This window comes from Hippocampus bargibanti, linkage group LG05 (assembly GCF_051943395.1).
Source record: "Hippocampus bargibanti isolate YZ-2025 linkage group LG05, ASM5194339v1, whole genome shotgun sequence".
Lineage (NCBI taxonomy): Eukaryota > Metazoa > Chordata > Actinopteri > Syngnathiformes > Syngnathidae > Hippocampus > Hippocampus bargibanti.
This window is the reverse complement of record NC_142738.1, coordinates 9,165,859-9,236,714: the sequence shown is the minus strand read 5'-3', so window position 1 is coordinate 9,236,714 and position 70,856 is coordinate 9,165,859. Positions and strand designations below refer to the sequence as shown.

General features: G+C 40.3%; 6 protein-coding genes and 1 long non-coding RNA gene across 12 annotated transcripts in view; 5 read left to right on the top strand and 2 right to left on the bottom strand.

The window, feature by feature from the left end:
• Nucleotides 1-2,151, top strand: part of LOC148897801 (uncharacterized) — a 4,758-nt gene extending 2,607 nt beyond the window's left edge. The window contains exon 3 of the long non-coding RNA XR_016114957.1: nt 1,970-2,151. This is a non-coding gene — a long non-coding RNA (uncharacterized LOC148897801). The remainder of the gene's footprint in view (nt 1-1,969) is intronic.
• The window catches only part of hacd3 (3-hydroxyacyl-CoA dehydratase 3), a 6,870-nt gene extending 2,851 nt beyond the window's left edge, over nt 1-4,019 (bottom strand). Inside the window, exons 1-6 of the mRNA XM_088996269.1 lie at nt 3,805-4,019; nt 3,595-3,637; nt 3,417-3,499; nt 3,189-3,353; nt 101-146; nt 1-15 (exon numbers count right to left, since the gene is read on the bottom strand). The exon at nt 1-15 is cut by the window's left edge and continues 96 nt beyond it. Coding sequence (XP_088852395.1) covers nt 1-15; nt 101-146; nt 3,189-3,353; nt 3,417-3,499; nt 3,595-3,637; nt 3,805-3,882 — 430 coding nt within the window. The 5' untranslated portion in view covers nt 3,883-4,019. The remainder of the gene's footprint in view (nt 16-100; nt 147-3,188; nt 3,354-3,416; nt 3,500-3,594; nt 3,638-3,804) is intronic.
• Nucleotides 4,020-4,078: 59 nt separating this feature from the next.
• On the top strand, nt 4,079-8,593 carry ppcdc (phosphopantothenoylcysteine decarboxylase). The gene is made up of 5 exons (XM_088996270.1): nt 4,079-4,355; nt 4,886-4,981; nt 5,983-6,111; nt 6,186-6,354; nt 7,211-8,593. Exons 1-5 carry the CDS (start codon nt 4,212-4,214, stop codon nt 7,297-7,299), a joined length of 627 nt encoding a protein of 208 aa, XP_088852396.1. The 5' UTR covers nt 4,079-4,211; the 3' UTR covers nt 7,300-8,593.
• Nucleotides 8,594-14,840: 6,247 nt separating this feature from the next.
• Nucleotides 14,841-28,514, top strand: prmt2ip (PRMT2 interacting protein). Of its 6 annotated transcripts, XR_016115029.1 has the most exons (5): nt 14,841-14,915; nt 17,585-20,482; nt 23,912-23,946; nt 25,518-25,627; nt 25,885-26,022. XR_016115029.1 is itself a non-coding variant. In XM_088996877.1 (4 exons), the coding sequence occupies exons 2-4, from the start codon at nt 17,656-17,658 to the stop codon at nt 25,888-25,890; spliced, it is 2,868 nt and encodes a 955-aa protein (XP_088853003.1). In that variant the 5' UTR covers nt 14,841-14,915; nt 17,585-17,655; the 3' UTR covers nt 25,891-26,023. The 6 variants fall into 6 exon arrangements, 5 of the variants coding, with proteins under 5 accessions (XP_088853003.1, XP_088853000.1, XP_088853002.1 ...); XM_088996877.1 differs by lacking the exon at nt 25,518-25,627 and having other exon boundaries at nt 25,885-26,023; XM_088996874.1 differs by lacking the exons at nt 23,912-23,946; nt 25,518-25,627 and having other exon boundaries at nt 25,885-28,514.
• Nucleotides 28,515-34,641: 6,127 nt separating this feature from the next.
• arih1 (ariadne ubiquitin-conjugating enzyme E2 binding protein homolog 1 (Drosophila)) lies at nt 34,642-49,811 on the bottom strand. Its single transcript, XM_088996263.1, has 14 exons — nt 49,279-49,811; nt 45,927-45,994; nt 45,676-45,823; nt 44,353-44,445; nt 44,224-44,279; nt 43,262-43,328; nt 42,231-42,337; nt 42,088-42,130; nt 40,159-40,230; nt 39,573-39,703; nt 38,444-38,501; nt 38,118-38,378; nt 36,175-36,287; nt 34,642-36,095 (listed from the first exon to the last, which is right to left on the bottom strand). The coding sequence occupies exons 1-14, from the start codon at nt 49,564-49,566 to the stop codon at nt 36,011-36,013; spliced, it is 1,590 nt and encodes a 529-aa protein (XP_088852389.1). The 5' UTR covers nt 49,567-49,811; the 3' UTR covers nt 34,642-36,010.
• Nucleotides 49,812-53,400: 3,589 nt separating this feature from the next.
• On the top strand, nt 53,401-56,276 carry stoml1 (stomatin (EPB72)-like 1). Its single transcript, XM_088996282.1, has 7 exons — nt 53,401-53,662; nt 53,942-54,048; nt 54,125-54,274; nt 54,427-54,630; nt 54,705-54,909; nt 55,607-55,804; nt 55,884-56,276. The coding sequence occupies exons 1-7, from the start codon at nt 53,506-53,508 to the stop codon at nt 56,078-56,080; spliced, it is 1,218 nt and encodes a 405-aa protein (XP_088852408.1). The 5' UTR covers nt 53,401-53,505; the 3' UTR covers nt 56,081-56,276.
• Nucleotides 56,277-58,314: 2,038 nt separating this feature from the next.
• On the top strand, nt 58,315-65,956 carry cyp11a1.2 (cytochrome P450 family 11 subfamily A member 1, tandem duplicate 2). Its single transcript, XM_088996264.1, has 9 exons — nt 58,315-58,900; nt 59,138-59,293; nt 60,322-60,521; nt 60,634-60,837; nt 62,795-62,952; nt 63,036-63,202; nt 63,283-63,361; nt 64,738-64,929; nt 65,014-65,956. Exons 1-9 carry the CDS (start codon nt 58,488-58,490, stop codon nt 65,200-65,202), a joined length of 1,758 nt encoding a protein of 585 aa, XP_088852390.1. The 5' UTR covers nt 58,315-58,487; the 3' UTR covers nt 65,203-65,956.
• The last annotated feature ends 4,900 nt before the right edge of the window (nt 65,957-70,856 follow it).

The following is a 70,856-nucleotide window of genomic DNA, read 5'->3' as shown; positions in this document are numbered from 1 at the left end:
TCAAACTGATGGAACCTAAAACGCAAAAAAAAAAAAAAAACATTAGAGCATTCAGGACTATTAGCCAGTCGCAGATGGAGAAACTTTTGTTCACGCTTACTTTCGTCGTCATGCCGCAAAGCCTTCCGTCTGTTTTTTCTCTCCTCCTTAGCAAAGCACAAAGAAGTTGATTCACATACCTGCCAACTACTCCGTTTTTGCCGTAATGAGTACAGTTTTCATGATTGCATTCCGGGCTATGGTTCATTAATGAAAATGACGGTTTCCAATCAAAACAATAAGTCAAAAATGGTCAAAATAGTAAATACCCAACGTTCATTCAAAACAGAAGATCACTATGTGTCATATCTAAATTTAGAACAGGTGATTGGCACGGTGCCAGCTGTTAGCTTCCTTTAGATCAGGGGTGTGAAACTCATTTGACATGGTAGGCCACATATGGCCTCGGTAGATGTCAAGTGGGCCGGACCATTAAAATTATACCATACATGCAAGAAATAACCAAATATTCCTTCAATACCGAAACTTGCTGAAAACTGTTAGGTTCGAATATTACAAGCGAATACAGTATTAGCGTTAACAGTTACATTTAATCTTTTGGCAATTTTGAACTGAATTAAATATTTTAAACTTACTATTTTAATGTTTAGCAAAATTTAATATGACTAAATAAATGTATCTATTTCCTTCAAAACAAACCAAGCACAAATGTTTCCCACGCATCTCTGTAAAAAAAAATATGACATGGTTCATTTTTCATTGAAAATTCTACACTCATCTCCTTTTCTCTGTCTGGATAATGACATTTTGGCTAAAGACTGCTGTTTTTTTCTACGTTGATCCAAACAGTACCACTCCGCCCTCTAGTGGACAATCCTTGAATTGCACACCATTAGAAATATCAATTCCATGTCGTTTTTGCGTTTTTTTTTTTCACTTTTAAATTATCCTGCGGGCCTGATCAAACCTCTTTGGGGGCCGGTTGCGGCCCGCGGGCCGTATGTTTGACAGCACTGCTTTAGATGAATTGCGCATGCGCGTGCTACGGGTCATTCCTGGAATCGAGAGTCAAGCGTTAGCGTTGTTTTTATCATTGTCTTGTAATGGCATCTGCCGGAGAAAAAGCAACAAAAAGTGGGAAATCGAAAAGAAAACTCCAGTCATTTTCACGAGGAATACTCCCAAGCATTTCCAGGAGTTAAACTTCGGTCAACAAAAGGTGAAAATCCAAGATGCTTCTTCAGCGAACTAAATCAGATTTAGTTCGCTGAAGAAGCATCTTGGATAAGAAGCGAAACGTCCAACACCTTCAAAGAAGTACAGATGACGACTGAAGAAACCTTTTCATCGATGGACCACTCCTGTACGACTGAGTGCTTACACAGACGAAATAGCAGCAAACATGATATTTTCATGATTGACAAGGTCTTTTTTCACAAGTATATCATATGTTTAACATTGATCAACATTTCGTCTGTGTAAGCTCTCAGTCGTACAGGAGTGGTCCATCGATGAGAAGGTTTCTTCAGCCGTCACGCTGACGAAGCCTCTTGGATAGGAGGCGAAACGTCCGAAACCTTCAAACTTGTACAGATGACGGCTGAAGAAACCTTCTCATCGATTGATCAACATTTGTATGGTGTTTTTAGCCTCATTTCAAGTAGCTGTCATGTTAAAAATCGTTTGGCCTAATCGACGATTGGATTGGATTGGATTTGCCTTTATTAGTCTCGCAGTGGAGAAATTTACATTTCACAGCAGCAAAGTTATGAAAGAAATGAAAGTAGAAAAAGCAAAACACAGGAGCTGCTGGAAAGGCAGCCACTCTCGCGGCGCCGTCTTGAAGTCAAAAGAACAAAAAAAAACTAAATAACAAATAACATGACAACACAAAAACACAGAGAGTCATTCATTCTTAAGCACTTTCTGTACCCTCTTTGTATCATAAAACCCTCTTTATTACATAAAGCAGTTCCAGATGAAAGAGGAGAGGATCAAAGCGTCTCTTCACCAGTGGATCAGGGACATCATGGTGGAATGTGCACGTCGACTACAAGCTAAATGTTGAAAGCAAACACGCAGCTGTAGCATCCATTGACGAAAAGAGATTGTCTCACATCTCCTGTCCCAAATAAATCCGCTTCAATTACATCCCGCGACAGTCCCATATACGCATCGGCGCTCTGCGCTGACGCTCCTTCCTTCTTATCGCGGGCTCCTCAAGCCATGAATCCAACTAGCCGCAGACTGTCCAACAGCACCGACCTTCCACTGAACAAAGCGGGGCTGTGAAGATACTGCCCATTACAGGCGCAAAAAAGCACAATGGCCCCTTTGGTGTCCAGCGATGGCAGTCGAATGGCACCGACATTCCTCCCATTCAAAAACAGTACTGGCATATTCATGCTGCCGAAAAGGCGCAACCGCTCAGCACAGTCTCCTCCTTGATGAATGTCGTGGTCAAAAATGCTGAAAAACAATCCGTATCCGTTCCACACGACGTACAACAACACAAAGTGACAAAAGAAAACACAAAAACAAGACAAAAACAACCACAAAAAGCAAGGCTCATCAGAGCACTTGCTGACGGCTGCCTACTCGGGCGCCATCTTGGACTCCTTTTATAGTATATCTCTAAAAAGTAACAAGTCATCAGTGCCTATTGCACTTTTTCTTTGGCTTTTGCATGAAACTTTAAATAAATAAATATATATATATGACCAACCGGAGCCCCGGGACATGACTAGGCTTTTCTGGTTTTAAAATTTGGCAGGTATGTATTCACACTAACTCGTGGTTAATAATTTTCTGTTTTCACAAATGACAGTGGTGCCCTTCCAAGTTTAATTTGTTCAAGTTCGTAACATAATTTATGACAATCCAAAAATAGATTTTCAAAAATGTCGACATTTGCGAGTTGCGTGGTGATGACACCTCCTCCTTGATTGACAAAACATTATTCTGTGTCAACAATTTATCTGCGGCCTCTTATCCATCCATTAAGAACCACTGTCTTCTATTTAACCTTTTCAGGGACTGCGGTCACAACAGTGGACATCTTATCATGCTATCAAAATTAGTTAAGTAGGGTTAAGTACACATATATTGACAATGTTTATATTCATGACTCATGTGCATAAATAAATAAACAAATAGTCATGGTATCATTGTGGCAGCTCATTCCTCACCTTCTCCTTGATCTCCATCTCGGCATCTGACTCGTCGAGCCAGCGATCGAAATCAGGAGCCAAAAAAAGCGGCTTGCGTTCCTGTTTGGTTAACCTTTCCCACCATCCCCACTGTTCTTTCTTCACGCTGATGTTCACCTGACGCTGAGTAGACTTGTAAGACACCTGTACACATACCGCAAAATCGGTTATGATGCAAGGACATGGACATGAACATGGAGTGTGTACCTCAGATGCCTGTGCTTTTACAGGTCTAAGAAACTCCAAGGTGAAGTCGTACATGTGCTGACCTTTTGCACCATGGCCCTGGGCTACACACACAAAATATGAAATATGTATCCCAAAAGAGACATCGCAACCCAACAATATCAGCAGCGTAAACACCGGAGAGACACAGAAAAGTCACCTTGAAAGTGAAGGATGTTTTCATGCACGTGGACGTCAATATTCTACAAGAAGAAACATATCATTTAAGCCCAGTCATACGAAGACACGAGCAACTTGAGCAATCTCTCCGTGACGTTATGGTTACATTTTGTACTGACTCCCTTAAGTCAGTACTGCGGTAGTAACTTTTAATTTTCTGACCCGAAAAAAATGGCAGTTACAAGTTTACCTGAGCGTCAGTCAGTTCCACCCGAAGGAAGATTTCCTCGTGACGTTGAGCCCAGTAAACAAGAGGCGTCAATGTCATTATTGGTTTATACTAAATTGGTCTAAATCAAACAAAAGATAAGACGTTGTCCCCGTTCCTCAAGTAAGTAGTTTAGCAAGGAGCAAGAACATTCCACAAACGGGCGCGTTCTCGCGCTGTCATCGGAGAGACGTGCGTGAGCCCGATAGATGACGCGTCATTTTCCTCCACTTTGATTGGCTGGCTCGGTCTCCTCTACTCTGATTGGTCGTTGTGGTTTATTTGCGGAAGTTAAAACAGTGGTAAATAATCCAATAACGTTGCCAACCAATCGTTTTGGAAAACAGAAACGAGGATTAGGAGTGTTTCACCTTCGTTAGTATATCAATATGCAGACACATGAAGATGATTGTCAGCCTCCAAGGGATCTGGTGAAGACAACCGGGACATTTTGTGTGCTCGTTGGAGTGACCGGGAGTGTAGCTGCCCTCAAACTTCCTGTTTTGGTCTCTGAACTTCTTCATTTCCCCGGGGTGAGTTTTTTAAACTCGTTAAGTTCTTTTTAGTGCTAACTGAGTCTAATCTCAATAGCAACGTAAAATATAAGCAGGATTCTTTTTTCAACTGTCACTGATACTAATCAGAATCAGAAAGCCTTTAATAGTCCCACAATGGGGACATTTGCAATCTACAGCAGCAAAATTGAAAGGGGTGGGTGAAAAAATAAAAAGTATTCTATGCATAATAGAAATGTCAGAAGACTGAAATGTATAAGGGCGCCACCCCCCCCCCCCCACACACAAATCCATCCCTTAGATGAAAACGTTTCTTCAGCCGTCATCTTGTCGGACGTTTCACTTCTCATCCAAGAGGCTTCATCAGCGAACTAAAATTTGCTGGTAGCTCTGGCCCTATATATATATCACTACTGTCCAGAGGTAGCGGTGCCAGACCTCTGCTTTGAAATCCATCGCCTTTAAACCTAAATCTCCAATTAAACTAAGGTTTGTGTTGTCTATTGAGAACTCAGTCAGAGGCCAACATCAGATATTGTCTTGGTCAGGTGGATGTCAGAGTGGTCACAACTCAGCATGCTCAGCACTTTTATAACCCTGAAGATGTGCCAGTCAAGGTCTACAATGAAACAGATGAATGGGAGGTAAGTTTTACCTTCACTCAAAATAATGAAAGCTGTATGACTGCCATTCCTAAATCGTGCTGTGTGAGCCTCTGTCTACTGAACCTGCCAATCCGCCTCCAGTTTCGCTACACTACACAAACTACACAAAATATACCTTATTTTATGTATAATAAATGTGCTATAGTATTATAATTAATGAAATAAACTGTACTGTATAATAAAGTCTTTTTATTTACATTTGTGATGGTCGTTGATGGCTTGATGGAATGGAGTGTCCGATTTCCTCAGCATTAAACACTTGATGAGGAACGTAGCCTTCTTCTTTCACCATCTTGAGGAATGATCCCTTGGAGGTGCAATAATTTTAGCTTTTTCCTCATCAATTGTGTTCTGTTTAGCTGGGTTGATAGCTTTTTTAGCATCAAGTGTACAGATGGCTTGTGCGGATTATTTGTGGAGCCTGTTTGATGGGATATTTTAACCTTGCAGTCTACACTCTGCTTTTGAACTATCAAATTTGAAACGAGTCCAAATTTCACTGTTTTCGATGCATTTTCTCACCATTTCACTTTTCATTTTGTTTTTTTGTTTGTTTAAAGTTCTGTCGTCTCCCTTGTGTGTGTGTGTGTGTGTGTGTGTGTGTGTGTGTGTGTGTGTGTTTTCTCACTGTCGTCTGCCTGTCTCTTTAATGTTTACCCCCCCCCCTCTCCCCCCCCCCCCCTCTCATTGCTGCGTTCTTGACCAATCACGTGGCTTTAACAGAAGACTGGGGCGGGGAATAGAGGACAAAACAGTCGGCCACCATTTTCTTGTTAGAATGGGCTCGTTCGCGAATGACACATCACTCATTGTGGCAGCTCCGTGTGTATCCCGAAAAATAGTTCATATGCCAAGGTAAAATTTTCATAACGTAACGTTCGTCAACCGAAATGTTCGTAAGCCAAGGGGTTTGTAAACAGAGGTATCACTGTATAGATATACTGTATATATTTTGTATTTTATTATTATTATTGTTCTAGATGTGGAATCAGCGGTCAGACCCAGTGCTTCACATTGAGCTCAGACGCTGGGCCGACCTTCTCGTCATCGCCCCCTTAGATGCAAACACACTCGGAAAGATCGCGAGCGGCATTTGTGACAACCTGCTGGTGAGAGCCCTGAATGATAACCTTTTTTAATGTTTTCCATAAATTTCAGTTAACTAAGCGTTTATCATTGGCAGACGTGTGTGGTGAGAGCCTGGGATGCCAGTCTCCCTCTCCTCTTCTGCCCTGCGATGAACACAGCTATGTGGCAACATCCCATCACAGCCCAGCAAATACACAAGCTCAAAGAGTTTGGCTATGTGGAAATCCCCTGCATCGCAAAGAAGCTTGCGTGTGGAGACAAAGGTGTGTGTACAATCATCCCATCCTCTTTCCCCCGTTTTCCATCCAGTCATTTTCTTATCAGCTTATCCTCACAAGAACCGTGGGCATATTTTATCTCTTTTACGACTTCATCTGTCATTTGCTCGGGGATGAAATGTCCAAAAAGAATATTAACAAGCCACTCCAAAATGAAGAAGCGGAAGTAAGGAGGCTCCATCGAAAACAAAGAGGAGTCTGATACGTGGGTTTTTTTACAACCGCACCTGTTTTTCGAGAGGAAGCAAGACATAATTATTTTGTGTTTGGTTAGCTTTTGTAAGTTTACAGTCTGGCTACAGCTGTCAGAACTGTCCTCGAATTACAAATTTCACTGCCCTGACAATACAATGAACGCAGATGGATAGTTATGTAGCGTCTTTTAAGCAGACAGGAAAATACGACCTCAACGGATCCTCCCAAGATGTAACAGACACATTGTCGAATGCAAATAGATGCAAATTTGCACTGGCGCCAACAAGCAAAATTAAATGGAGAGAGTTGAGCACATTCCATTTCAGTCTTATATGTTATTGTTAAATTTATATGGTGCTTTCTACTATCTTTGTGACTCTTTTATTTTCCTGTATATGATAGTTGTCCATGTTAAGCGCTTTGTTACAGCTTCAGAATCAGAAATCCAATGGGGACATTTGCAAAAATAAATAAACAAAATAATTGAACGGAAAGACATTTGAAAATGGTTACGAGCTGCTGTAGGGGCAGCCGCACAGGGGGCGCCATGACGGTTCAGCTGTTGTAAAAGTGCTATATCAATCAATATGTATTGCATTGTATTGTATTGTATTGTATTGTATTGTATTGTATTGTATTATTGCAGGCAAAGGCGCCATGGCAGAGGTGTCGACTATCATCACAGTGATCAAGCAATATCTTGAACAAACCAGTGAGCCATCTCCCCTAACATGAACATCAGGCAAGATGTTGACCTTTAAACTTGGATCATTTCACCACATGTGACCTCTCTGGCACCCCGGACTCAAACTGCCAATCTCAGAACTGTGAGACAGAGGTCCTAACCACTCAGCCGTCAAGGCATTGATATTTAGCAGTGCGCTTTAACATGCCATTAACTACCGTATTTTCTGCACTATGCGGCGCACCTAAAAGATTTTTATTTCAAAGGCTGACCATACGCCTCATAATGCGGTGCGCCTGATGTATGGAAATGTTTTTTAAAAATGTCATTCGTTGAAGGTGCGCCTTATATTCCAGGAAATACGGTACAGTGATACCTTGGCTTACAAACTCAATTGGTTCCCAGAAAGTGTGTAAGGCGAAAAGTGTGTATCCCAAAAATTTATTTCCCATAGGAAACCATTAAAATGACAACAATCCGTTCCCAGGTCCCCATAAAACATAATTTTCTACTTTCTAATTTTCTCATCCTTAAAACTACACAAAATATACCTTATTTTATGAATAATAAATGTGCTATGTTATTATAATTAAATAAATAAACTCTACTGTATAATAAAGTCATTTTAATTACCTTTGTGATTGTCGTTGATGGCTTGATGGAATGGAGTGGCCGGTTTCCTCAGCATTAAACACTTGATGAGGAACGTAGCCTTCTTCTTTCACCATCTTGAGGAATGATCCCTTGTAGGTGCTTTCTCTGCGATAATTTTATCTAGTTCCTCATCAATTGTGTTCTGTTTAGCTGGGTTGATAGCTTTTTGCAGTGTACAGATGGCTTGTGCGGGTTGTTTGTGGATATTTTAACCTTGCAGTCTACACTCTGCCTTTGAACTATCAAAGTTGAAACTCTCACTGTCGCCTGCCTGTCTCTTTAGTGTTTAAACCACCTCACCTCACTGCTGCGTTCTTGACCAATCACGTGGCTTTAAGCAGAGACTGGGGGTGGGGAATAGAGGACAAAAAGGTAAAGTTCGTATGCCAAGGTAAAATTTTCATAAATTTAACGTTCGTAAACCGAAAAGTTCCTAAGCCAAGGGGTTCGTAAACCGAGGTATCACTGTACTTGAAACAGACTTTTACCAAGATACATGGAATCAAAGCACACCAATATATTTTGAGAAAATATTAGGGCATGTGATTGTATTTTTAAACCATCATCATATTAGACCGTCTTAAATAAATGGTGATTGTCCACATTATTGAAGCTACATTGTCATTTTATCGATTTGTCCTGTTCTTTGTTTACGTTCAAGTTCTGACATTTTTTACTCACGGATTCTGCGACAGCGGGCAGTTGAAGTTAAGAGGATGTTTTTTTTTCATGTAAACTGAGAAAGCGTTCTCACCCCGAGGTGGCATCTGCTATCAGTTGGTCCCATAACTCAGTCCTTAACTCCCTAAACAAAGCTATCTCTCCCAACTCGTTTGCGCTGTTGATTTATGCACATGGGAAGTGAACACACAACATTCTTTGAACAAGGATAGCTTCAAAACACCCGGAATTGATCAGTAATGGAACATTTGCATCAATTAGAAATACAGCACAGTAGTCTTTAACTCATTCACTGGCATTCATAAACGTATTTGGGAATTGAAAATATGACATAGTGCGCCCTTCCCAAATTTATTCAGGTTTTGTTATTTCATCCTTGGGTGCCGATAAAGCGCTGGCTATGGCCTCTGGCAATGTTTTTTTCCTTCCACAATGGGGCAGCGTGTCCCTTTTTTATGTTAGTGCTTTGTTACAGCTTCAGCTGTTGTTAAAAGCGCTATATAAACCAATATTTATGTATTGCATTGAATTTTGTACAGCCACCCTCATTTCAAGCTCACATAACTTCAGACTTATGTCATTTATGAATTAACTTTTTTCCCTGATGAAAGAAGAGAGTCTAAGGTTTCTTACTCTACATTGACTGTTGATGTCGTCCTAAAACTCAATATTCTGTGGGTCCTGGAATTCGAGTGACAATGACAAATACCCTGGCATTGGATCGGACACATTTTGGCACATGTCTGGCAGTGAATGAGTTACGTTGTAATTTTTTTCTGTGAGCCCACTAAAAAACTAGTCTTGTGTTTCTGTTGCTGCATCTTCTGGAAATAACCTCTCCCAATTTCTCAGGGCCTTTGACAATGAAGGAGACGGTTCTCTCTTTGGCCTGAACACTCGTGATTATTTAAATGCCAATTCCAATATTTAAGAGAATAAAATGTAAGTTCTAACAGAGAAAAATGTTAATTTGATTCCTGCCAGAAAAAAAGTATTTCTACTTATAGCCTCTAATAATGGTCGAATAAAATTGTTTCAAATTTCGAACAGCCTTCTCCAACGGATTTTAGTCAAAAACTGAGGTATGACTTTTCCCTCGATCTAATGGAAAGATACAATCGGGACTGCGTTCTCAGGGGGCCATTAACTCTTTCACGGCATTCAAGAATTTATTTGGGAATTGAAAATACAGTATGACATAGAGCACCATTTCCGAATTTGTTTTGTTTGGGTGCAGATAAAGCACTGGCCATTTTTTCTTTTCCACATGAGGCAATATTTTCCTTGTTGTTAAAGCGCTACAGAAACCAATGTTTGGATTGCATTGTATTTTGGACAGCCGCCCCCATTTCAAGCTCAGATAACTCCAGGCCCGTATAACTTAGGAATCAACTCTTTTTTTTCTGATGAAAGAAGAGAATCTAAGGTTTTTTTACACTGCAGTGAATGTTTATGTAGTCCTGAAACTCAATATTCTGCGGGTCCTGGAATTTGAGTGAAAATGACAAAAACCCTGGAAACATTTTTGCGCAATATTTGGCAGTGAATGAGTTAATGGGACTTAAATATGACAGAAGACTTTTTTGTTATCAATGTCAATATTTGTGCGCCATCGGGTTCATGTGTTGTGGTGTGTGTTGTCTGATGCAACTTCTTCATGCGATGAGGTGATATATTCATAGGGGGATAATGCGAGATGGTTTCATCAGACGTGATATCCTGAGAGAGCAACACCCTCATCTGTAGTATGTCACACACAAGAGTCTCTCGATACACAGTTTGCATAAGCAGTTCCAAATCACCTGTTGTGTACAGTTGTCATCTCATAAAAACACATAAGTGTTCAATTTTAAAACACTAAAAAAAGGGCCGGAGAGTGAAATGGGGGGGGAGGGGTCAATAACACTGATTCGCTGGAGTCTCAAAGCAGCGGGAAAAACTTTGGCACCCTTTCAGATGGATCCATTTATTTTTCGTTTGAGATTATTTGGCTGACTTCCATTTTGTCAAATCGGTTCTGTTTGATTCTGGATGTAATCAGGCTTGGGCGTGGTTCGTAAAGGACTATTTTTCAAAAAGTGGGTGGAGCAAGTTATTTCAGGATGTAACAGAAAGGGGGAGGCGGGGTCTATTATTATTATTATTATTATTATTGGATTGGATTGGATTTGCCTTTATTAGTCTCGCAGTGGAGAAATTTAAATTTCACAGCAGCAAAGTTATGAAAGAAATGAAAGTAGAAAAGCAAACATAGGAGTAACTAAGTAAGTTACTGTATTATTATTATTATTATTATTATTGTTATTATTATTATTATTATTATTATAGTGAAAAGCCGAAAGGAAAATAATAGATTATTATTATTATTTTGCTCAGTGCCAGGTAGCTTTTTTCTGAATAAAATCAACTTTAACCCATTCACTGCCATTCCCGAACTTATTCGGGAATTGAAAATATGACAGAGCGCCATTCCCGAATTTGTTCGGGTTGTGTTTTTTTCATGCTTGGGTGGCGATAAATCGCTGGTCATGTCTTCTAGCAATGTTTTTTTCTTTTCCACAAGGGGACAGCATTTCCCTTTTTTCCATGTTAGTGCTTTGTTTCAGCTTCAGCTGTTGTTAGAGCCTTATATAAACCAATATGTATTCTATTGCATTGTATTTTGGACCGCCGGCCTCATTTCAAGGTCGGTTTTTGTTTTGTCTTGCCGATAAAGCACTGGTCAGACCTCTGGCAATGATTTTTCCCTCTCATGAGTGGGAAGCATTAGGCGCCCCCATTTCAAGCACGGATAACTCCCGACCCATATAATTTCGGAATTAACTCTTTTTGACTGATGAAAGAAAAGAGTAAGGTTTCTAACACAATTGACTTTTTATGTAGTCCTAAAACTCAATATTATGTGGATCCTGCAATTTGAATGAAAACCCTGGCACTGGAGTGGATACATTTTGGTACATCTGGCAATGAATGAGTTAAAAACTGCTTTGGTGTTTACTTGGGATTATGTTTGTTGAATATTGACATGTTTAATTTTCCACAGGAGAAATTGTGTAGAGTAAAAAAAAAAAAATAACCCCTGGTTACAAGTTGTGGACAAGCACTACTTTGCATCATTTTCAGAGCAAACCAAAATGAAATATCCTCACGCTGTTTAATGATTGACTCTTATTGATGGTAATGAGGGCAACAGTTCAAAGTTTTTCATTTGATCCTTTCTCGAGGTATTTATGTCCTCACCGATGAAGCTCAAAATGTTTAACAACTAAATGTGTTAGAAGAAAAAAAAATGTCACGTCACCACCATCAGCCATCATGATGGCTTGTGTTGCTTGGCCTCGGGCACTGTCACCATGGTAACGGGAAGTGCGGAACTGCTCTGATGGGAAAAGCACCCCCTCCCCCCACCCACGAATCCTCACCTGCAAGGCCGCAATGACTGAAGGGAGCCAGGGATGAGTCTAGACTGAACCGTGGTGGTCCTTTGGGGGGTGGGGGGGAGCATCGATGATAATCCCAAACCGGAGATGATGAGGTCGTATGATGCAAGTGGATCCTTGTATGAAGTCATTCGGAGGGTGAATAAACAAGTGGTAAAATTAGGATCCTTATTCGTATGAGAAAGTGGATGCTAATCTTTCTGTAGCTGACATCCAACCTGAGCAACTGGAATGAGTTGATTGCAACTATGTGACATGTGTGTCCGATGAAATATTTCATTGATGATTTCATCAAGAAAATCCTAATTTCATCATCTCTACGAATTACATTAAAGTGTCTTAGGGAGTTATTTATTTTTTTAAATTTGAAACGGTCTCGTTATAACTGAGCTCCTTGCAAATAAAGCAAAGAAAGATGAACAACCAGTATGCTTGTAGGAAGACAAAACATTTTGTGTATGTTAGTGTAGCTTGCATAATTGGAAGAAACCAAACAGCACAAATCACCTTGTGTCCATTTTTGTTGCTGTTTGAGACCGGCAACTTTCACTGAATGGAATCAGATAAGGATGCATCAATGGTAACACGAGGGGACCTTTTTTCACCAAACGTCCAAAATGGCGTTACACATTTTCTTTCTTAGGTATGGTATGGTAGGTGATTTATCGCACTGCACATATCAAATTACACACTCCTTGAAGTGATGTCACATTTCCAGATTTGACGCTCATCAGATCTCACTTCAAGGACAACCGACGTCACTTTTTGTTTCTTAACTGACATCAGAAAAACGTTTTATAGCATCTAAAATACCCAAAACACGCAGTATGAATGACTTCAAGTGTCCTAAATCTGCAAAAAATTGAGCTGCGAATTGGGCATTTTCAGAAAGTACCGCCCCCAGTTCATGACGTCACGCCAAGACAAGACTTGCATTGCTGGAGAATCAAAACAATGGCTTCAGATTCGGAGAATATGCTTTCTTGTTACACATCCAGTTATGAATATGATTCAAATAGTTCTGAAGAGGAAAGCATACATGTTTGCAATTGATTAAAGAAGTCCTTCTGTGTCATTTTGAGGCATCTGGACTGCAATGTATCGTCCCACAAAAATGGCGACTAGCTCCCGTGAGGAATGAATCAGCCCATTTCCACAGGCTGGTCGCCCTCTTCTGGCGGCTTTTGGGTGCCACACGAGGTTTTCAGACCAAACAAGTACAGCAAAATACATTGACGTGATGGAAGGACTGCTACAATGTGTCTTTTTTCGGTCAGGGGGCGGTACTTTCGTGACATCACGTACGGACTCGTCACCAACTCAAAAACAAGACTTCCTGAATATTCAGCATGAGTCTTAAAACGTAAAATATAGCTATATGCGGTGGAATCTTAATAAAATACGCTCAGTAGAAGTCATTTGAAGCCATTTTACAAATTATGGACACAACTTGTCCGAAGACGTCGGTTGTCCTTTAAAGGACAACTGACACCATTTTTTTTGTTTCCTAACTGACATCAGAAAAACGTTTTATAGCATTTCAAATGCCCAAAACACGCAGACTAATATTTTTAGTCAAATGCAAAACACTTTACGAGTACTTTTTTTTAAAGTGTCGGACGTTTCGCAAGAGGCTCCATCAGCGACGAAGCCTCTTGGATAGGAGGCGAAACGTCCGACACCTTCAAAAACGTACAGATGACGGCTGAAGAAACCTTCTCATCGATATAAAATGTATTGTTTTTTACATTTTCTTTTGTTTTACCTTACAAATTATGAGTATTGTGGTCAACTTCGGGAGCCTCCCTACCAAACAGTGAGACTTAACATGTATGTTCTGTTAAAGAGTTCTTTTCAGTTCTTTTACTTTCGGCTTTTCCCTTAAAGGGGTCGGCACAGTGAATCAGTGTCCTCTATCTTCAGAGGTTTGATCCGCAGGTTTGTTTTGGCCAAGCTTTTACGTCAGATTGCCCTTCCTGACACAACCCTCTGTATTTATCCGGGCTTGGGACCGGCACAAGAAGACTTGTGTCCCTTTGTGGCTACAGAAGAAGCAACTCGCTCAGTAAAAGGCTCCCAAACACAAAATGGTCATCGGCACAGCAACATTCAAAAAATCAAAAACTATACTCACCATTTGATGACAATGCTCTGATCTTACAGTGAAATGGGCATTTTCCCTATATTACATCACAAACAGAACTTCAAAGTCCTTTAAGATGCTTTATCTTCCAGTCATAGTATATCCCTATATTACATCACAAACAGAACTTCAAATCCCTTTAAGATCTTCCAGTCACATAATAATAAACAAATAAAGCAGTTATTTAACTTAATTCCTACAATACAATACATATTGATTTATATACCTACCAATGATTGATCATGTCACTAACACTTGGTCTCTATCTTTTGACTGACAAGTGTCCTTGGGAGTTTTGAAAGGCAATTATGAATGAAATATATTATTCTTATGTTCAGTTAAAGATATTTGCATCATACTGTTTGATGTCAAACAATTATTTTATGACTATTGACGCATCATAAACGAATGTTGACTTGAGCGCAGTTGACTTGGATGTTCTCACGAAAGGCCTTGAAACAAAGCACAACAAAGCACACTGTGAATTTACGCATGATGTTACTGAACTACGAACTAAGAACAAATGACTAAAAGTGTGTTCATCACGATTTCATCAAAGTTCCCTCCGATGATTACGTGTAGAAAACAAAACTCCGCCTATTGATCACAGACCATCCTTTGTGTTCTCCCTCCTCCCTTTGTCGACGTCCTCACTCTTTTTCACTACAGAAGAAAAAAAGAACGCTTGGACAACCGCAGCGCGCGGGAAAGTCTTTTCGTGCAAACCGCACCACCATTACCACTACGGGTAATTATTTATTTTTTAAATATTTAATTTAATCCTTGGGCTACTGGCAAACCAAATGTTTCCAGCACCTACTTTGGACCAACCTCACCTGGGAGTTTTTAAATGTATTTATTTTTTTTGTCGAAAGTGCCGCGTCACATCTCAGCTGAAGGTAAATAAACATTGCATTGAAATGTAACTTCGTTCTAATTTCGTAAAGGATGACAACCGGAGGCGGACAAACGACATTAATACTCAAACATACATAGTTACGTTTTGATCTTTTAAATGCCTGTCATCGTGAGCATGTTTAGAACCACGTTGTTTTACACTCCGCTTAAAGTATTTTTTTTCCAAGTAAAGACCGCAACATGTCATGATTTTGTGTGCAGCAAGGAGGAAAGAAAATACCTACAAAGGAAACCTCATCCAAGTGTACACGCTGACCGTATACGATTAATTCGTCTCCATTAAAGACGTTCAACAGGTTCCTGTCGTCTAACTGTTAACGCGTCACGCGACACGGCGCAAAGTATCGCGACTTAACACGCGTGTCAAATCAGGAAATTTGTTTACGCTAGATCAAAAGTATCTGTGTCGGTCCTGACTAAAATGTGTCTTGTTGTGCACCTGCAATGTTGCACTTGCAATTCAAATGTGAAATGGTGTGGATGAGTTTGAACGTCTTGCACTTGGGTGCACCTCTGTGGCTCTGTGTACACGACCAAAATTCTTCATTTGATATCTCACCAAAGTACGTTCTGGCAGAGAATGGCAAAAGCAGTTTGGTAAGAGATGAGGAAAAAAACACGTATTTTCACATTCTTGTTTTTATTCCCGAAAACTGGATTGGGCAGTCAGAACTCTTGTCATTTTAAAATAGGTAGATACGTTCTTACCCGAGGGGAAAAAGACAGCAATACAGAATAACCGTTAAAGCAACCAGAAAAGACAACTACATACTTGAAAGTATTGGAGCAAATCTGGAAAATGTCAGCGACACCACTGGTATGTAGTCTTTCACTGTTTTTGTACGTTGTTAGGTGGTGATACTAATTGTTGTATTAGTGGACAATTTGGCATATTTAGTGTGTTTGCTGTGGCTAAACTGTGGCATACACGATTTGAGAAAAATGTCTTGATGTGTTTTTTTTTCACTGCCAGACGTGCAAAAATGTGTCCATTCCAGTGGACATTTTTTTTTTGTCATTGTCACTTGAATCCCAGGACTCACAGAATATTGACTTTTAGGACTAAATAAACATCTAATGCAGGATAAGCTTTGATCCTCTCCTCTTTCATCTACAACTGCTTCATGTCATCACAAAGAGGGTACAGCAAGTCCTGAAGAATGAATGTCTCTCTGTGTCTTTGATTTGTCATATTGTCTCTATGCTGTCATATTATTTGTTATTTAGGTTTTTTTTTTGTTCTTTTGACTTCAAGATGGCGCCGCAAGAGTGGCTGCCTTTCCAGCAGCTCATGTACAGTAAAGTCTCGTTATATCGATATCGGATATATCGATAGTCCCGGTTATATCGATACTATTTCTATGCACGCACGGAGAAAATTACATGCAAACAGGGTCAGATATATCGATAGTCCCGGTTATATCGATATTTTTTCGGACTCCCTTGAATATCGATATAACGAGACTTTACTGTATTTTGTTTTTCTACTTTCATTCCTTTCATCACTTTGCTGCTGTGAAATGTAAATTTCTCCACTGTGAAACTAATAAAGGCAAATCCAATCCAATCCAATAAGGAACCTTAGATTTTCTTCTTTCATCAGAAAAAGGGGTAATTCCTAAGTTATATGGGTCTGGAGTTGTATGAGCTTGAAATGAGAGGCGGCTGTGAGTTAATAAAATAATAATAAAAAAACATCACTTTTAAAATGCAGCATACGTGATTTGACAAAAATATATTGATGTGTTTTTTTCAAATAAAATAAAATAACATTAAAAAAATCACCTGAATTCAAGGCTAGATTTTCTTCTTAACTCATTCACTGCCATTCACGATTTTATTCAGGAATTGAAAATAAGACGTAGAGCGCATTCCCGAATTTGTTCGTGGTTTTTTTTTGTGCTTGGGTGCCGATAAAGTACTGGCCATGGTCTCTGGCAATGTTTTTTCTTTCCACATGGGGCATCATTTCATTTTTTTCCTCCATGTCATCGCTTAGTTCCAGCTTCAGCTGTTGTTAAAGCGCTATAATAACCAATATGTACTGTATGTATTGCATTGTAATTTGGACAGCTACCCTCATTTCAAGCTCATATAACTCCAGACCCATATAATTTAGGAATTAACTTTTTTTCTGATGAAAGAAGAAACTCTTAGTTTCTAACACTGTATTGAATGTTTATGTAGTCCTAAAACGCAATATTCTGTGGGTCCTGGAATTCAAGTGACAATGACAAAAACCCTGGCACTGGAGTAGACACATTTTTACACGTCTGGCAGTGAATGAGTTAAAATGCAGACCTTGTTGTGTGTGTCAAAATAAAAACAAAATCACTTGAATTCAAGGTTGAATTTTTCTTTTAAAATGCAGACCTTGATGTCTCTCGATCTCTCAATCTCTCTCTCTCTCTGTCTGTGTCTCTGTTCCACCCTCCTCCCTAGTGTAAATGGTTAACCACAAGTATATGGCACATGCTTACACCTATGTTATTTTCTTAGGCTTGGCGGCACACCATCAAAGACTGACGATAAGATGAGCAACCAGTGAAAGAAACACTGTTTGAGCCACGATGCCTTTCTTTGACGAAACCATGGCATTTTCTGGACTGTCAAAATCACCAGATATGTCTGGCTTTATTGTCAAGCCGATGTTCCAGTATGGCGGGAACCATGTTTCCTACAACCCCCGAGAAAAGGATGCAGCACAGTTTACACCACCTTGGACTAACTCAAGTGATGCTCTGCTGGACTCTGGAAATCCAACACATCAGGCGCCTGGGATGAAAACGTGTGGCCGTCATTCATCTCCCTCTGACAATCCTGTTTTTTTGGCGATTCCGAAAGCTCTGTATGCGCATAACCCTTGCTGCCATAATCTGGGGTGCATGATGGGACACCGGTATAGCTTGGAACGCGGTCAGACAGCAACCAATGCGGAAATTGAGCGTGACTGGACTCGCGTGGGGGAGGCTTACCACAACCAAAGATCAGCCATCCAGCGAATGGCACAAGAGAAACTGCAAAGTTTACGGTTGGATCCCGATGAGGAACAAGTCAAGCAAATGACTGCAGAAAGTTTGAACAGAGGAAGGCCGACTCGAACGGAGCCTCACTATTGTGGCTACCCCAGCGCGGCCCCTCTTCCTATTCGAACGTCTTTACGTGAGCAAAGTCGACATTTACAGCCTCCCCCCAGAGGCTACGCAGGCTTTCATCCCTCCCATGCGACATATGAGCGTATGACCTCAGAGCTTTATCAAGAATGTTCTCCCATGTCCAAATATGGCCATCCAACAAAGATTCCAATGTTTTACTACTCGCCGGCCAACGTGGAGGTAGAAAGCAGAACACATTGCCGCGATCTTGGCGGTGAGCAGAAAGGGGATTTTGCCGTTCACAAAAGAGCCATCCCAACCCCTCGGGAGCATTATGCTTTGCCTCCATCGCTTTGTGGCGCCATTCCTTTGTTTTTGCATAGCAATAAAACACAAGCAAATCACTCCTTTGTGCAGGGTTTCGGCTACCCGTGCTACGCACATCCTGGTTTTCCTGTAGGTCAAGTCCAAAACGGAGAGAGGCGACACGTGTCACCTGGGCCACCTCATAGAATCAACCTTTCACCATCGGACCAACGCTTGTCCGTTGCAGCTGGAATTCAAAAGAGCAACGGCAACTTGCATTTCGTAGCGTTGGACAGACCCCCTGCTTTGGTACAGATGGACCCCGTCGGTCCGACACCACTTGCGGGCCAATCCGGTTTGCCTCCCCACTTTCAAATGAGCACACTGTATCCTCCAATCACTCGTCAACTTGATCATCAGATGGATCAACCGGCCCTTTTGCCTCAAGAGAAACCGCTGGACTATTCTTTTTATTCAGGTCAGGGTACGTGGTCCAAAGATCCTAAAGACCTCCCAGCTTCCCCCAGCACAAGGCTTCCCCAATCTACTAATCAAACGTCCGATTGCCTCAGTGCAACCTTAAGAAACAGGCCAGAATTTGAAACGTTGGGCGGTAAACACGAGCGTCTTCTTGCGTGTAGCTTTGCAGATTGTGTTCTCAAAGACAGTCGGAAGAGACGTTCCCCATCGCTTGTAAAAATCAAAGAGGAACCAGATTTATATGAAAGTCTCCCGATTACAAAGCGACCAAAGTTAGAAATTGAGGAGGACGACCAGGAGTCCACACAAATCCCGCTTATTGACAGCGTGTTTAGCCTGGCAGCTGACGGAGAACACCTAAAACCGCCTGGAGTGTCCCTTTCAGACATTGAACCTCAGATAGAGAACCAGTTGTCTGAACACTGTAAAGTAGAAACCACTACACCCCTTCCAAAAATAACACCTAGTTGTATGTACCCGGAGAGGTCTCAAGTCCCAACGATTGAACCCACGAAGATCAAAACTGAAAAGATGATTGAATCGTACACATGTGACGCTGGTGAAAATCCTCCAAGTGAAGCCGCTTGTAGCTCAACGTTGATTCAAATCAAACCGCAACCTGAAAATCCAACTGGGTCAGATTTCAAATCCTTCCGAGTCACTCAGATATGTAAGCCCGAGAATCTTGAATGGAATGTATCACCAGTGGAGGTCAATCATTCTCCGCAAAGCCCCAAACCGCCAAGCTCCTCTTTAGGTAATGCCGGCACACCTGAGGATCAAGAAACCAACACTGAGCCAAGACCTTTCAGTCCTCTCCAACCGCCAAAACCAAAATTGGATACCAAAACCATTCCAACCAAGTCCTTCAACAATATTCATCTCCCCGATCAGAACTTCTGTCATCCAGCCGAACAAGAAACACCCGTACACATTCCGGCTGACCTCCCACCCGGGAAACAAAAACCAAATGTATCTGTTCGTAAGCATTTCTTAGAGCTGCACCGCGCCCTCTGCAAGCAGATATGCAAAAGTGTGTCTGCCACCTCAGAGCAAGAACTCAGAACTTGGCTATCTCAGCTGGGACTGGCGGAATCCTCGTCAACCAAAGTCCAGAAAGTTTCCTGCTTGTTGGGGAGTCAAGCCAGGGAGAAGTGGCTCAATCAAGAAATCTCTTGTGCTCTTCAGGTGGTGTTGGACAGGTTCAGGGAGTACATCCTTTATGAGCGCTGCCCTTTTCCACACGTCATGAGAACGGGGGCCGTGTTTCTCCCGATGCTGGTGGTGAAAGAAATCCTTTTCGCCGTGGTGCCCGGAACCTTTGTCGACCAAGTCCTACAGGAACACAAGGTGGAACTGCGGCCCACGACCCTCTCCGAAGAGAAAGTCCTTCTCACCCAGGTTCACAAACCCTGCGCGTCGCGACTCATGAGGTTGATGTCGCTCAAACACTTGCCCAACGTCTACGCCGATGTCATCAATCTTTTGTATTACGCCAATGTCTGCAAGCATCTGGGTGAGTCAGTGCACTTTGAGTCTTTGGATCTTAACTCATTCACTGCCATTCACAAATTAATTCGGGAATTGAAAATAGGACGTAGAGTGCCATTCCAGAATTTGTTCCGTTTTTTTTTTTTTTTTTTCTAGTTTGGGTGCCGATAAAGCGGTGGCCATGGCCTCTGGCAATGTTTTTCCCTTCCATAAGGGGGCAGCATTCCCCCCCCCCATTTTAGCGCTTTGTTCCAGCTGAAGTTAAAGCGCTATATAAACCAATATGTATTGCATTGTATTTTAGAAAGCTGCGCTCATTTCAAGGTCATATAACTCCAAACCCATATCATTTAGGAATTAATTCTTTTCTACTGATGAAAGAAGACGGTCTCAGGTTTCTAACGCTGCATTTATTGTATTATTGTATCTGTTTTTTTTCCATATGCTTGTCTGTGACTGTAAAGTGTCATTGAAAGCTTTGAAAGGCGCTTGAAAACAAAATGTATTATTATTATGTAATGTTTATGTAATCCTAAATAATAAATACATGAATGAAGGAATAAATAGATAAAATAAAAGTATAAAAACAAAAACTAAATAAACAGATAAATAAATATATAAATACATAAATTAATGAATAAATAGTGGTTCATAACTCCTTTATTTTGGATGTAATTTAACTACTGGGCACAACATAGATAAACAAAATAAACAAATAAAAATAATAAATAAAATAAATAAACAAAACATTCCATAACTCATTTATTTTGGATGTAATTTAGCTACTGGGCACAACATAGATAAATAAACAAAAAAATCATGAATAAAATAAACAATTCATAACTCATTTGATTTCGATGTAATTTAACTCCTGAACACAAGATGGCAGCACACAATTTACTTTTAACTTGAGATGGTAGAAATTTGAAAGGCGAATGAAAAACAGAGCACGGATTTTTGAAATAAATATCATTCAGGGTCATCCTCTGTAGTCCTTCGTTTTAAACCTTCGCAATTCGCAACATCTTTTGAGCATTACTGATGTATATTGTCACTTAGTCAGCTTGGATAGGATTGGTTACCCATTGCTCATATACGGATGCTCCCCTACTTACAAACATTCGAGTTACGAACAATGGTACATACAGACATGTTTGTAGTAACATGTAGTATTATAATAATAATATAATAATACATTTCATTTATAAGCACCCACACTCCAAAAACATGCATGGCAGACAGATTGATAACTCCAAATTGTCCCTAGGTGTGAGTGTGAGAGTGACTGTTGTACGTCTTTGTGTGCCCTGCGATTGGCTGGCAACCAATTCAGGGTGTCCCCCGCCTCGTGCCCGAAGACAGCTGAGATAGGCTCCAGCAACCCCCGCGACCCTAATGAGGAATAAGCGGGACGGAAAATGGATGGATTTATAAGCGCCTTTCAAAACACTAAAGGACACTTTACAGTCACATGATATTTTGCGGGTGAGCAGCGGCAGCCACACGCGCCAGCCAACTCAACCCGGAAGTAACAAAGTAAAACAAAAAACAAACAAAAAAACAAATAATAAATAAATAAACAAATAATAAATAAATAACAAATAATATGACAACACAAAGACGCTGAGAGTCATTCATTCTTCAGCACTTTCTCTACCGCCTTTGTGAATTGAAGCAGTTCTAGATGAAAGAGGAGAGGATCGAAGCGTCATTTTCAGCAGTGGATCAGGGATGCCATGGTGGAAAGTGCACGTCTACGACAAGCTAAATGTTGAAACCGAACACGACACTGTAGCATCCAATGTATTCTCTCCAGTTTTACATTTACATGTCTTTATATATTGTATTAAATGTTTATTTTTTAGTACAAAGCAATACTTGGACACGCCTTAAACATACATGTATAACCCTTAAACATACTTATATAAGCCGCAAACATACATTGCATACAAAATATAGCACTGAAGCAAGTTACGAACGAATTCACCTTACGAACGAATCCAACTTACGAACGACCGTTCGGAACGTATCTCGTTCGTAAGTTTGGTAGCATCTGTAAATTCCTGACAAAAAGTTGAGGATATTTGGCTTTCAATTGAAATTGAAGAAAAATGTAAAAAGGTTCACGCTACAGTGATATGATATCGTAAAAGTACAACATTTGTATGCACTGGTGAATTCCTCATCATTGCAACAGACGTTAACAATCACGAGTACGCCACAACAACAAAAAATACCAACATCACAATAACTCGTCACGTACCCTTAAGAATAATGAGCATCAATTATAACTTGACAATGACATCTCATGACGCTTTGAATTTTTGTCTACTGAGGCATGGCATCCCATTCTGGTTGAAGGGCAGCTCTCGATCATCGAGATTCTCATGTGCAGCTGATCCCACTGTTTTTTTTGTTTTTTTTTTTAGGTACATTGTAACAGCACCATCACTAAAATCTGTCTGGTGGCAACTGGCTGATGCACAGCACATTTTTTTGACATATCCAACGTGGGTTTTGACACTTTGGTAATTCTCACCTCCCTGAAACACGCCTGTAGTTGAGTTGCGTTCATCATCTGGTTTCTCAGGGCATTGTAGTGCCACAAAAATATCCCTAGTGAATATTTAGATTGGTTATTTGGTGAATCTATTGAACTGAAACATAACATTATGATGAAAGGCGGGGTTTACTGTAGCAAGCATTAAAGGACAACCGACGTCTCCGGACAAGTTGTGTCCATAATTTGTAAAATGGCTTCAAATGACTTCGACTGAGCGTATTTCCAAAAGATTCCACCGCATATAGCTATATTTTACGTTTTAAGACTCGCGCTGAATATTCAGGAAATCTTGTTTTCTGAGTTGGTGACGAGTCCTCACGTTACACCCCCCCCCCCCCCCCCCGACCGATAAAAAGACAGTCCTTCATCACGTCAATGTATTTTGCTGTACTGTTTGTCTGAAAACCTTGACGTTGCACCCAAAAGCCGCCAGAAGAGGGCGTCCAAGCTCCATGGAATGAATTTATCAGCCTGTGGAAACGGGCTGATTCATTCCTCACGGGAGCTGGTTGCCATTTTTGGGTGCGACATTTCCCCCCCTGCCCGTTTTTCTGATGTCAGTTAAGAAACAAAAAAGTGACGTCGGTTGTCCTTTAAATATCGTCCAAAACTGGTACATGTACACTTAAATAAAAGCACTAAACTCATTCCAATGCTACAAGTTTCAAAACTAGTGCCAGGTTACTGTGCAACAACACGAAAAGCATTTTTTGAACCAGCCTCCTCTTGCTTGCGGTTGAAAAAAAATGCATTCTTTGTTGGACACCAGAATTACTTTCATTTGGTTCCGCTTATTTGAACGCTGGTTTGTTATTTAAGCACTAACAAATTTCTGCTCCGCTTGCAGACGCCATTGATAATCCAAATAAAATGGCATTTATTTTTTTACAGACTCAACATCACCTGATTTCCAAAAGACTACCCAGGTATATGGACTTAATTATTATGTCGTCAACTAATCCCCCCTCAGCTTTCTTCCTTTTTCCATTATAAGCAAGGAAACTTACTTCTGGGAGCATGTTGAACATATTCCGAAGAAAATGTGTACCTTGAGATTTTGTGATGAGAAAGCAGTCTCTTGTTGCCAAAATGCACGTGAGTGGCGGACAGTGAATGGTGCGCCAATATTGCCAAAAGTTTATGCACAGTTCCACACGCTCTCTTTGTTTCTGGGTATTTTCTCTCCTGCTTCTTCCCTGACCATTGCACCATGTTTACATTTCAGTGAATTATATGTGGAGCCTCAAAGCTCAATATAGAGTTGTAACAACGACCCCCCCCCCCCCCCCCCCCCCGGCCCGGCATTACAGTGTGCGAGTCGATCCAACAGCCTCAGTATTATTACAAACGTGCTTATTTTTAAATTGTAATGGAGCCATAGCACCATGTTGGTTTATGGACAAAAATTATTTGTTAGTCACTTTTTTCATTATAACGTATTTAAAAACAAATGTCTAAATTCGCTTTTGCTAACTTGCTAACTACATTGTCGCTTCCCGGCTGAATATTGTCGTGTTTGAAGTCGTAACCACGGACGGGATTGGTGGGGGAGCTTTATAGGATTCTCAATTAAACAGTAAAATTTACACGAGATTAATTTATAGACTAGATTAGATTAGAATTATAATGGACTTTATAAAAATTTCATTTACTATTTTTTTCAATAATACACCTCACACCATGAGCAGTCCCGATTTTTTTTAAATTTAAAACCCCATGCTTTGCAAAAAATGGTATAATCTATTAGTCTCCTCCATTCAACAAGCGGTTAGCATACATCGGTTAGCATGCTAACATACAGATCAATTGTCGTCATTGAGATAGCGCTATTTACTAAATTAACTATAGGGGAGGGAAGAAAATTTATGAAACGTTTTTAATTCTGAAAAAGACCGACGCTAATATGACTGTTCTTTTTAATGTTGCTCAACTAGTTGATGTGTTGAGAATGTAGTGATATCTGAACCTAGGGGAGTCTAGTTGGTTTGGGCCAACTCGTAACCTTGCATTTTGATTCAACGTGATCAATCAGGGTTGCACGCAATTGGCAAAATCACGCACCTCCTTATTCTTAATGTAAAAAAAAAATCAAGCTTTGAACACATCACTCCATCCAGGAGCAGGATGCTGGTGTTTTCCATCACAGCTGGTTATTTTTTTTAACCCTCTGTCCTTTTCCTGCACTTTGAGGCTATCCGTCCTAGCTTTTGAGTGAGAGGTGAGATATGCACAGTGATTAGCCATCGTGGCATTTTAAACTCTGAAGGGTGAACTAAAAATGTGGCGAATCGTCATCCAGACTTAAAAAAAGCAGTAAAATTGAAGACCTGCAAACTAAATTCCCACTCCATTTCCTCGACATCACAGCACAATGTTCAGCTAAAGCCTTCCGAGAGCCAAAATGTGGTGAAATAATCGTGTTACCACTTCATCTTGGTCAACTTCTGCTTTCACTTTATTTGCTAAACTGTATTCTCAAATGTTTTTGACATACCAGCTGCTCTACATTATGGGAACAAGATACTCTTTTCAATGATGTTTCCATTGTTGGAGGAAAACAACGCGTGGGGAAAATCACTTTGGCTTCTCGGTGTGCCATGTGACAAGGTCAAGTTATCATTTGTTTTGCTTCTGCTGAATCCAAAAATAGTCCCAATCTGGATGACCTCCTTTTTGTTGATCCGCAACATTGAATTTCATCCTTCGCTTTGATTTGAACACTGGGACCTTTTGTGGAGCAATGTTTTACCCTGACTAACACACTACTACCCCCTCTATCTGATTAATCTATTTTTAGTGTCGTTATTCCCCTCCCCCGGGAGGATTTCCTGCTTTCTCTGAACTTTTCTACGTTACTGTTTCAGGAGTAGACATGGAGATTTGGCAAGGCTGGAACATCAATAGCAACTATTCACCAGTAGAGGACGCCAAAGCCAAATCTCGTGAGAAGAGCTTCACGAAAGCAAAAAGCAGGGTGAAGAGCAGCTCAAGGCGCCTCTTTCTGGACAACAGCTTGTCTGACGATGAAGACAATAAGCACACTGAAAGACAATCGGACAAGACAACCAGCAGTGAAGATGTTTTACCCTCAGACGATTCTTGGACTCACCCTTTAACTTCCGAAGACTTTGAGAAAAGTAATATCGAACCAGAGGAACCTTCCAGTTTCTCGACTGCATTCCAGCCGGCGTCCCTTCAGAGTTCGGGAATGACCGTCAAGCTGAAAAGTAAGGACGCAGAACGGAGATGCGGCTCGCGAAAGACCAGATCGCGTTTGAAAATCACGTATCGTCCCTACCCGTCGACCCGCCACAGCGCCGAAGACAGACGCCGCTGTGCCTTGAGACTGACTTACCCGGACCTGGTGGGCAAGAGGATCCGACACCTGTACGAGGACGACGACAAGTCTGAGGTGTGGTACCGAGGGGAGGTGATTCGGGTTCACGAGACTCACGGCAACCCCCTGAAGACCATTTTTGAGGTGTGCTATGACAGCGAACCCGAGTGGAAGTACTTCCTGGAGCTGCTCATTGACTACAAGAAAGGATGGCTCATTGTTGAAGACAAATGATGACAGCAAGGAGGGGGGGGGGGGGGTCACACCCACACATTTGGGACACAAATAGTACATTTGGACATCATCTATGGCAGAGATTTCCGAAAGGTCTGCACGTTACAGAAAACAAAAACAAATGCACAATCATGTGGAAGCTAGTTAATGGAGTGCTAGTAGGATTTAAAGGACAACAGACTCCTCCGGACAAGTTGTGTCCATAATTTGTAAAATCACTTGAAATGACTTCTACTGAGCGTATTTTACAAAGATTACACCGCATATAGCTATATTTTACGTTTTAAGACTCGCACTGAATGTTCAGGAAGTCTTGTTTTTGAGTCGGTGACGATACCTCCTGTGACGTCACGTCTGGAACGCCCCTGACCGAGAAAGCGACACACAATGCATTTTGGGTACTTTGGTCTGAAAACTTGTTGATCCGTGTTGATGGCGAAATTAGGAGAACACATAAATAACGCGATGGTGAATCATTGTGTGTTACACGAAGACTACTATTTGATACTAGTTGACACCAATTCCCAGCAGACAAATCAGCCCATTTCCAACGGAGCTTGGGTGCCATCTTGTGCATTTTCTGGGATGCTAGATTGGAGTCCAGACGCCTCAAAATGATCCAGAAGGACTTCTTTAATCGATTGCAAACATGTATGCTTTCCTCTTCAGAACTATTTGAATCATATTCATAACTGGATGTGTACCAAGAAAGCATATTGTCCGAATCTGAAGCCATTGTTTTGATTCTCGAGCAAGTCAAGAAGTCCTGGCGTGACGTCACGAACTGGGGGCGGGACTTTCTGAAAATTCCCAATTCGCAGCTCAATTTGTTGCAGTTTTAGCACACTTGAAGTCATTTTTATTGGTGTTTTGCATGTGACTAAAAATATCAGCCTGCGTGTTTGGGGTATTTTAGATGCTATAAAAGTTTTTCTGATGTCAGTTAGGAAACACAAAAATGGTGTCGGTTGTCCTTTTATGGAGTGCTAGTAGGATTTAAACCAATAATGTAAATGTTTATCCCGGAGTGGGCCGGTAGTTGAATGGTTCACATGTTGACCACAGTTCAGAGGTCATGGGTTCAAATCCTGGTGTGGAGGCTCTTCTGGGTTTTCACCGGGTCCTCCTGGTTTCATCCCCATTCCAAAAACATGCATGGCAGGCTGATTGAACACTCCTAATTGATTAGGTGTCAGCGTGAATTTGTTCGTGGACAGTTGTTCGTTACTTGGGGGCCCTGCAATAGGCTGCCAACCGATTCAGGGTGTCTCCCACCTCCGTGTGCACTAAGCGGTTCGGAAGATTAACTTTTTATCCCGGTGACTCAATTGAAAACTGATTCTCATTTGCGATCCCAAGCAAAATGGACAAATGTAAAAAGTGATTGATCGATAGATAGAATAGGTAGTGATAGATGGATAGCTTTGTAGCTGCTATTTGAGATCATAAAGGGCTCAGGTCATTATTTTTTTTTCACCTCACAACTCAGTGCCTGTGATTTTTATACGTGTCAACTTCGATGTTTTCCCTGTATTTTATGTTTTTTCATCAATTTGAATTGTGTACGCCGTATATAACAACTTTTATATGATAAAAAATATTTCCTGTGGTTATTGAGTGTGTCGATGAAGCATGATTTGCGCATGGGCGTCACATTGTTTTCGTTTGATTTTGTATTTCCGTTTCTATATTTGCAGTCCTACGTTATAACTAGTTGATTCCTCGATTGCAACTACAGTAAAGTCTCGTTATATCGATATCGGATACATCAATAGTCCCGGTTATATCGATACTATTTCTATGCACGCACGGAGAAAATTACATGCAAACAAGGTCGGATATATCGATAGTCCCGGTTATATCGATATTTTTTTGGACTCCCTTGAATATCGATATAACCAGACTTTACTGTATATGTATGTGTGTGTGTGTGTGTATATATATATATATATATATATATATATATATATATACTCCGCCCATGATGCGTTCAGGGACATCTTGTAAATAACAGTGAACTTGTGTTGTATTCTCTTTTTCTGTAAATAACCACTATACGATCACACGTTGTTAATTCTGTTTTGTTATCTACAATGTTTTGCATTTGAGAACAATCTCGAGGAGATTCAGGTTAATCACAAGACGAAACCCATGCGACTTCACCCATCCCTTCTGCCATACTGTGTTGCAGAAATAAAAGAAATAAAAAGACACATCCACGCGTCTCGTCTTCATTAATACGGCAGCATCGTGGGGATGAAGACAGTCACTGTTGTGACACCCGTCACATTGGTGCCGTGACCCGGATCACAAGTGACTCTCCACTTCGGACTGGGACCGCGATGCTGCACAATGAAGACGCTGTGCAGTCCCATCACTCGGTGGACGGTGTGTCGACCCCCGTTTTGGAAATACATGTAGTGTGTTAATTGTCTACCTGCTGTTTTGCAATTAGTGTGTTTTTTTTCATGTACGTGTTTTTGTGTGTTAAGGCTAAGAATGAGCTCCTTACATGTAACAAGTAGCACACCTTTGAATGAGTGTGTTGGTAGAGGTAGAGGCTTCCCAACCGTGTAACAGTTGTATAGTGCAATCCAGAGGATGCTGCACAATGAAGACGCTGTGCAGTCCCATCACTCGGTGGACGGTGTGTCGACCCCCGTTTTGGAAATACATGTAGTGTGTTAATTGTCTACCTGCTGTTTTGCAATTAGTGTGTTTTTTTTTCATGTACGTGTTTTTGTGTGTTAAGGCTAAGAATGAGCTCCTTACATGTAACAAGTAGCACACCTTTGAATGAGTGTGTTGGTAGAGGTAGAGGCTTCCCAACCGTGTAACAGTTGTATAGTGCAATCCAGAGTGGTGTAGGTTGTACAGAGGGGAATGGGCAGGTTCAAGCTGAGGCCACTTATGTTAGTGGGGACAGAGTTCCTTCCCAGACCCAGTGCAGTGCATCTACGACGAGCGCACAGACAACTGATACACCAGCAACAGATCCCTTTCTCCAGTCTGTCACAGTTATGTAGTGCTATGCAGGGTGATGTAGTTTGTACAGAGGGGAATGGGCAGGTGCGAGCTGAGGCCACTTATGTTAGTGGGGACAGAGTTCCTTCCCAGACCCAGTACAGTGCATCTCCGACGAGCACACAGACCCTGACACACCGGCGACAGATCCCTTACTCCAGTCACCTGACGTAGTTGGTCAGATGAGTGACATAATTAGACAGCTTCCTTGTACATCCTTGCCCGATAACCTTGTCTATTTTGCCTGTTGGTCTTTCTGTTGTCTTCCGTGTGTATGTTGCCTCACTTCTGCATAATTTAAGGGGGGTGTATGTAACGGAGTTGTACACTTAGGTTATTAAATTATGAAGGAAGTGACGCAACGGCGCACAGTGTGGCACTATGTCCCGCCCATAGTTTCCAGAACAATCTCGAGGAGATTCAGGGTGAGTCGCAATTTTCTGTTGGTCTTGATTAACGCGCATTTTCATGACAATATCTTATTTTGTTTCCCCTTTTGTACTGTCTAGTGTTATCTAATTAGTTCCCTTATTCATTTCGAGTCCAGATTACTTTTTGTGTCATTATTTACTTCACGTTTTGTCGAGTGGAATTTAGGAATATGCGCTTTTCTATCGCAGTTAATCACAAGACGAAACCCATGCGACTTCACCCATCCCTTCTGCCATACTGTGTTGCAGGTAATAATTGTTTCATTTTGTTTTTATTGAACAATATTTAGTTTCTTGTGTCGTGTTTCATTTGCCCGTGAGTGTCCGTGGCTGGTTGAACTGTGCGCCAGCCATTACAAGCGCACCGCGTGTTCTGCCGAGTCTCCGCCCATGATGCGTTCAGGGACATCTTGTAAATAACAGTGAACTTGTGTTGTATTCTCTTTTTCTGTAAATAACCACTATACGATCACACGTTGTTAATTCTGTTTTGTTATCTACAATGTTTTGCATTTGAGAACAATCTCGAGGAGATTCAGGTTAATCACAAGACGAAACCCATGCGACTTCACCCATCCCTTCTGCCATACTGTGTTGCAGAAATAAAAGAAATAAAAAGACACATCCACGCGTCTCGTCTTCATTAATACAGCAGCATCGTGGAGATGAAGACAGTCACTGTTGTGACACCCGTCACATATATATATATAGAGAGAGAGAGAGAGAGAGAGAGAGAGAGAGAGAGAGAGAGAGAGAGAGAGAGAGAGAGAGAGAGCACAATATTAAATTCCTTGGGAATATTTATGTATTAACACCATAAATTTGTGTTAAACAAAAGATAATAGCATAATAATAAGGTAGACATAAGCCATTAATATGTAAAAAAAACAATATTCATGAGGAATTGCGAAATTGAAGACTTAATACAAAACTCATTAGTAATGATATACCAGGACTCCAAACCCTCGTCTCCAAACCTTCGTCACGAACAAGGGGGCGGGACCTTCTGAAACTCGCCATCTCCGGGGTCATTTTGAAGTAGTTTTGGGACACTTTACGTCATTTTTATTGGTGTTTTGCATTTGACTAAAAATATCAGCCTGTGTGTTTTGGGTATTTTAGATACTATAAAACGTTTTTCTGATGTCAGGAAACAAAAAAAAAATGGTGTCGGTTGTCGTTTAAAACTGCCGGACACGTGGAAAATGTAGCCAAAAGCAAGTCTCATGTTCCATTGACCAAACACTTCGTATCTAGCGCTGATCCAGCGGCATCCCACAAAGTCACGAATGCTGAAATTCTCTTCTGCCATTTTCTTGCGGAGCACAACATCCCGTTTATGGCAGCCATAACCACTGCTCTGATTTAGTACAATCAATGTTCTTCAGAGACAGCTAAGGTATTTTTTTTATATTTATCCTAATTAACGACATTAATTGCATAAAGTTTTTTTTAATTCATATTTTTTATGGCTGCGTACGGTCGATTATGAAAGCATAATGTACTCATGCGCGGTAAACTGCATTCCTGCTGGTGTTAGCGTTTTTTTATCATTTCAAATAATGTACGCCGTACTACAACTTTTATACGGGAATTGTTATCATTTATAAGGGCAGCTATTAGCCAAGATTGACAGGTATGGATTTTCAAAACATTAACTTAGAAGAGAATAATGCATTTTAGGTTTGTGCAGTGCGTAAAATATTCAACAGTGAAAATGTATTCAACCACAAACGGAGCATGTTTTTCGTGACTTTTTTTGTATTGGATCTCAAAGCGGGTTCCGATGTCGTGTCTGTGACAAGGGCTGAGGCCCTATGTTCCAAGACATGTTTGTATTTTATACCGGTACTTTCTCAAAAAATTGTCTAATAAATGTTTGAACTGCTCATCGTGTTTATTCATCGCGAAAGTGCAGGTGCCAAAACATGGCAAATTGTGTCTCGTCAGGCTCTTTAAAACCCACGAATGCAGGTAAAATCCAGATATGGTGACGATGCGACACGTTCATACCAAGCATTTAGATTTGAAATACACTTGTGGAAACTCGTCTCCATCTTGTGGCTGGTCTGCGCATTGTTGAAATGACAAACTAATACATACTGGACATCGTCAAATCATTCACCGCTAGATGTGCAAAAATGTGTCCACTACAGTGCCAGGGTTTAATTCCAGGACCCATAGAATATTGAGTTTTAGGACTACATAAACATTCAACGCAGCGTAAGAAACATTACTCTTCATCAGAAAAAAAAGTTAATTCCTAAATTACGTGACTGGAGTTATGATCTTGAAATGAGGGCGGCTGTCCAAAATACATTGAGACCTCAACTTACAAACACCTTATCTTACAAACTTTTCGTCTTACAAACGTCAGATTTATGAAAATTAAACCTTATAATAAGCACTATTTTCATAATACACACCCACCACGGCTGGCGGAGTGATCTTCGGCGGAAGCACATGACCGAACAGCACCAGAGGTTAAGTTACCAACAGTCCTTATGGAAGGTGACTCTCCTTCCATAAGCCATCAACGACCATCAAATAGGTAAATAAAACTTTATTTTACAGCACAGTTTATTTCTTTAATTACAGTCCTCATATATGCGCCTCTCTTTCCAAACAGCAATTCCCTTTGACCTTCGACCTCCAACGCCATTCCATCAAGCCATAAATGACCATCACAAATGTAAATAAAGTGACCTTGATACAATGTATTTCTTTCATTACAATACAATAGCACATTTATTATACATAGAATAAGGTATGTTGTGTGTAGTTTAGTTGAAAAGTAAATTTTATGGAAACCCGGGAACGGATTATTCCCATTTTAATGGTTTCCTATGGGATTTTTTTTTTTGAGATACACTTCGCCTTACACACTCTGTCCCTTGTGGAAGAAACATTGCCAGAGGCCATGCCCAGCATTTTTGTTGTTGTTGCAAATTTCCCCCTTGTGGAACTATTAAAGCAGGGGTCGGGAATCTTTTTGACTAAGAGAGCCATAAAAGTAAAATATTTAGACAAGTTTTTCAGTGTGAGCCACACACACACATACGCTCGCGCACGCGAACACGCATGCGCGCCTACTTTTCAACAAAATGTCAGAATGTATTATTTAAAATAACTTTGTGATAGTACTCGCCGTTAACATGAATGGTTTTCCGTTCCTCATGATTGGTAAAAATCCAGCAGAACGATCGGAATGAAAGTCAATTTGCCGGCTCCATACGCGAAGTTACTGCTAGCTAGCCTGCACACGTCTCATTAGCTTCTACACTTGCTTTGTGCTGCCTCTCACAGTTGATGCTAATGTCAGCATGGGGCTTGTCATAGTGCCAGTTTCATTGTAAATTAGAATCAGAACATTTTCTCTCCACAAAGGAGAATCCTCTGGTGCTTTCAAGCTGTAATGTACTCGTCAGTTTTTACTGTCGGGCTGATTTAAAGGACAACCGACGTCGCTTTTTGTTTTTTAACTGGCATCAGAAAAACATTTTATAGCATCTAAAATACCCAAAACACGCAGTATATTTTTAGTCAAATGCAAAACACCAATAAAAATGACTTAAAGTGTCCAAAATCTGCAAAAAAAATGAGCTGCGAATTGGGCATTTTCAGAATGTCCCGCCCCCAGTTCGTGACGTCATGCCAATACGTCGTGCATTGCTTGTGAATCAAACAATGGCTTCAGATTTGGAGAACATGCTTTCTTGTTACACATCCAGTTATGAATATGATTCAAATAGTTCTGAAGAGGAAAGCATACATGTTTGCAATCGATTATAAAGAATTATATGTGCCATTTTGAGGCAACATTGGGGGAAAATCTCTCACCCAAAAAAAGAGGCACAAAATGGCGACCTCCAGTGGCCACCTCCGCTTCCACAGGCTGATAAATTCCTTATATGGAGCTTGGATGCCCTCTTCTGGCGGCTTTTGGGTGCAACACGGTTCTCAGACCAAACATGTACAGCAAAATACATTGACGTGATGGAAGGACTGCTACAATGTCTTTTTTTCAGTTAGGGGGCGGTCCTTTCGTGACATCACGTACGGACTCATGACCAACTCAAAAACAAGGCTTCCTGCATATTCAGAGTGAGTCTTAATACGTAAAATATAGCTATATGCGGTGGAATCTTTGTAAAATACGCTCAGTAGAAGTCATTTGAAGCCATTTTACAAATTATGGACACAACTTGTCCGGAGACGTCGGTTGTCCTTTAAAGGGGCGTTTACCTGTTTCGGCCAGTATCATCCAATCAAAATTGCGCTTTCCGCCAACTGCATCGCCAACAGTTAATGAACAGTGAAAAAGCGAGAATATGTATTTAGTTCTATCGATGAGCCATATGCAATCATCCAAAGAGCCATAGGTTGCCTACCCCTGTATTAAAGGCTTTCTGGTTCTGATTTATTGGCAACCAAACAAGAAAAAACTAAACCCGAAGAAATTCGGGAATGTTGCTCTACATCATATTTTCAAATCATGAATGGCAGTGAAATGAGTTAAGCTACACAAGGTACAAAATAACGGGGCCATTCCATAGAATCAATGTGCAAATGACTCACACTGAAGCTTCTGAAAATATTTTCTCTTGACATTTATTCAAATAAACAATACAGTTTATAATTTGCTAGGATAAAATAAGTCTGAACACAAGCATTTTGGGACAACTGTCTGCCCCATAGTACTAGAAATGGGCAGCATTATTATTAATTTTTTTTGAATGAGGGGTTATTGACACATTGTTCTGTCAGTCCCATGACTTTGATCAGTGCCTGTACATGTGCGTCCTCTCTGCGACACATGTTCCACACAAACACAAAAGGGAGCATTTACAAGCGGAGCCGTTCGCAACCTGCAGCACTATGGGCAGCGACATTTCCTTAACGTAAAATCAAATTAAAAAAAAAGGGAGGGCGATTGTTCGACCATCGTGACATCTATTCATTTAAAAAGATGTTCAATCCCCCCCTACCGCCCTGTGAGGAGTCACATCTTTTCTATCCCAAGAAAAAGAACCCCCCCCGCCACACATCCCTGCTGTTTTGGACACCCACTTAGCAGCACTGCCACTACATTCCATGCCCAAGGCGCAAGTGGAGATCGAAGCTGGGGGACCTCAAGCCGTGTTTGGGAGTGGGAGGGGGGACAGCAACAAAACAAAGAGTGAATGTCAGTCATTCTGACGAAGAATTAACTCTAAAAAAACATTGAAGTGTCGGGCAGCAGGTTAGAAGCACGGACATTGAGCGGGTGCGCGTTGGACACCTTTTAAAACCTTGTCCGTTCGTAGTGTCCTTTCAGAGCTCCTGGTGGGGTGGTCACCTGTGCGCTGCTCCTTATTGCCAAACACCTTGTACAATGTTCAAAAAAGAATAAATAGGTCAAAACGATGCAAACGCGTACCACACTTGCCCTTTAACTTCCATGCATATGGACTATTTACAAAAAAAAAACAGACTTACTAGTTTTTTTTCTGTTTTTTTTTTTTATGAAATGTCTTTGCCCCTTTACAATCAGCCCAACACACAAAGGAACCTCTCCACGTTCTGCAGACATGGCCGGGACAATTAAAGCTGTTTAAAACATATTCACACTAATGGGAAAAACAAAAATGAAAAAATAAAATCTAAAAAGATTCACAAGCCCAAAATAAAAAGGGTGGGGGTGGAAAATAAGGTCACTGAGGGGGAAAGTGTTACCAAAAAAAAAAGTATTTGTTTAAACTGGACTTTCTGCTGCTAACAATACTGTAGTACTTTCTTTTATTACTCTACCTTTTTTATTTAAATATAATTTCCTTGGATATTGTTAAAGAAAAGGATGCAAAAGTGGCCGGTTTGCCAAAGGAGGGGCAGCAGAAGGCCCGTACTGCCCTGATCAATTGCATCAGCGCTCTTGTTTTGTTTTTGTGTCAGGTACTCCAGAGTCCAAAGCATTGAGACGTGTCCTCAATCCTCAATGTACTCCCACAAGTCCTTCTCGTAGCCTTCGTGCACGTGCTGCAGCAGAACCCGTCGCCGGCTCTCGCAGTATCTAAACACATACGACAGATCCGATCACATACACCAAATCAAAGCGCCAGTGTGATTTTCGAACCTGCTCCTCCACTAACCTGTACTTGTCTTGTACTTTCTGCTTGATATCCTGCAAGGAATCCTGGGAGATGTCTCGTTCTAGGTAACCAGACAGCACTTCAGTGGCATTTTCCAAGTCGGCCTGGTTGTTCTGGGTATGCGGACAAGAGTGTTAGAGCAATTTTACAACTTCCAAATATGGAAATTACAAGTAAAACTCAACTAAGTCACGAGTTACCGTAAGAGAGGAAGGAAAGGAGGGGGAAAAAAATCTAACGAGTGACAGTGACAGGCCATGCATGTCAACCCTAGGCCTTCAGTAGTGCTATGTCTGAATCGGTCATTTACTACACGCCCAGTAAAGGATGCCGTTAGCCAGGAAATAACTTGTGACTTGAAGAAACTTTAGTCATTGTGTGAATTTTTACTATGAACGTGTATATTTATTATATTGTATTATATTATATATTATATTATTATATTATTTGCTATTTTTGCTAGCTTCGGAGCTGTCCAACCATCATGATGTCCATCAATTCTTGAAAAGTCCGTCTTGAAAATGGCTTTAACAGTAAATCTGCTACTAAATCCATTTCTTCTCCTTCAGCCATTTTAGGTTGACAAAACCGCTATTAAATTGAAACATATTTGCCTATGCAGCCCGCTAAAGATACAGTGTGCTAGCCATGGCCAGTATGCTCTTATCACTAGTGGTCACTAGCCGCTAGTGAGTGTGGAAAACTGACGTTTCCGGCGCCTGTTCCCTTGAATCAGGTGCATTGCAACAGGGAGACTTGGAAAAGATGTAGGACGGCGGCCCTCGTGGACCAGATTTTGGGTTAAAGCAACAGTTTAATTGACATTGATTTTGACGGGCCCAGGCCTGCAGAACTCATTGTGAAGGCGTCCAGGTAGATTTCTGACCCTGGTAACAAATGCAGGCTGAAGTCGGACTGGTTAAATGCTTAATTACAAAAACACATCTGGAAGCAGCACAACAAGGGAAAAGCAATGAAAGGAAGCTGAAAGACAATTTGGAATGATTTAATAAGGATTAATGGACAAAATATAATTCACATTACCACCTTCTTCCCTTTCTCTCTGCCTCTCTGAAATTAAATCCTGGTCTACTCACAACTTCCTCAAACTTAGCGAAAAAACTGAAATTCTCCTCGTTGGTACCAAATCCACCTTTAGCAAAGCAAAGTTTCTCTCTCACTATTGACAATTCGACCGTTTCTCCCTCCCATCAGGACAAAAGCCTAGGTGTCATTCTTGACAGCACAGTATCTTTCCACTCCCATATAAAATACTTAACCTGATATGCATACTTCCACCTTCGCAATATCAATCGTTTTTGCCCGTCTCACACTCCTCACACCACTGCTATCCTCGTTCATAGTCTTGTCATCTCCCGAATTGACTATTGACTACAATTCACTTCTCTTTGGTGTCCCTCAGATACTTCTCCACAAACTTCAATTGATGCAGAATTCTTCAGCCCGGATCATCACCAGAAGCTCATCCTTTCACTAAATCACCACCGTCCTCCATGAGCTCCACAGACGAAGGGCAGCAATGTAAAGAAAACAGGACATGTGAAAATGGGCAAAGGAGGCCCTTCATAGGATAATGGAGTATCCCACTGTCGCTATACGAACATCTTTAAACATCTTGCTTTTCTTGGACTTCCTGATACGTCATATCCTGCCTGCCTTGACATATAATGTCACACCCTATTACGTCACATCCTGTCCGTCTTATATAAATGCTCTCCCAGCGCGTCTATCTCTTTCCTTCCTCTCTGTCTCTCATCAACCGACCTCACAATGTCCCTGCTGTCTACAAGATTAAAATAACTTATTCTGTTCAACACCTGGCTTCCTGCTGATTTCACCATCCCACTTCTAACACCCTGAAGAGCGATGAACCAGGAACGAACGATCACTTTTAACCCATCATCCACGACCTTGAATCTTACCTCAAAAATAATGGACTGGTTGTTCTTCTTGAGGTAGAAGGCAAAGACGTAAGTGAACATGAGCGTGGAGCGGCATTGGCACAGCACATCCACGGCCTTCTTCAGGAATTGAACCTCAATCCAGGACATGTTGTGCTGCTGCATCTCCTCCATCTTTTGCTTGACCTGAGCGTACAGCTTGTGCTCAAAGCGAAGGCTCTGCATGTGGTTCATGTAGCGGTTGCAGTAGAACAGGTACCTCTGCAGGGCCGCCCTCGAGCGCTGAGCACGGGATGGAAAAAGATTTGACGTCGAGGCAGATTCCAAAGAGAAGCCGGATAACTTACCTCTTGAGCATCTCTGGCGGCCTTGGCATCGTCTTCATTGTAGCGATTGCAATTGTACCTACAAAAAAAAAAAAAAAATCACGGCATGTTTTGCGAAATACTAACGACAACCATCGAATAACATTAAAATGGACAACTGGTACCCTCATTTTAGCATTGCTCATTACCCAAAATATTTGGTGCATTTAGGGTTCCTGCAAATATCCAGAGGTGATGTTCACATCTGGTTTTTAACTCATTCCCGAATTTATTCAGGAATTGAAAAACGTGACAATGAGCACCATTTCTGAATTTGTTCCGGTTTTGTTTTTTCTTGCGGGGGTTGCCGATAAAGCACTGGCGAGACACCTGGCAATGTTTTTCCTTCCCACAAGGGGCAGCATTTACCTTTTTTTCATGTTAGAGCTTTGTTCCAGCTTTAGCTGTTGTTAAAGCGCTATATAAGTCAATATGTATTGTATTTTGTACAGCTGACCTCATTTCAAGCTCAGATAACTCCAGACCCATATAACTTAAGAATTAACTCTATGTTGAAAAAAGAAAGTAAGGTTTCTAACACTGCATTACATATTTAAGTTGTCCTAAAACTCAATATTCTGTGGATCCTGCAATTAGACTGAAAATGACAAAAACTCTGGCACTGGATTGGACACATTTTTGCATGTCGTCTGGCAGTGAATGAGTTAAAAATAACAGTAGTACATTGTTATATGACACACTAACTCTCAAGCATATTTCCTTGAATTGTTCTATTTTTATAGCCCCCATTTTTTTTGCACACAAATATACACAGCAATTATGACACATGCACAAATGTTGCTTCATAATAAACTACAGCGCATATAATATTCTATTCGAGTTACGGGTTGATTGAACGCTGGTGGATGTGGCTGCCCTCCCACAGAAATAATAATCCTGTGACTATAAAGTGACCTTGAGTTTTGAAAGGCACTTATGAATGAAATGTATCATAATAATAATAACTATTATTATTATTAGAGCCAGATTTGGCATAGATCTCATTTTGTTTGTTCGGGTGTTGCTAAATGTTGTGCGACCAAGTTCCGTATTTCCATGGCAAATATTTTCTTTTTCATCACATTAACAATAAGCATTTTTTTTTTTTTACCAAGCAGAACCGTGAGGCTCCCACGGGCCTAAGCAGACCCAGCAGAACTCAGCTTTGCAGTTTTGGTTCCGACAAACCATGTGATTGCAGCCTCCGTCTTTCTCGATGGTCACATGGCACTTTGGACACTCCTATAAGGGACAGCGAATGGTTTTATACCAACAATAAGATCAGGACATTTATTAATATCGAAAATACTGACTTCTGATCAAGATACCCATTTTTTAAATTGTTTTTCAGTGGCAACAAAATGGGAGTGTTGCACAGCTCCTAGGTTTACAATGTGGTCCAGTTCCCTCTCTGCTGATTATGGAGACACAAATAGGAATACAACCATCTTATCTCCAACCTGACCCATTTTACTGACCACCCTCTCTCAGTTGATCTGTGCTTAGCCTGTGAGATTTATCAGCGTTTCTAACTTGTTAGATTTGACTCAGGCATAAGAGTGGCTGGGAACAAATTTGCTAAATTAAGGATTGTATTCTTGTTAAATCCGTAGGTGGTAAGAAAAAAAACAAGTCGTGCCCAGAGCAATTGGAGCAAACGTAATTAATCTCACTAAGTCACTACATGGCTTGTTTACCTTTGTATTTGCGGCGATCCAGTTTGAAGTTTCACTGTCATCATCGCATTTCTTTATCCACTTTCTCAGCCACTGCAAAAATTCAAGTGATGTCAGAAATAAAAAGACCGCCCTTGACTTAAAAAAAAAACAGATATTCGTATTCGTTGCGGATGTGGAACAGTCGCCGCTTGGAATTGAGGCGCATTTACGACAGGAGATGAGACACTGTTTTTACCAACGGATGCTATAGCTTCGTGTTTGCTTTGAAAACTTAAGATGTGCACATTCCACCATGACGTCTCTGATCCACTGGTGAAAAAGAGGCTTTGCACAACTGTCCATGGTTTTATGTTCCTGTTGTGTTTATTATTTTGCTTTGTACTTGAGAGTTTTGAAAGGCGCTTATACAGTGAGACTTCGGTTTACGAACCCCTTGGCTTACGAACTTTTCGGTTTACGAACGTTACATTTATGAAAATTTTACCTTGGCAGACGAACTATTTTTCGGGATACACACGGAGCTGCCACAATGAGTGATGTGTCGTTCGCGAACGAGCCTGTTCTAACAAGAAAATGGTGGCCACCGGGTTTGTCCTCTATTCCCCGCCCCCAGTCGTCAGTTAAAGCCACATGATTGGTCAAGAACGCAGCATGGGGGGTTATAGACAGAGAGTGAGGCCGTTCTCCAAAAAAAACAAAATGACGTCTTCGGTTAAAGCCATGTGATTGGTCAAGAACCCAGCAGTTGGGGGGGGGGGGGGGGGTTAAACATTAAAGAGACAGGCACAGAGAGAGTGAGAAAACACACACACACACACACACACACACGAAAGGGAGATGACAGAGCTTGAAACAAAAAACACAAGTGTGAGAATAGTGAGAAAATGGATAGAAAACAGTTAAAATATCCCATATATTTTAACGGTTTTCTAAGTGTGTGAGAGTGTGAGAATAGTGATAAAATGGATAGAAAACAGTATATTTTAACTGTTTTCTATCCATTTTCTCACTACTCTCACACTCTCAGACTTTTGTTCAGGCTCCACAAATAACCCGCACAAGTCATCTGTACACTTGATGCAAAAAGCTATCAACCCAGCTAAACAGATCACAATTGATGAAGAATTTGATACAATGATCACAGAGAAAGCACCGACAAGGGATCATTCCTCAAGATGGTGAAAGAAGCCCATGTTCCTCATCAAGTGTTTAATGCTGAGGAAACCGGACACTCCATTCCATCAAGCCATTAACGACCATCACAAAGGTAAATAAAATGACTATTGTAATGACTTTATTGTACAGTACAGTTTATTTCTTTAATCATACTATAGCACATTTATTATACATAGAATAAGGTGTATTTTGTGTAGTTTTAAGGCTTAGAAAATTAGAAAGTAGAAAATTATGTTTTATGGGGACCTGAGAACGGATTATTCTCATTTTAATGGTTTCCTATGGGAAATTAATATTTGGGATACACACTTTTCGCCTTACACACTGTATGGGAACCAATTATGTTCGTAAGCCAAGGTCCCACTGTAAATGAAATGTATTATTATTATTATTATTATTATTATTATGTGAAGTGGTTCGTTACAGCTGCAGCTGTTTTGAAAGCTCCACCCCGTGTGCGGCTGCCTCTACAGCAGCTCCTGGATATCGTTTTTCTACTTCATTCTTTCTTTTCATAACTTTGCTGCTGTGAAATATACATTTCTCCACTGCGAGACTAATAAAGGTAAATCCAATCCTTTATAAATCCCTTTCCATTCTACTATTGTGTTGTTTATTTGATTTCTATTATACATAGAATACTTTATTTTTATCTTTTTACCCCCACCCCTTTCAATTTTCCTGCTGTAGATTGCAAATTTCCCCATTGTGTGACTATTAAAGGCTTTCTGATTCTGATTCTTATTTGGATTCATAAATAGTTGCTCATACCTTGCATTTGACAGGATCGTGCCAGTTCTCACCGCAGTTGAAGCTGCAGTAAGATTAAAAAAAAACAAAAACAAAAAAGTGAGACTTGCATTCACGTCTTGGACATTCACAACCCTTTTTGGATTGTTTGGTTTTTCTCATACCAGAATTGACGGCCGCACTTGCACCGCACAGGTTTGGCATCTGGGTACTGGACTTTAACGACATGATGGCAGTCTGGAGCCGGGCACCACTTTAACAGTCGATTGCACTGAAGATGACACACAGAGATACAAACTATTTGAACCTTTGAAATATTAGCAACTTGTGATTATTAACTCATTCACTGCCAGGCGATGTGCAAATTTTGTCCAATCCAGTGCCAGGGATTTTGTCATTTTCACTCAAATTGCACAGAATATTGACTTCTAGGATCACATAAATATTCAGTGCAGCGTAAGAAACCTTCATTGGAAAAAAAGTTTATTATGAGCTTATTTTGTTGTATTGAAAGTGGGGGCGAATGTACAAAAGGTAAATGATGGCCCCTCGTGGGAGGGAAAAACATTGCCAGAGGTTCGGACAAAGTTTGAAACGCAAAACCCAAACAAACTCGGGAATGGCAGTGAATGAGTTTATCTCCAGTGGACCTCCCAACAAAATGGAGATATGTGTCACTGGTCTATAATTTAGGCCATGTGACCTTTATTCACCTCATGATCAAAAAGTCAAAGTCAAAGTCAGCTTTATTGTCAAATATGCTAATATGCATGACATACAGCACAGATGAAATACAAAAGTAATATTTTAGGATAATTCATTTACAATTTTCACGACATCCCATGTTGGTTAGTGCGGATGCTGCTGATTTTGTATGTGCAAAAAGTTTTTTTTAAGCACTTTTGCTCTTTGCACTCGTAACAACCATTTTTGTCCCTGTCGAAACTAACATTTTCATCATTCATCTCATTTGGAAGTGTGTGGTCCTATGAAGCCCCCAGTAGCATTTATAGTTTATTATGTTATAAAATCACAAGAAAGGGAAATCCATTGATGGCTGGATACCAGTTAGCAAAAATACAAAAGTAAACTGCGCTGTAGTCTGAAAAGCCGCAGGGTTCAAAATTTCGGGAAAACAAAACTAGCTGATAGTCCTGTAAATCTTCCAACAGTCAAAATAAAAAAATGTACTTACCTCTACAAAACTATTGGTAATTAAATGCTGGTACTTCAACTTGACTTTTGAATCTGTTATAAGCCGCCTGTAGGAAAAAAAAAAAAAAAATCAAAGATTTGTTAGCATTTCATAACATTGAAAAGTTTTATTAAAGCTCTTTAAGCAGTGGTTCTTAACCTTGTTGGAGGAACCAAACCCAACCAGTTCAGATGCACATTCATCAAACCTTTCATTAGTGAAAAATAAAAACAGGATTCAACAAGTGCTCTTTTAGTTTTGCCGGTGCGAGACGAGAGTTGCTCAACGAGGCAGAATAAACCACGCAGAAAAGACGCAAAGTCCCATTATATTCCGTGATGCATTTGTGAGACGATATTTTTTTAGTTTTGCTTGACATATTTAGCATTTATTTAAATAAATAAATAAATAAATCACATGACGTACCATCACAACAGTGACACAGACAACCGTGGGAAATACATTTTCTGCAGCACTGATTGGACAAACAATGTCATGTGATCATCTGAGTGGGTGTGTCATGACTAATTGACAAGTTGAGTCAGGAGTGTCTTAACCTCCAAGGCAAAAGCTTCATCAAACCAACGAGACGATTCACCGCAAATCTTTTGTGTTCGATTAAAGCCAGGTTGAGAACCACTGCTCTGATAGACTCCACATAGACAATGAAATAAGATTTTGGGGAATAGTTACAACATAAATCAGTAAGAAAATGTAGACCATATTTTGCTCTCTTAATAGATCAATGTGATGACCATCTCGTATCTTGTTTGTGGGTAACATCACTATGTAGGTTAAGGCAATTAGCATCAGCTTAAGACGGGCTAAATCGATTATCAATCTCAGGATTCAAATACAAAGCAGTACCGTGGTCTCAATGTGAAATGAAAAGAAGAAAAGCTTTTGATTTTTACAAATAGATTATTTTTTGGTGACCAAGAAGGAAGCAAAAGAACACTTACATGACTGTGTTGTCATCAACCAAAATGTCACAACTATGAGCGGGACAAGAAATGGTCTGAAGGAAAACACAAAATGCGCATTGTCAATACATAGCCAATACACACAAAAAAGGAAGATTGTATTTGTACCTGTCCCATTCCTTCTTCTATGATCTTAGTAGTCAAGTAATCACCCCAACACTGCATGCAGAACTTGTGTCCACACTCCAAGCCGGTAAAGTACTGGAAAACAAGCATGTCTAATTAACTCCGAATTTTTTCAGGAATTAAAAAGTGTGACGTGGAGCGGCATTTCTGATTTTTTTCGGGTTTTGCTTTTTCTTGCGGGGGTGCCCATAGAGCACTGGTCAAACGAGGGGGAAGTATTAGCCTTTTGTCCATGTTAGCGCTTTGTTACAGCTTCAGCTGTTGTTAAAGCGCTATATAAATCAATGTGTTGTATTTTGTACAGCTGCCCCCATTTCAAGCTCAGATAACTCCAGACCCATATAACTTAGGAATTACCTCCTTTTTCTGATGAAAGAAGAGAGTCTGAGGTTTCTTACGGTGTACTGAATGTTTATGTAGATCTACTTCGGTCAGACTTCTGGCAATGTTTTTTCCCTCCCACAAGGGGGCATCATTTACCTTTTGTACAGCCACCTCCATTTTCAATGCAGATAACTCTACAACCAAGTAAGCTCGATGAACGACGAGTCTAAAGTTTCTAACAGTTTATTTAATGGTCATGTCATCCTAAAACTCAATATTTTGTGGGATCTGCAATTTTACTGAAAATGACACAAACCCTGGCACTGAAGTGGACGTATTTTTGCACATCATCTGGCAGTGAATGAGTTAAAAGCAGCGCTGCTGCATTTGGCCAGATAGCCGTGAGAATACATGACAACTATCGCACCAATATTGGGGGAGGACAAAGAAAATGACATCATTATCGGGGGTCCGATATCAATAGAACTGTACCAATACATGTCTCATGAAAAATAACATACTGTATTATAAATATAATAACATGTTGACCAGAACCATACAATTTTGTTTCAACGCATCTCGATAGATGACAACATGTGGTGCAAGTGGCTACGAGAAACTGTGCTGAGCCGGAGAGTATTTGATTTTGCATCTTGTTCGGGGATGTACTTATGACAGAACTGATTCACACTGTACACAAAACAAGTTAGAAGCAGGTGGTTGACGCTATTGGTGGAAAGAAAGTGATGTTACTCTGCAATACATGATATTAAATTCCCTCTAAAGTGAAAATAAAGATGTCTTCTAAAATAACACAGAGAATTTCAGTTAACAACCATGAGCAATTGAAATGATGTGGTTTTAATTTAGCCTGCATTATTATGTGTCACAGAGATCCGTGAGCTGATAACATTGTCTCAGTTCATGGCGCAATTTACACAGGAGGACACATCGCCTCACTCAACTATGACGACAACTTACAGAGTTTGGAAAATTCAGATAGCAGATCTGGCATGGCATGTCCTGTGCGGATGATCTGGTGTTGATGGGAGGACGGATGCGAGGTTTCTTGCTAGGGTTAATGACGTGACATTCGGAGAAAAGCTTGTCCAGATTGCCATCAAAATACCTGTGAGGGGTAAATAAAACGGAAACAGAAAACTCTCAGAAGCTCAGCCAACCTCATAAGAGTAGCTACAGAGTCAAAAGTCAAAAATGTAACGTCGCATTACCTTTCCATGAGCTTTTCCTTGTCCCAGTTGAAGTGACTAAGGAGGATTCGTGTAATTGTTGCAGGATTCTAGTGAAAACGAAAGAGGGACAATCAGGCGGAAAGATCATTTCAAAGGTTTCACTGTTAAGTGCTGAGGAACACCACCATCACACGGTTCTCATCCTTCCAAACACTTGTTATACAGACGCTCCCCAATTTACGAACATTCGAGTTACGAATAACGGTACATGCGAACATTTTTCCGAGTACAGTATGTCTGGATACTGTAAGTTAGATTTTGTATTGTGTGGCTTTTTCCGTCCGATCTCGCTTGCGATTGGCTGCGTACTGTGCTTAACGCAGGCAGACACATTGTAGGTTTCAAGGGCTGGATGTTTACGCAACGGACACCAAGGCTGACCAATCAGCGCCCGTTCTATGCTGAAGTGTTGCCAACGAGTTCAGGTCCCGATCCGCCGAGCTCGCTTACAATTGGCTGTGTATAGTATGCAAGCGGGGAGGAAATCCCTCTTCTCTTCCCAGTTGACAGTGCAGCAAGACATGATGCATAACAAAAAGTAATGGCTGCTGGCATGCAATTCAGTCATTACATGCCAGCAGCTTCAGTAATGGTTTACTGAAAGCCCAAGGATATTTGTCATTGTACTACGTAGGTGTGAATTTATTTTACGACTTTTAGAACGTCTGTGTTTTATACTTCGCCGTTCAGTTTTTGACTTAAACATACATTCCAAAATAAAGCACTGAAGCAACTTACAAACAAATTCACCTTACAACCACTCGGAATGTATCTCGTTCGTAAGGTGGGGAGCGTCTGTACTTTATGTATCTATAAATATGCAAAATGAGGAATCAGTAACGAGCTCCAGGTTGCATTCAGCATGCTTTTCACCTCTGCAGGGGACGAGAGGACGATTGAACGTTGTCTAATAATTATGCAAAAGTTCTTTTTATACTAAAATGGCTTCCCTAAACTAGACATTGTGGCCGAAGGTACAATCCAGAGAGATTAATGCACCTTTGAAATCCTTGTTGAGGAAAAAGTAAGTTGCCATGACTCCCGTTGCTGCTGCTTTTGTCATCCTAACCATCGTTTTTCTCTCTTCTTTTGAAGATGACAAAGAAGACCTTCCGCCAGACGTAGTCATTACAATTAACTTTCGCTTTGCACAACAACAACGAGATTTCAAAAGGCCGACCATTAGTTCACATTTGGTTACAGTGCGACATGTGATACTACTAGTTAGGGAAAGCTGTTTTAAGGACAAACCAACAGTTATTTGTCGTCGTTTGCTGTTGGAAGAGGAGGGCGTCCCGCTGTAAGTTTCTGAACCCAATTTGTACTGGCTGCATTGTTTTTTTTGGATGCATTCCAAATAACCTAATAGCATATTTTAAGCAGCACAATGAGATCAAATCATCCAAAAATTTTAACTAACAATGTCTGTCACTCGTCCAACCAAACAGAAATATAACCTGCAAAGTAGTGAGGTAAAAATCGCAAATAAATTAATTGATGGTCACAAATAAAAGTCCTAGACAGAATGAATCCTAAGTAATCTCTTGACATGACTTGAATGGTAGGATTGACGAGATGAGGACGTAGCACTTTTTGTGACTATCTGATAAAACGAGACAATATATAACATACCAATGTGTCACCCGTAACGATCTATAAAATTGCACCATCAGACATTACATAACATTCACCCTTTTCACAACAGTCTTTGAGAACTCCTGTTGAAGCTGTTTTCAAGGTCTCTTTACAATCAACAGATTCAAACGATGATATCGGTTATCGTTCTGAGAAGTTTGCTTATGAGCTGAATCAGACGTGTTAGAGAGCGATGACACCTTAAAAAAGGTTGCATAGGGGTTCTCAAGGATTAGACCTGAACACCTTTGTATCATATGTTCAAATTTTAAAATAATGCAGCAAGAACGAAACTGAATTGAGTCCACGCACTTGTAAAACAAGGTGGCTTCAGATTTTTTTTCATTCCACAAATCAGTGATGGATGTAATAAATGAATTGCAATTATTTACCTTTTTGATAAGCACATGCATAACCTTATGTTTTTCAAATTAATACAGCGCATTTACAAGCCTTTTTCATTACATATGCGAGACTACTTTACTTTCCATCAAAAGGAGACACAAAAACACCGTGCACCATCACATTTTGCCACATAAGGTACGAGCCAGTTACTCTTCTGCTACATGCAAGTGGCCTGTGACCCACTCAAAAATAAAAATGTTCAATCACATTTGATGTTTCATTCGACAAATAACACAATTATTATCGTCACTGTTACCTACATCTGAGAAGGTGGCATAACTTCCACGGGTAATTTCCACAACCGTTTATGATATGTGGAGGGGAAATTTGATGTCTCATGCCCAATATTTTTCTTTCTGTTTCTCAGACCGCGTTTGTGGTGTGTGTATGTGTTTAATATTTGTAGTCACTGTTTAAATACAGAAATTAAAGTATGTTTTCCACACAATTTTAAGAGGTTATTGTTTGCCCATGTTTGAGGCATAATTCATTGTTTCATATACACAATTACTGAATTGCATCAAGAACGTGTACACATTCAATCTTGTTGCCAGGCGTTACTTGTTGAAGACATGGCAACTTTCACTGTTATTTTCCTCCAAGTGTGGCACGACATACAAGAGAGCAAATGGAGGCCCACAAGACAATGTACCACAACAGTACATTTCTTTTGATAATTTGACCTGTTAAAAAGTATCTGCGTCATAATAAACCAAGACACCTCCCAAAATGTTTACAGATGCTTATTTGTAAAAAGAAATCACCTAAATTGTCATGGGCATGTAATCAACTGACGTCAAATAATTCGATGGACAAGCTTTTCGTGAAGTAGTGAAAAATATCGTTGAGGGTCGTGTCGTTATCCATTTTTTGTTTCTAGCGCATCGTTGGTGTGGTTTGTGTCAGAAAAATGAACCATTTGTCTTAGTGGTATAAAAACACTACTCGTAGTTTGCTAGCTAGCAGGGTGCTAATTTCAAGCTAGCATTAGCTTTGGAAACCACTGCCAACTTCTCAAGGGGGGTTAGACTACTTCATGGATCAACATTAGTATTGAAGTGCTGTCATGTCCATAATGAAGTTTCACATTGACACATGCTGGTGTATACCAAGAACGACTACATCCGCATTTCGAGTACTCGTAGACACCCCCGTTAACCTGTCAACTTCCAGCAAGTAAACTACTCCAAGATGGCTAATTGCTAAGCTAACAACCATGGCCTGGTAAGTGTTCTGCCCCCCCGAAACTGCAGACCTCGGCTTTCCCCCCGTGACACGACAAACTTCATACCTGGATAACCTCGTTGACCTCCTTGATGCACTCCACCATATGCTGGAGGATCTGCTCAGCGGTCAAAACCTCGAAACGGTAGTCCTCCTCCTCTTCCTCACCGGGGCCTTGGCCGCCTCCGACCGTATCGCCGCACTCGTCCCGCTCCGCGGCGGCCACAACGGGATCAACCAACTCCACCTCGCCGAGCTCCAGGGTGTCGTCCTCGGGCTCCTCTTCGGCGCTGTCCTCGCTACATTCTTCCTCTTCATCGTCGTATTCATAGTTATAACCCTCGTCTGAGTCCATTCCTAGGGGCGCTTATCAACTTGTGACAAACTCACCTAGAGGTCTATAAACACAGTAGGCGCGCGGTTGCTCGCGGAATGAGCCGAAGGAGGCAAAGTGACCCGATCCTGTTTTCCAGGCAGCTGCGAAATAACAACAAAACGTCGCTGCTGTTAAGCCAACAAAGGGACACGGCGTCACAAATTGACGACGCGCTGACGTCACGCGGTCTGTTCAGAAATCCACGAAAAAATTCTCCGTTCCGAATTAAAGCCTTCCAGACGTGACGAAACACTTCCCGCTTCCGTAAAACGTTTCGAATTGTTAAGACATATTCGGACATTAATTTAGAGCCGCATTTGGAAAAACGTCAGTCTTTAATTTCACATTTTACACTTGGTTAATTGTTTTGTCACATGAAATTAGGTGTTTTTCACCTTTTCGTGCCATCCATCGCATTTTCGCAGTCTTTTCTGCGGGTTCCTCACAACAGGACACTACAGGCAATTGCCGTACCCGTTATAACCGCATTTGAAGTATGACTCTGCAATGTGTGGTGGAATATGAAGCAATAGAGACCCCGGATGGTTGAACATCTAAAGCTGTACATCAAGCAAGAATGGGAAAGAATACCCATTCTAATAATACAAGGCTTCAACACCTAGTGTGCTCATGCAGTTCCCAAATGTTTATTGAAAGCTGTTTAAAAGAAAATGTGATGCAACACAGCGGTAAACATAAACCTGCTCAAGCTTTTGGGGAACATATTACAGACAAAAAAAAATCTGATAATTTGTTTCAGCTAAAAACGTTTATCAATTATGACAGAAACAACGCAACGTTTAACAAGGCTCTGTAGACAGACTTAACCAAACTAATAAATGACCGACAGCATTTTGCATACTCCGATTGAAGGCCACCCTGTCACATCAGATTTCTAAGGCACAATGACAACAAAAAAATCAGTGAATCCAGAATAATTCTAAATGTTACTTTCTCCATATTTTTGTTCCTGTTCCGACTATTAATGTGTTAAATGACATCTGGAGTACATATGCATTTTATTTAATAATTGTGATTGTGTGGTATGGTAAACAATGACTTCTCAGCAATGTTTTATGCTTCACATGGTGTAAAAGTAGTGGCCATTTAATTGACAATGACAAAGTATCAAACTTTCTCAGCCCAAGACAGTTTTTTTGGGTTTGCCAGATCAATTATAAAATTGCTGTTTATATTTACAGTTAACACAAATGAGTATAATCGGATTTCGAGATAGATTCCAGCCATATGGTAATGGCAGTAAAATAAGATAACTGAAATTGCCACTGCATGTGGGGTGGCCACAGTGCTTCGCCATTGTGGGTCAAGTATGCTGAATTTCTCCGTTGTGGTACTAATCAATGTTTTCTTATCTTAACTGGCCATCAGGCACATTTTAAAAAAATGATGGAATTTTTGTGTGGAATGAACTATGGAATGTTGAAAAAAACCAGTAAACATTATGATCACAGGGTTTGACAATGTATGACTTGCATCTTATTCAGAGTAGTGTTTCTTAGCCTTTTTAGAGGTATCAAACCCAAGCATTCACCAACCCTTCTTGAGTGAAAAATATACTGTATTTTTTTTTTTTTTAACAAATTTAAGATATTAATATAATATATTAAAAACGCATTTAATCAAAACAAAAAAAGTGATTAATTTTTCAAGAGAAGAACCTGGATACTTTTTTTAATTGTACGACATTACTACTATGACAGACACATTGACTCCTAAGCGAACTACATTTGCCACAACACCGATTGGCCAAGCAAAGTCATGTGATTATCAGCTGCCAATGAGGGTCAAGCGGGCGTGTCATAACGAACATACGTCACGTGGGTCTTACCATCCATGACAGAGGCTCAGTCGAACCACTGAGACCGACTCACCGAACCTCTTGGGTTCGATCAAATAACCACTGATTCAGAGTGGTTTGCGTGTGTCGACAGCAAAAATTGCATTTTCTTACACAACATTTGGTGTTAATCTTGTCCCCTTGCAGAAAGATCCTTCAATATGCCCACTGCCAAATTGGCAGGTGTTCATCATAGCTCTGTAAAAAAAAGAAAACAGTGGAAGACTTGGTGAAAAGCTCTTTCGTTTTTCTACTTTCATTCCTTTCATCACTTTGCTGCTGTGAAATGTAAATTTCTCCACTGTGAGACTAATAAAGGCATATCCAATCCAATCCAATCCAATCCAAGATATTTGATCGAACATAGCTTTTAATAATTTAAAATTATTAACTGTTGTGTAAACACAATATTAGTTGTGACTCGTGCCAAGTAACGCAAATATCTCCCAGTCCCTCGTAATTTATCTGGGTATTTTTTAAGTGTGGTTTTATTGTAGAAACAATCTACAATGCCGAGAGCAGGTGGAGACTCAGTATCGTGGATGTAGGGAGACTCAACACATCAGTGCCATTTACCCTCGTCGAGTGCAAGTTCAGGGGTTCTTGTGGCCCGTCAATGGTTCGGCGACTGTTAATGCTGCTCGACTCATACTTTCACAACACCTGCAAATATTAAAAAGGTTATCAGTAGCTGAATACATTGAAACACTTACATTTTCGTGACAGAGTAATCGAGAACCCATTTTTGATTAAACTAAGCTCTAACAACTCAACATTTAAACAGACGCCTCCGGACAAGTTGTGGCCATATTTTGTAAAATCACTTCAAATGACTTCTACTGAGCGTCTTTTACAAAGATTCCACCGCATATAGCCATATCTTACATTTTAAGACTCACACTGAATATTCAGGAAGTCTTGTTTTCGAGTTGATGACGACCCCCACGTGATGTCACATTTGGAACGCCCCTGACCGAGAAAGTGACACACAATGCATTTTGCGGTACTTTGTTTGGTCTGAAAACTTCGTGTTGATGGTGAAATTAGAAGGAAAACACAGAAATAACGTGATGGTGAATCGTTGTGTGTTGCACCAAGACTGCTATTTGATTGTAGTTGACACAAATTCCCAGCAGACAAATCAGCCCATTTCCAACGGAGCTTGGGCGCCATCTTGTGCATTTTCTGGGAGGCTACATTGGAGTCCTGACGGTCTGGAATGATCCGGAAAGACTTCTTTAATCCATTGCAAACATTTATGCTTTCCTCTTCAGAACTATTTGAAGCATATTCATAACTGGATGAAGAACAAGAAAGCATCTTCTCCGTATCTGAAGCCATTGTTTTTATTCTCGAGCAAGGCAAGCCGTCTTGGCGTGACGTCAGGAACTGGGGGCGGGACATTCTGAAAATGCCCAATTTGCAGCTCAATTTTTTTTGCAGTTTTAGCACACTGTAAGTCATTTTTATTGGTGTTTTGCATTTGACGAAAACATCAGCCTGTGTGTTTTGGGTATTTTAGATGCTATCAAACGTTTTTTTGATGTCAGTTAGGAAACAAAAAAAAAGGTGTCGGTTGTCCTTTAATGTACTCACAATACTCACTTTATAAAGCAAATAAAGCAACCGTTGACTCAATACAGACAGTTCATTTGTAAGGTGAAACAAAAGAAAATGTAAAAAATAAAATGTTTATACTAATTAAATCTTTCAATTAGTATAAAAAAAAACAATGAAAGCATTTTTTTGTGTTTTATTTAGCTTCTAATTTACACTTTTGTAACGCTCACGTTATTTTAACACGCACCAGAGAGTTGCGAGTACGAAAACCTCCCTATTTATGATTTCTGAAACTTAACATGTATGTTTTATACACAGGAGCACCCTTGTTTAACTTAAATTGTAAACGATAGGCGGCGCAAATGTCAACGTTTCTTTCACGCCACGAAGAAGCACAATACGGAAAAACACTATGAGCTCACCGTACTACGAGCCATGAAAACCACCAGTTATCTTATAAAACGTTAGTTATTTAGTTAAAGCGGCGAGTTACCTTCACTATGTTTGAGAAGTCGTACCATCTTCTTTCACAGATTGACCCGACAGCACCGCGGACTCCTGGGCTGTTTGTATCCGCTGATAGCTACATACGAGCGGGCTACCACAAAGGGCTTTCCTTTGATTACATTCCTAACGTTTCTGAAAACGACTTCAGTGGTATGTGTCGTGGATTACACTCGTAACGTTTCTGCGAACGACTTCAGTGATATATGGCGTAACCTTTTGAGAAGCAGTTAAAGATGACCAACGACAACTTATTGCGTATATTACGTACACCTAAACAAGCCAATGATGCCATGACGGTATTCAGAGCTAGTGCAGTGCAACACTACAAATCAAATACTGCAGTCTACACTCGATAACAATTATATATTGTTATGACAACCATATGGTGTTAATGTCAAAAGCCTCTTTTTAAAATTTGTTTTCTTGAAGATAGCTCCCAGGGATGGCTGTCATCGATTTGCAATGTCATTGTCACCCTTCTCGTCCACCTCTGCACGTTTATAACCTTTCCAATAACAGGGTGGTTTGTATTAAAAGTAAGCCAACTTACTCATGAATCAAGTCCACTTTTGTGTTTGGAGTGACTATAAACGATTTGCATCACGCTTGTAGACGGTCCCAAACTACCAGAGGATAGTAGTGTTTCGCCTGGGTCGTATCTGTCCTCCAAAGGGTCCGGGTATTGTCCTAGTATTGCCCCTCATTGACCAGTGGCAGAGGGTAGACCTGCGCACCCGTGCTTTCAATATACCTCCATGCCAGGTAAACCAAACGTAGTGACACACAAAGTACTTACTAGTTTTGAGTATGACACCTATTTTCTTAACACAAATCCTTTGTCCAACAGGGGGCAGTCATGGAGCACGTATCTTTCAAATCACATTAAATTATTTTTTTGTGTCTTTTTTAAAAAGGTGCATACCAGGGATGGTGGCCTCCTCTCTGTGGGTGCAGACATTCAGTTCAGGATCTGGAACCCTATCTTATCGGTGGTGTCCATGCAGGACTTGAATACTTCAACCAGAATGACAGCTAAGAATGCTCTAACTCAAAGCTTAGCGAAGAAGACGGTCAGAGAGATTCAAACGGAGAGAGTGAAACTGGGGGAATATCTTGGTGTAAGACATTTTACCCAGAATGTGTTAAAGTGTATCATAACTTTCATGCTCACGTTTAAACCTCCTGTCCGCAGGTAGACATAAATGAGATGACTCGGCCCTGGGGGCTGGAGATTGACAGGGTAGAACTCACACAGAGTTCTCTTCTTAAAGCCCCTGAGGAAGGACCTCCTGGGCCTCTTGTTGTTCCCCCTTCTGTACCCGGACTGGAAGGCCTCACAGGTCCTCTTCAGCAGCTGGCTATGCACTTTATGAGCCATAGTTTGCAGCCTCAGCAAGGTAAGGTTCACAATAAATCAGAATAGGAATCATCTTTATTTCCGCTATATAAATTGGGATGTATTGTATTGTATTGTAATTTCTGGCCTTAAAACAGAATCGCTGGAAATTCCATGAGGTGTCTTGTTCAAGGGCTGATAAGAATCAGATTAATCAGAATCAAAATCAAATTTATTGGCCAAGTATGTAGAACACAGAAGGAATTTATCTCCGGTAGAACACGCTGCACTAGTATCACCATAGAAAAAATGCAAAGAGGCACTATACAGTTATATTTGGGTTACTGTTTAGAGCAGGGGTGTCAAAGTCATTTTTGCTGCAGGCCACATTGATATCATGGAAGTTCACAAGTTTGATTTCCTTTCGCGCGCCGAATAAAATGATGTGTCGGGCCGGATTTGGCCCCCGGGCCTTGACTTTAACATCTGTAGTTTAGAGAGTTAATGGCTTGGGGGAAGAAGCTGTTTAAATCTAGTAGATTTAGTGCACATGGAGCGGAAGCGCCTGCCGGGGGGGGGGGGGGGGGGGGGGGTTGCTGGAAAAGGTGGTGGGCAGGGTGTGGAGGGTCCAATAGTATTTCCCGCGCCCTTGTTTCGATTCTTGCAGTGTTCAAGTCCTTGAGAGTGGCTAAGGCGCTGCCAATAAATTAATGTGCAAACACCTACGAAACCGCGGGTGATTTAAACTGTCATTGCAGAGAGCAGCGTCACATTTCTAGATGAGCGGAGTGGCATCTGTCAGGATGCGGCCTCACCAAGTTCTGTAGAAGAGCTGCTCCAAGCAATCCAGCTTGTCCTCTCCGAAACGTTGGTGAATCAAGTCGGCGCCTGCTTCCACTTTGATATCATCTCAGCAGACGGACAGCATCGCACTTACTTTGTGGATTTAAGCCAAGGTGATTCGTACACAAAATGCTGTGCGATATGAAATCATCACTGCACATATCTGATATTCACGGTGTGTGTTTTGTCTAGGTTGTGGGGCAGCTGGAGCCGGATCCCTTTGCAGACAACCAGATGTGATACTAAATATGTGTGAAGAGGATCTTCTGGCTATGTTCCGGGGAAAATTGCAGCCATTTGCTGCTTACAGCAGCGGTAGACTTCAAATTCAGGGGGATATTAAAACTGCTATGAAGTTGGAGGAACTCATAAAGCTGCTTAGAAAGTAATATTTCATGAGTAACTTATTGTAAGTTCAACTTGATGGGACTGCACTGGCTTTTATTGTATGCACTAATTACATTTGCTATGAATGAATTTGTCCGAAACTTTTTTTTGATTAAACACACACTGACTACATTAAAATTCAAGAATATAAATACTATGTAAATAGTAAACAAGAAGAAGTTTTATTACAGCAATTGAAGTAAAAAAAAATATATATATATATATATATATATATATATATATATTTACAGGTTACTGATTCGCTGTGGCGACCCCTTGAAGGGAAAAGCCGAAAGGAAAAGACAATTTGAAGCCATGAAGTAAAATATATACATTTACACTAATGTCAAAGTAAAATCTATAGAATCATTAGACACATCCAAAAAAATATTCATTTTTTCAGTTAAAATAATTTTATGCAATATTGAAGTTTATTTTGAGGGAATCTTTTTTTCTCCTTAGCTATAAACTATTATCATCAAAGTGATTCAGTTTTAATCAAACTACTGTGCTTCTGGTTTAACATAGTCCTGCAATACTGTATTATAACTCATTCACTGCCATTCACGAATTTATTTGGAAATTGAAAATATGACGTAGAGCGAGATTAATGAATTTGTTCGGGTAGAATTTTTTCTTGTTTCTTCTGCCAATAAAGCACTGGTCATGGCCTATGGCAATGTTTTTTTTCTTTTCCACAAGGGGGTAGCATTTCCCCTTTTTTCCATGTTAGCGCTTTGTTCCACCTTCAGCTGTTATTAAAGCACCATATAAACCATTATGTATGTACAGTATTGCATTGTATTTTGGACAGCCACCCTCATTTCAAGCTCATATCTCCAGACCTATATAATTTAGGAATTAACTTTGTTCTGATGAAATAAGAGAGTCTAAGGTTTCTCATGCTGTATTGAATGTTTAGTTAATTACAATACAATATCACATTTATTATACATAAAGTAAAGTATATTTTGTGTAGTTTTATGGCGTATTTCATAGAAAATTATGTTTGATGGGGACCTGGGAATGGATTATTCTAATTTTTTAATGATTTCTTATGGGAAATAAATGCTTGTCAGATGAACTTTTCACCTTACACACACTTTCTGGGAACCAATCAAGTTTGTAAGCTGAGGTATAACTATCTATTTGTCTTACTTTTCTATCCGAGTTACTTCCGCGTTGAGTGAACGCTAGTGCGTGTGGCTGCCACTGGTCACCCACAGAAAAACTTGTCATGTGACTAAAGTGACCTTGAGAGTTTTGAAAGGCGCTTAAAAATGAATTGTATTATTATTATTATTATTATTATTATTACAGTTACATATATCAAATATGCTTTTTTTATACTTGCACTACGTACAGTTCTTTATGAAACATTTTTCCACAGTTATACATTTCAGTTCTCTGACATTTCTATTAAGCTTAGAATACATTGTTTTTATCTTTTCACTCCCAACCCCTTTCAAATTGCTGTTGTAGATTGAAAAATTCCCCCATTGTGGGACTATTAAAGACTTTCTGATTCTGATATGTAGTCCTAAAACTCAATATTCTGTGGGTCCTGGAATTAAAGTGACAACGACAAAAACCGGCACTGGAGTGCACACATTTTTGCATATCGGCTGGCAGTGAATGAGTTAATGATTACCACTACAGTATGTATTTTTAAATGTTGTATATTGGTACAGTGAGACCTCAACTTATAAACACCTCAACTTACGAACTTTTTGTCTTACAAACATCAAATTTATGAAAATTAAACCTTATAATAAGCACTATTTTCATAATACACACCCACCACGGCTGGCGGAGTGATCTTTGGCGTAAGCACACGACCGAACAGCACCAGAGGTTAAGTTACCAACAGTCCTTATGGTAGGTGACTCTCCTTCCATAAGCCATCAACGACCATCAAAAAGGTAAATAAAACTTTATTTTACAGCACAGTTTATTTCTTTAATTACAGTGGTCATGTAATGCGCCTCTCTTTCCAAACAGCAATTCCCTTTGTCCTTCGACCTCCAACGCCATTCCATCAAGCCTTAAATGACCATCACAAATGTAAATAAAGTGACTTTATGATACAATGCAGTGTATTTCTTTCATTGCAATACAATAGCACTTATTATACATAGAATAAGGTATGTTGTGTGTAGTTTTAAGGCTTATTTAGTTGAAAAGTATATTTTATGGAAACCCGGGAACAGATTATTCCCATTTTAATGCTTTCCTATGGGAATTTTTTTTTGAGATACACACTTTTCGCCTTACACACTGTCTGGGAACCAATTAAGTTCGGAAGTTGAGGTCTCACTGTAGTTTGTGGTGTTGGAACTGGACTGCATCATATTATTTAACTTCATAAATATTCACCAACTTGTTCATACACCTCACTAGTTGAATCTCATGCTGCGCTGTATGACACCAAAGAAAACTTTGGAGGGCCTTGAGAGCAAAGGGGGTGGGGAGGACTATTTAAACCAACCTCCAGCTCTTAAAACCCCTCTGCTTTTGACAAAGTCGAGAGCAATTGTAGGAATGACCAGGTGGAATTTGTGGCACAGTTCCTTTACGTTCCCTGCGAGTTATCTGGACAAACTGAGGACAGTGAACGTCTGTAGAAGCAGCAGCAGCAGCAGCATGTCGATGGTTAGACAGGCGTTCGCTGAAAACAGCAGCATCATCAAACCTTACAGCGAGATTCCCGGGCTGTGGAAGAATGGCATTGCCAACCTGTACAATTTCTGGAAGCTGGATGGTTTCAAAAACCTTCACAGAATCATGCTCCAGAATTTCAATACTTTTGGACCCATTTACAGGTATGAAGGATAAATAGTATAAATTGTCAGCAAAAAATTGCTTGAAAAGAAGTGATTGCGATCAGTGTGGTACAGCTGTCAGTCACTGTTCAAGTTTGGCTAAAGCGCCCCTTGGGCAAGGCATCTAAAATCATAAATGCTCAGCTGTTTGAAAGATCCAAACATGTTTTTTCTTTTGTTTTATAAACCACATTGCTAATCAAGACTCGTCTTCCTTCTCTCATTGAACATGTGAAGAGAAAAAGTTGGATATTATGAAAGTGTGAATATTATCAACCCAGAGGATGCTGCCATATTGTTCAAAGCAGAAGGTTCTTACCCCAAAAGACTGAAAGTGGAACCCTGGACTTCATACAGAGACTACAGAAATCGTAAATATGGAGTTTTACTGAAGTAGGTAACATTCTCCTTTAATGGAATGCCTTGCTTGGGTCGTGATAGCAAATCTGCCATTTGTGTCCTCGGGAAATTCATTATAAATATAAAAAAAATATAAAATATTTTTTTATAAAAAAAATATAAATGCAAAAAGAGAACATGAAGTGTAAAATATATTTTTTACAGTGTTCTACACGTTGATTTATTGGATGTGTGATTTAAAATATTCATCCTAATGATTGAGTACTTGAAAAAGTCAAATATTTGTAAAATATTTTATTAAAAGCTGCCCTTCTCTTACTTATAATTCCAATGAATTATATTACATTTAAATCCTCGAAAGGACAACCGACATCACTTTTTTTGTTTCCTAACTGACATCAGAAAAACGTTTTATAGCATCTAAAATACCCAAAACACGCAGTGTGATATTTTAGTCAAATGCGAAACACCAATAAAAATAACTTAAAGTGTCCAAAATCTGCAAAAAAATTGAGCTGTGAATTGGGCATTTTCAGAAAGTCCCGCCCCCAGTTCGTGACGTCACGCCAAGACGTTTTGCCTTGCTCTAGAATCAAAACAATGGCTTCAGATTCGGAGAATATGCTTATATGTAACAAGAAAGCAACTTCTCCGAATCTGAAGCCATTGTTTTGATTTTCGAGCAATGCAAGACGTCTTGGCGTGACGTCACGTACAAGGGGGCGGGACCTTCTGAAACTCGCCATCTCCGAGGTCATTTTGAAGGAGTTTTGGGACACTTTAACTCATTTTTATTGGTGTTTTGCATCTGACTAAAAATATCACCCTGCGTATTTTGGGTATTTTAGATGCTATAAAACGTTTTTCTGATGTCAGTTAGGAAACAAAAACATGGTGTCGGTTGTCCTTTAAGTCCTGTTACTCAAATGATAAATTTTAGTACACTGACAAAAACTAATCAACCTGGGTTGCCTGAGATGGTGGACTGACCAAAATGGATTGAGTTACAGTTGGTTTGCGCATTTGCAGGTTCAAACCTCATTGATTGTTCTTTCAATCAGGAACGGGCCAGAGTGGAGGTCAAACCGTGTCATCCTCAATAAGGAAGTGATCTCCCCAAAAATGCTGACCAACTTTATTCCATTACTGGATGAAGTAGGTCATGACTTTGTGGCCAGGGTTCACAAGAAGATAGAACGAAGCGGACAGAACAAGTGGACGACCGACCTCTCCCAAGAGCTCTTCAAATATGCACTAGAATGTGAGACTGGCACCATCAAATCATCATTTTGGAGATTTTTGTTTCCCATTCTCTTCATTGTCAAAGGGCTATGAAAGTCATCTATGGTGACTCTTTGTTGTCCTCCACATAGCGGTGAGTGCAGTTCTTTATGGGGAGCGTCTGGGTCTGATGCTGGACTACATTGATCCGGAGGTTCAACACTTCATTGATTCCATCACCCTCATGTTCAAAACAACCTTGCCCATGTTGTACATACCTCCGGCTCTACTCAGGCCAATCCGAGCCAAAGTGTGGCTGGACCACGTGGATGCTTGGGATGGAATCTTTAACCAAGGTACAGTATGGCACTTGTAGGATGATTTCAATCCAAATGCCTCTTTGGATCTTGCAGTACCTTCACAAACATAAGAAATGGGATTATCATCCAGCACTGACTTCGATATCACCAAAAATGTGTTGTCGGGTTTAAAAATAAACTGTCAATGACAAAGAAAATGCCCAACACGTTTGCTGTATTTGTCAACAATCTCAGATTGTGATTTGGATTGGATTATCTGGAGAAATTTACATTTAACAGCAGCAAAGTGATGAAAGTAAGAGGAAAGGAATGGAAGAAGTAGACAAACAAAATACAAGAGCTGCTGGAAAGGCTCTCTCGTGGCACCATCTTGAAGTAAAAAACAAAAACACAAATAATGTGACACAACACAAAAGATACAAGACAGTCATGCAATCTTGAGCACTTTCTGCACCATCTTTATTGCATCAAGCAGTTCTAGATGAAAGAGGAAAAGATCAAAGCGTCCTTTTCACCAGTGGATCAGGGACGTCATGGTGAAATGTGCACGTCTGTTACCAGCTAAATGTTGAAAAGCAAACACAAGGCTGTAGCATCCAAAGACGAAAAGAGATTGTCTGACATTTCCTGTCCCACGTAAATCCGCTTCAATTCCAAGGTGCGACAATTTCACATACGCATCTGCGCTGACGCTCCTTTCTTCTCATCACGGGCTCTTTAATCCATGCATCCAGCCACAGACTGTCCAAAAAAAAGCACAATCGCCTCAGAGCTATGCAGTGATAACAGTCAAATTGTACTGACATTCCTCCCAAATCAAAAACAGTGCTGCCGCGAAGGCAAAACAACACAAAAACAACAACAAAAAGCAAGGCTCATGAGAGCACTTGCTGACAGCTGCCAACTCGGGCGCCATCTTGGACTTGTTTAATTTGTCAATTTCTTCAATTTTTTTATCATTTTCAGTTGAAAACGATGTTATATAAACAGTCGTCTGATTTGTGCTCGAAGAATAGTTTCTGTTCTCCCTCACTCTTCCTGTAAAAAAAGAGAGTGACTGGTTGCCTCTTTGTCCATGCCTGCAACTGACTGCACAAGGTCAAATATAAAAAAATTAATTGGATGAATTATCAAGACTTTAGCTGTCACCTGCAAAAGTGTATACAGTGATACCTTGGTTTACGAACCCCTTGGCTTACGAACTTTTCGGTTTACGAACGTTAAATTTATGAACATTTTACCCGAGCATACGAACTTTCCCTTGGCATACGAACGTTTTTAGTACACGGAGCTGCCTGAATGAGTGATGTGTTGTCCGCGAACGAGCCCGTTCTTCTAACAACAAAATGGCAGCCGACTGTTTTTGTCCACTATTCCCCGCCCGCAGTCTTCGGTTCAAGCCACGTGATTGGTCAAGAACGCATCAGTGAGGGCAGGTGGTTTAATCATTAAAGAGACAGGCAGACGACAGTGAGAGTTTCAACTTTGATAGTTCAAAGGCAGGGTGTAGACTGCAAAGTTAAAATATCCCATCAATCAGGCTCCACAAACAACCCGCACAAGCCATCTGTACACTTGATGCAAAAATCTATCAACCCAGCTAAACAGAACACCATTGATGAGGAACTAGATACAATTATCACAGAGAAAGCAGCCACAAGGGATCATTCCTCAAGATGGTGAAAGAAGGCTATGTTCCTCATCAAGTCTTTAAGCTGAGGAAACCGGCCACTCGATTCCATCAAGCCATCAACGACCATCACAAAGGTAAATAAAATGACTTTATTATACAGTTCAGTTTATTTCTTTAATTATAATACCATAGCACATTTATTATACATAAAATAAGGTATAGGTTTTATGGGGACCTGGGAACGGATTATTCTCATTTTAATGGTTTCCTATGGGAAATTAATTTTTGGGATACACACTTTGTCTGGGAACCAATTAAGCTCGTAAGCCAAGGTATCACTGGACTTTTTTCCCTCCTCAGCTGACCGCTGCATCCAGAACATCTACAGGCAGTTACGCCAAAATGGTCATACCAAAAAATATCCAGGAGTTCTGGCCAGCCTGCTCATGCTGGACAAGTTGTCTATTGAAGACATCAAAGCCAGTGTCACTGAGCTCATGGCTGGTGGAGTTGATACGGTAAGCAAAAGTCCAAACATGACCTTTGTAGAAGATTTCCATTGCATCGGCGTGGTCAACCTAAGTGTGTTTCATGTTTTAAGACATCTATCACATTGCTGTGGACATTATACGAATTGGCTAGACATCCAAGCCTTCAGGAAGAGTTGAGGGCAGAGGTAGCGTCTGCCAGGCAACAAAGCCAAGGGGACATGGTGGAAATGCTGAAGAAGATTCCTTTGGTCAAAGGAGCGATCAAGGAAACACTAAGGTGATCTCAAATCTTGGAAGCAACCCAATGTCGCAATGTGTGCTATCAAAGAAACAACATCTGTCCTTGTTTCTTTCAAGGTTACATCCAGTTGCAGTGAGCTTGCAAAGATACACAGCAGAGGACATCATTATTCAGAAATATCACATTCCAAAGGGGGTAAATCGTGATATATTTTAAGCGTAGTACAGACGCTTCCCCGCCTTACGAATGAGATGTGTTCCAAGCGGTTGTTCGTAAGCTGAATTTGGCTGTAAATTGCTTCAGTTATATTTTGTATGGAAAGTATGTTTAAATCAAACACTGAACGGGGCATTACAGGTGACATCCGAGTTACGACCGAAGCGAGTTACGACTACCCGTACTTACGACCACAACCGCCAGACCCTTTTTTTTAATTCTACGCCTGGCACCGCAACGCGCAAGCAGCCGGCAACGCATACAATTTTGGCCAGCCAGCATGTCACACACTCGCACAGCAATCATCGGCGTGACTACACTCAATACAGTATTTATACAGTGCAGATACCGTCTCGACAACATCTCCTGGTGTACTGTACACTGTTTGTTTTCCTTCATCCGCGTGAGTCCGAGCGTGTGTGTCGGGCGACCTCTTCTAGCCGTTAGCAGGGAGAGCAGGGTAAGTATAAAATTTATAAATGAATTGTACAGTAAACAGTTTTGTATACATTACAGGTACAGTTATATAGTAATAAAAATCGATAATATGAAATATAAAATGATAAAAACAACACTAAAAGGTAAGTATAACATTTATAAATGAACTGTAAAGTAAACAGTTTTGTATACATTGCGGGTACAGTTATACAGTAATAAAAATCAATAATATGAAATATAAAATGATAAAAATGACACTAAAAGTTATAATTTATAAATGAATTGTAAACAGTTTGGTATATAATAGTATTCAATAGAAAATGTTGCTTAAAAACAACATATTGACATCATACGATCCTGTCGTGAAAAAGTCACATCTGCCATTTGGAATGTATTTCAACTTACGACCATTTAACTTACGACCGTTTTGTCGGAACGGAACCCAGTCGTAACTCGGATGTTACCTGTACTTACTAATCCTAATGCTGGAGCGTCAACTGGGAAGAGGGATTTCCTCCCCGCCCACATACGCTACACAGCCAATCGTAAGCGAGCTGGGCGGATCCGGACCTGAACTCATTGGCAAAACTTCAGCGTAGCTGATTGGTCAGCCTTGGTGTCTGTCACGTAAACATGCAGTCCTTGAAACCTCCAAAGTGTCTGTATGGGTGCGTGGAACACAGTACGCAGCCAATTGCAAGTGAGCTTGGCCGGAAAAAGGCAGGCAATACAAAATCTAACTTACAGGCTCTCTGTCCGAACATTTTTCGACATTCAGTACCCGCAAAAATGTTGGTATGTACCGTTTTGTCGGAACGCAAATGTTCGTATGCTGGGAGCGTCGTTACTGCATTTCAAATCCAAACTACTAGTTTTTCTCCTTGAAAGTAAACGAACATTTTTTTCCATGCATTAAGACTCTGGTGCAGTTAGGTCTCTACGCAATGGGGAGAGACCCCAAGGTGTTTCATCGTCCGGAGCAATATCAACCTTCTCGCTGGCTCAGGACTGAGAGCCACTACTTCCGCAGCTTGAGCTTCGGCTTTGGCCCGCGTCAATGTATCGGACGCAGAATAGCCGAGGCCGAAATGCAGATTTTTCTCATCCACGTGAGTTGTCACTGAAGTATTATTATATTTTGTCATGAGGTGCTTTCTGAACAAAGGGTCACTATTTCCCTCCTTTCTTTACAGATGCTTGAGAATTTCAGAGTGGAAAGACAGCGGCACGTGAATGTGCAGAGCACCTTTGAGCTCATCCTCTTACCAGACAAGCCCATAATATTAACTCTGAAGCCCTTGCATAGCAGTCGATTACATAGTGTCTCACATAACTTGAAAGAGGAGCCAAATGTTTCCATTTATAGCACTCTTAATATTTAACTAATTCACTGCCAGACAGGCAAAAACGTGTCCACTCCAGAGTTTTTGTCATTGTCACTTGAATTCCAGGACCCACAGAATATTGAGTTTTAGGACTACATAAACATTCAATATAAGAAACCTTAGGCCCTCTTGTTTCATCAGAAAAAAATGAGCTAATTCCTAAATTATATGGTTCTGGAGTTAAACGGGCTTGAAATGATGGCAGCTGTCCAAAATACAATGCAATACATACATATTGGTTGATATAGCAATGATCTGAAGCTGGAACAAAGCGCTTTATCCGCATCCAGGCATGAAAAAAACAAACCCGAACAAATTCCGAATAGATTTGTGAATGGCAGTGAATGAGTTAATATACATGGCATCAGGTATTGCTTAACAATTGGCCAATGTGATTTGTGGCAAACTATGAGTAGAACATGCCTGTGTACAATACACTCTGTGAATTAGAAGAAATAAAAACTTAATTTCATGTGTCTATTGCACAGATTAGAAGATTCTTTTGCAGCCCAGTTAGGTTTTTTATTAATCTTTTATTAAAAACAATTTATCAGCTTTAATATTAAATATGTTGTATTTGTCGTGTATTCAATTAAATGTATGCAGAATGTGCGTTGCAAATCATTAGATTGTTTTTTTTTTATGTCTAACACAACATGGATGGAATTTCCTTTGTATTTTCATTAACTATCCGGTCAGTTTGTGAAACTGCAATTTGATCTTTTAAACTGCTCAGCATGCAATTTTTGAAAACTGGGTGTAAGTCATGATAAAATATCTCAAGATAACCAAATTCTTGAGACTTCAATGTTTCTCCGCTCTGATGCCAGAAACGAGATCTTCAGACGCATCCTTTCCACGAAGGTCACATCCTGTCCTTCAGAAGATAAGAGATGTTCTACCACAGAGTCTATCAGTGGGTCCATGGTCAAAATGTGATGCTTTGGTTTATCGTAGCTGCTTGTGGGTAGACACAAAGATGAGCAAACACTACAACTAACCACTTTCTGAACAACGTGAATGCCTGCGGTATCCACGTTATATATATTTTTTTCTCCCCAAGAATTCGCTGGGCAATTACTGTAATGTACACGGTTGTATAAACAATACCCACTATTCACCGCTAGATGTCTCTTTAACTCTATCTGATAGTAAAGGCTACAATGCCGACGAGACATTTGATGGCCAGGTATCTTGAAATGTGTTTTTTCAATCCACGTATTCCCAGCCTTTCTTGAACGAAAGCTACTGAGTCAAAAATGATGATTCTCTCTGGGGCATGGCTCTTCACGGTGTTAGAAGATGGTAGTAAAATCAGCAGGAACCAGGGTGTTGGACAAAAAAGATTACTTTAATTATTTTTTTTAGACAGCAGAGACATTGGTAGGTCGGTTGAGGAGGCCGGAGAGAAAGAGAAGCCCTCCCCACCCAGTTTATATATGGCGGGAATATGACATCACTTCAAACACGCCTACCACCTACGAGGTACAAATGTGAAAGTTGATATTGGATTGGATATGCCTTTAATAGTCTCGCTGTGGAGAAATTTACATTTCACAGCAGCGATATCAGACTGAAATAACAATGGTTGAATCACAGTACACACTACAAATATGTAAGAATGGGATATGTGATAAACTACACACACGCGCGCGCGCGCACACACACACGCACGCACGCACACACACACACGCACACACACACACACACACACACACACACACACACACACACACACACACACACACACACACACACACACACACACACACACACACACACACACACACACACACACACACACACACACACGCACACACATCATCTTGATGAAGCACTTGTGCTTTCTCAAGATGGTGAAAGAAGAAGGCTACGTTCCTCATCAAGTGTTTAACCCTGATGAAACCGGCCACTCCATTCCATCAAGCCATCAACGATCATCGCAAAGATAAATAAAACGGCTTTATTATACAGTACAGTTTATTTCTTTAATTATAATACCATAGCACATTTATTATACATAAATAAGGTATATTTTGTGTAGTTTTAAGGCTTAGAAAATTAGAAAGTAGAAAATTATGTTTTATGGGAACCTGGGAATGGATTCTTCTCATTTTAATGGTTTCCTATAGGAAATTAATTCTTGGGATACACACTTTTTGCTTCCCACCCTTTGTCTGGGAACCAATCAAGTTCGTAAGCCAATGTATCACTGTATATAAAGTACCAAATTAGACTAGACAAATACAAATGAGTAGAAAATGGGTAACGTTGTATGTTTAAGGATGTGCATCTAAAATCGTTCGAACAAAAGCCTTGATTTGAGAAATCTTACAGCAAGCCACCCGATAACTTATAAATCCTTGTAGAAGGCCGATGTGTAATTGTATAGTTTTACAGTAAAAGAATGACAAACTCAAATCTCAAAGTGGCGCTGTCTATCCCATTTTTGGCCTCTTAAATCTAAGCCTTGTTATCAAGACATAGTCCTGTGTCAGGCGGTTGGTCGTTCCTTATTGACCTGTGCTTTCTCACATGTGGCACGATTAGGCTGAAGAGATAGACAATGCTGAATGGAAATGAAGGCCAGGGGGGTAGTGATGCACATTGATGGGGGTCAGTGACAATTATGGGATTCCAATCTAGGATGGTGTGGTTGTGACTCCCGTGGGACGGTGGGGTGAAATTGAGCATCTAAAGGCCAATGGATGAGGAGACACTCATGATGGTAGATGAGATGGGGTGTCTGTAGTTCTAATTTGCAAAGACCGTGACAAGGTCCCTTCATACATACGAACATTTTTGTAGGATATATGTAGTATTATCATGTACATGTACATATCCTTATAGTGCATATATTTTGTTTATTTTTCAGTACAAACCAATACAGGTTACTTATACAAGCCTTAAAACGACTTATATAAACCTTATATAAACCTTATTGTAGGATATATGTAGTATTATCTCAAGTTGTACATGTACATATCCTTATAGTGCATATATTTTGTTTATTTTTCAGTACAAACCAATACAGGTTACTTATACAAGCCTTAAAACGACTTATATAAACCTTAAACATACTTATATAAACCTTATATAAACCTTAAACATACTTATATAAGCCTTACACATACATTCCTTAGAAAATATAGCACAGAAGCAACTTCCGAACAGATTCACATTACAAACGACCGTTCGGAACGTATCGTTCGTACGTTGGGGAGCGTCTGTATACGTGTATGTGGTTCCTGCTTTGGATTTGAATTCTTATTGTTTGTACATTTGATCTTATTTTTACTCCCTGGTGCTTTCTACTATCTTTTTGACTGCTTTAATTCCTGTATATGTGCTTTAATTCCTGTATATGATAGTTGACCACGTTAATCGCTTTGTAACAGCTTCATCTGCTGTTTAAGTGCGATATGAATCAAAATGTATTGTATTGTATTGTAAAACAATCTGCTGCTGCTTTTTCAAAGACAGAGGTGCCTGTCATAAGAAAACTATGAGTGTAATTGGTTCTTCTGACTTAATTTCCTATTGTTGTGAAAATGTGGGATGAAAAATGTATGACTGAATTGTATACAAAAAATCACTGCAGATCCTCATCAAGTTTCATCAGCTCTTGCGCAAACACTGTGAAAAATGCTAATTTGATCTTTGGAGCCATTTGGTCTGCTGCCTGCTCGCGTCTGCTCCAGTAGAATTCATTCCTTCCCCTTTGTGGCTGTGCCCTAACGAAACATGACTGCATCCGTTGGATGTGCAATCATCGTAGTTAGGGAGCACGTCGATCTCTGCCGCGTGGTCGTCGACCTCAATTTTACAAGGCAAAGGTACGTTAAAATGTTTTGTTTAACAAAGTAAATGAAAAGTCCCATTTGTCATTCTTTAAGTGCATAAAACACAAGAATTGTGTATGCATTTATTTTATTTAGCTATTTATTAGTTTGTTTACTTATTTAGCTATTTTTTGTTTAGCTATTAATGTATCCATTTATTTATTTGTGTGTTTATTGATGCAGTTTTTATATCTATTTATTAATTCAATTATTATATGGATTATGTCATCATATTTTGTTAAGTTGTGTTTCGAGCTCTGCTTACTGGGAATAACTTTTTTTTTTATAATTATAGTTAAAGGACAACCGACAGCATTTTTTTTGTTTCCTAACTGACATCAGAAAAACGTTTTACAGCATCTAAAATACACAAAACACACAGGCTGATATTTTTAGACAAATGTAAAACGGCAATAAAAATGACTTAAAGTGTGCCAAAAAATGACCCCGGAAATTGCGAGTTTCAGAAGGTTCCGCCCCCTTTTCTCGTGATTTCACACCAGGACGTCTTTGCCTTGCTCTACAATCAAAACAATGACTTCAGATTCGGAGAAGATGCGTTCTTGTTACTCATCCAGTTATGAATATGATTCAAATAGTTCTGAAGAGGAAAGCACAAATGTTTGCAATCGATTAAAGAAGTACTTGCGTATCAATTCGAGCCGTCAGGACTCCAATGCAGCGTCCCAGAAAATGCACAAGATGGCGTAGTACCCAAAATGTATTGTGTGTCACTTTCTCAGTCAGGGGCATTCCTGACGTGACGTCACGTCAGGCATCGTCATCAACTCGAAAACAAGACTTCCTGAATATTCAGCGCAAGTCTTAAAACGTAAAATATAGCTATAGGCCGTGGAATCTTTGTAAAATACGCTCAGTATGATGTGCAAAAATGTGTCAACTCCAGTGCCAGGGTTTTTGCCATTTTCACTCAAATTCCAGGACCAACAAAATAGTGAGTTTTAGGACTACATAAACATCCAATGTACGATAAGAAACCTTAGACTCTCTTTTTTCACCAGAAAAAGGGGTAATTCCTAAATGATATGGGCAGTGAATGAGTTCATTGTGGTTGTAGTTACTTAGATATTTCATTACTTGAATAAAATAATTTTACATCACCGTGCGCAAAGTGGCTCCACTTAACCAAGAGAGCCCTTAGCAAGTTTACCATGTATTTTCAATGGTTGCCGTTACATACACAGTTTACTCAGTCAGCCATCACGGATCTCACAAAGAGATTCCATAGAAAGGTGTCATTCGGTACAATCCCGACCTACATAATCCTAAAGCTACCAGCAAAAACAAACCCGCTGCGGAGAGATTTAGGTGGTTTTTGAGGCCTCCGGTGCATGTTTAACAATGAGCATTGTAACCATGACATCAGATGCAACACCAAGGTGACTTGAGGCAGGTTATCAACATCTTGCATCATGTTTCACATCTGCTAGACCCGAGAGCAAAAACAAATGCATAAACATTGTTTGTGTCAGGAAAATAAACTGACATTTGCATGTGGAAGCAGCAGTTACAGATGAAACTGTGATTGCGGCACATTGAACATAATCCCCAGAAGAATTCACAAGGGCACTACTGGGTTATAATGACTACTGGGTGATGTGCTGATTAGCACCTGTGGCTTTCTCTATGGACATAGTGTCAATTTCACTGAAATCAGCAAAACAAAATGGCTCTGTGAGACAGCCATCACTGTTTAGGTGGTGGCTAATGTTGCAATATTAAAGCAGAATGACACCAACCGTAACCTGAAACAACAGTACTTTACATCAGCACTTGTACACCTTCATT

Coding starts and splice junctions, on each gene's coding strand:
- stoml1 (XM_088996282.1), top strand. CDS start 53,506: ATGTTTGAGAAGTCGTACCATCTTCTTTCACAGATTGACCCGACAGCA. Junction 53,663..53,941: donor TTCTGAAAACGACTTCAGTG/GTATGTGTCGTG, acceptor GTTTTCTTGAAG/ATAGCTCCCAGGGATGGCTG. Junction 54,049..54,124: donor CAGGGTGGTTTGTATTAAAA/GTAAGCCAACTT, acceptor TCACGCTTGTAG/ACGGTCCCAAACTACCAGAG.
- cyp11a1.2 (XM_088996264.1), top strand. CDS start 58,488: ATGCTGCGCTGTATGACACCAAAGAAAACTTTGGAGGGCCTTGAGAGC. Junction 59,294..60,321: donor AAATATGGAGTTTTACTGAA/GTAGGTAACATT, acceptor TCTTTCAATCAG/GAACGGGCCAGAGTGGAGGT. Junction 62,953..63,035: donor TGGCTGGTGGAGTTGATACG/GTAAGCAAAAGT, acceptor TCATGTTTTAAG/ACATCTATCACATTGCTGTG.
- ppcdc (XM_088996270.1), top strand. CDS start 4,212: ATGCAGACACATGAAGATGATTGTCAGCCTCCAAGGGATCTGGTGAAG. Junction 4,982..5,982: donor ATGAAACAGATGAATGGGAG/GTAAGTTTTACC, acceptor TTATTGTTCTAG/ATGTGGAATCAGCGGTCAGA. Junction 6,112..6,185: donor GCATTTGTGACAACCTGCTG/GTGAGAGCCCTG, acceptor TATCATTGGCAG/ACGTGTGTGGTGAGAGCCTG.
- arih1 (XM_088996263.1), bottom strand. CDS start 49,566: ATGGACTCAGACGAGGGTTATAACTATGAATACGACGATGAAGAGGAA. Junction 45,824..45,926: donor AAGGAAAAGCTCATGGAAAG/GTAATGCGACGT, acceptor TACCCCTCACAG/GTATTTTGATGGCAATCTGG. Junction 44,280..44,352: donor TAGAAGAAGGAATGGGACAG/GTACAAATACAA, acceptor GTTTTCCTTCAG/ACCATTTCTTGTCCCGCTCA.
- prmt2ip (XM_088996874.1), top strand. CDS start 17,656: ATGCCTTTCTTTGACGAAACCATGGCATTTTCTGGACTGTCAAAATCA. Junction 20,483..25,884: donor CAATGTCTGCAAGCATCTGG/GTGAGTCAGTGC, acceptor TTACTGTTTCAG/GAGTAGACATGGAGATTTGG.